The following is a 72,089-nucleotide window of genomic DNA, read 5'->3' as shown; positions in this document are numbered from 1 at the left end:
CTTACCCAAGCTAGTTGAGAGAAATGACAATGGGACTTTCTTGGCAATGTTCGAGATCGATCTTGGAGTTCAAGATTTTAGATTTGGTGCTGATTTTAATGAGAAAAAATGACAGCAATATGGTGGAGAATATGTTAACAAATCTTGTGGAAAAAAGAAAAAGAAGAAAGAGATGGTAAAACTAGGTGTAGGCGACAACAACAATGGGAGAAAGAAAGAAAATTGAAGAGAAAAAATGAGAGGAAGAGAATGAACGGATTGGGTAGGTAAAATTTGAATTAAAGGCTGAAAAATACAATAAAAAGTTATATTTATTCTTAGGGTTCAAGGGTATGGATGGCACACACATGAAAAAACAAGAGATTTTGCAAAATTTAATTATTTCACAAGGGAAGGAATTCAAACTTGAAATCTCATTTAATTTCCATGCTTTCTCATATTTCTTCTAACCATTAGGCTTTTTCCTCATTCTTGAAATGATTTTACTATATTTATTTTAAAAATAAGGCATGTCGCATACTAGGGTTGGCAAAATTTGCAAAATAATTAAAATGGAGAGAGAGAAAGGATTTGAACTTGGGTTTCAAGGAACATTTCACTAACACCTAACCAACAAACCAATACCTCATTTATTTTCTAAAAATGTATAGATAAATTTCAAAAATTAAGGCATGACCACACTCTCTCGATTCACAAACTCGATTCTAATAACCCCTAAGTTTTGGGATGTTACAATATAAAATAATAAAATAAATGAAAAAAAAGTAAGAAAATAAAATAAAGGCAGAGGGTCGAGTAATATCTCTTTCTTTGCCAAAGGCAAAGTCGCTTCTGCTTCTGCCTTTGCCTCTACCCTGCTTTGCTTGTTATTTTGTTTTTATTCTCTCAACTAAATTAAAAGATAATTTAGACGAGTGTAAGAAAGAGAGAGATGGAAAAGTGATTTGCGTATGGCCCAAAAAGATATGGAGACAAATTTTTAAATTGAAAATAGATTTGGTTTACATTGGGATATAGGAGGGAGAGGGAGAGAGACATCAATAAGATTTTCTTTTTTTGGAAATATAATATATACATTACACAAAGGAGAAGTATTGGTAACTTGAGAAAGATTATATATAAAATTAGGGTTAGTATTTGGTATATTGGTAGTATATTTTTTTATTTTATAAGTATCTTTAAAAAAATATTATGTATCTTTATTTTTTAATATTATATTATAGAAACTTGTCAACTTTTTAACTCTATTTTTAGAGTCAAAAAACTTTACTGGCAATGTACCAAATGTTTTCTTATAAAATTATAAGATAATTATTTGGTACATTGGTTGTAAAAAATTTTAACTCCACAAGATGAGATTTTTCCATGTGTCCTTAAATTGTAATTAAAAAAAAAGTGACAAAATCTTAACCCTACTTATGGAGATAAAGATTTCCACTACTTGTTTACCAAATAATTGCCCTTAAATTATATTTTATTCAATTTAAATTATATGAAAAAAAATCAAATACAAGATTTTCTTACTTTGAATTGAATATCCATCCACTTAAAAATAATATTTTATTATATATGGTTGAATCGATTTTAAACTAGTTATATTTGTTGAATTGGGAATCATTGGTTGATCAATGGTCCGGTTCTAAAAAATTGTCAAGTAACAATTATTTTTAGCCATGATATCTTTATGGGGAAGGAATAGGAATCCACTTATACTAATGTAAAACTTAATTAGTTTTATATATTTTTATAACTTTTTTATGATTAATATTTTAATGATCCAAGTATTGAATTTATCAATATAATTGTACTTTTTTATAGATTTTCAAACCTATTCAATATCTCTAATAAATTGATAAAAAAACTTAAAAAAAATAAATTTATGCCAAACTTGACATGCATGATCTACATTAATAGATTATTAAATATTGTTAAAATATTAAAATATTACATATATTTTTTTCATGCTTGAAGCCATTGCATCTTCAATGTTTGTTTTACAATCCATAAAGACTAATCCTTTTGATATTCATGCTTGCTCCTTTCTAGAATGTTGTCTCTAGGGTTCGAACTTTAATTCTTTCACTGGAAATTCACTGGAAATGCAATCACTACTGTACATAATATTTATATTAATATATATTAAAATGATCAAATCGTCAAACAGATAAATTTTAAATTAAAATTGAATTAGTATAATAAATTATAGAAAGGCATGACTTAAACACCAAAATTACATGAATATAACATAAATAAATTCTGCATGAAAAGAATTACTAAGTAAAGCATAACAAAGTTCATAATAATTTAGTCGCATTAAAACATAATGTGAAATACAATACAAACATCTTTAAATCGAGTCATTATAATAGAGTGTCCAAAAGAAAATTTATTCTTAATAAATTATTATGAAAAAATATAATCCAACACAAAAATACATCAACATGTCACTTTTACAAACACGCAAAAATACCTGTAAAATGATTATTAACATGTAAATGCATATAGAAATTTATAATACTATAAGTACCAAAACATAATACCAACATGAACACCACCAACACACAAATGTACAAAATCGACAAAAATAATTGATTAACATGTAAAACTTATATAAACGATCATCTTTGAAATATAAAAAATAAACCAAATAAGTATTACTTCATTTTAATTCCAACAAATTGGAAAAGAAAAACATTCGGAATATCTAATTTGTCTTTGCCATCACTACCTCTTTTACAACCCTTTCAGGACAGTTGATTTGGCCAACTTCAATGTTGAGTTGGGATAGCCTTGATTATATTACATAGAGAGAGACCACGATTTATTTATGCCCAAATCTTAGACACTGCAATAAGCTTTAAGAGTAGATCTAGTAGCACCTTGAACAGCTTGGGGGGAGTAAATTTTCAAAAATTCTTCCAGATCAAAGGGTTTGAAGAGCATCGGATTTTTGTCATCAACAAGCTCTTTGGGAACCTTTACTAGGTACCCTCCTCTCGGCCTTGCAAACAATCCGATGCTATACCTGGTCTCGTTTCCCTTCATCATCAAGCGGTGATAAGCAGAAGGCAATCGACCATTCAACCATACCTGCAACAGTACAAAATTTACTTTCTATCTACCTTGAGCTTTTGTTTAAGTCAAGCTATTTATATACAAGTGACTTACGCTGAAGGATTCTCCAAGCATGACTACGAAAGAATTGGGTGAAGGATTTATATTTATCCATTCGCCATTTTTGTTTAGGATCTCCAATCCTTGAACCTCATTTAATTGACACAAAAGAGTCATTGTAGTATGATCACAGTGCGCAGGTAACCCAAGGGTTGGCTCGCTGGTGTTTGTCCTTCCGTATTTCATTGCCCTCAGGTGATTATTTGTTGAGTCCACAAGTTCATCCATGTATTTCTCAAGGCCAAAACTCTCCAAAATCATCCTCAAAATTGTCTTCTCTAATCCTGATGCTAGCTGAGTGAAAGACGCCAGAGTTTTACTGCCAAAAACAGAGCAGATAAAAAAAAAAAAAGTGTAGTAGTTTTGCTAAAGGGGTTTTTGCAAGTGAATCGAAGTACCTGAAGCTTATGTTTCCTTGAGGCCACAAGGTGGTTGTGAGGCATTGTTCAATGTTTTCAACAATATGTGCATCATCAGTGGACATGCTCTCATACAATCTTGATGGAGGCCAAGAATAGGCACGAAAGGGTTTATCGGAAACACAAAGCTGTTTTGTTTGTGAAGGCAAGTCAAATAGCTGTTCCAAGGCCTCTAAAACTGGCTGCCGAAGTTCCAGGAGTTGGTCAAACGAGGCCTCAAAACAGCTGTACTCCTCCAATGCTTCCCGGACTTGGAACTTCAACAAATCCCATTCAGGGCTGCTCGGTCTCAGGTTCTGGTTTGAGAAATCTATGACCGGCACCTTAGCCCCAGTTCTTGAGCTCATATCTGTCTTCTTCTTTTTTCTGATGTAAACAAAATAATAATGGAAATGTCGGAAACTGTGTGTGCTTTGATTATCTGTATTTCATATCACATGAGTGGTTCCTTTATTATTACCCACTTGCAAATCAAAATGAATGGTTAAAAGAATTATTATAATTTTTGTCTTTCTATAGAGCAGCGGTGCTAGGCAGGAACCGTGACTTGAATTGCTACAATAGCAATTTTCTATTCAGAAGTTATAGTCTAATATTATAATAAAATTGTAATTTCATCGTTAAAAATAATTCAGAAATTTAAAAAGTTTACTATTATGTAAATAATTTATAGTTGAATATCGCATCTATAGTTGATTTAAAATCTTTGATTAAGTTAACTGTAACAAATTAATTGACCGGACATTCAATTAGGAAATAACTTTTAAAAAGTTATATAAAATAAAATATATTAGTGTGACAGTAAAAATTTGTAAATTTTATTATTTCAATTAAATTTTATTTAATTTTTATATAAAATTTTAATAAATATATATTTTCACAAAATCCTTTTAATCGGATTTGTGATAATCTAATATAAATATAAATATAAATATAAATATTTATTTTGTCTGTAACTAGAAATCGGTCGTATATGGTCATTTATCACAATCAAATAATTTTGTTTGGATTCATGTGAAATTTTCTCATCCTGTCATCTTCACCTGATACGATGATGATAGTGATATAATAAAAAATTTGCTTCTAGGGACCATTAAGGTTATTCTGTATTTGCTTGTGCTATTCAGTTTATTTACTTGTATGATGTTGACGATTTCATATTTTATTAATGTGAATCAAGAAGGATGAAATAAGAAATAAATCAATAAAAGAAAATAAACAAAATTTAGAGGTTGATAAATTAATTTTTATCTCTAAATATTAAAAATCATCTTAAAAAATTTAAAGGTTACTTAAATGGTTCCCAATCATTACTCTAAAATTGTGTCCTTAAAAAAATTGAAGATAATTATTCTCAATTGTTCCGTTTGGCGAATTTTGTCTGACGAATATTACTCAAAATTCATTAAAAAAATTAAAATATTTGCAGCGATCTTCATCTCATAACGAGAATTTCATATAGAAAACTATCATCCCAATAATAAGGTAATGAGAATTATTGAATTTTCATATTAAAACAATACTATGATACAAATTTTTGGATAACCATACTCAAAAAGTTAACTATTGAGGTTAGAGAGCAACCTCAACGCCCACATGGATTGGCTTTGCGCTAGCTTAATCTAACCCTAGGTGAACACTACAATATCATAATCATAACCCGCACCAGATGATTGCAACTAAGAGACATGATAACTGTTGAGATATTTTTTATATTTGGTAAATAAAGCATCCCTAAAAGTTAGGGATTACCAAATATGATTGAGGATTTTTCTCGTATTTAGTTTTGCTATTTTCAACTTTAAGCTTACTAATTTTAGCTATTACAAAGCTTATAAAAGACTAGAACCATTGAACTTATTTGTCAATTCAATGAAAACCATCTTCTCTGGTTTGAGTTAAAAGCTCATTTTTCTCTCTTTCTCTACTTGTAAGTGCAACAGTGGTATCAAAGCTAGATTTGTTCTTGTTAGCCTAGAAAATGTTTCACCTATGGCCTTAGAAAGCAGTTTTGTTCAAGCAATCATTCCCCGTTTTGATGGCCACTGTGACCATTGAAGTATGTTGATGGAGAATTTCTTATAATCAAAAGAGTATTTCCCAATTGTTGAGGCAAGTATCAAACAGTTTGCGGAAGGATAAACTTTGACGAATGCCCAAAAAGTAGAGTTCGACACGAGAAAGCTGAAAGATTTGAAGGTGATAAATTATCTTTTTCAGGCTATTAATTGTCCCATCTTGGAAACTATTCTTTGCAAAGAAACTTCCAAGGATATATGGGATTCCATGAAAAAAAAGTATCAATGCTCTATAGGGTGAAGAGATCAAAGCTTTAAGCCTTGAGGAGGACTTCGAGACTTTACAGATGACGGGGGAATCTGTCACTTGCTATTGTGCTAGAACCATGGAGATTTGTAACAGTATGTGGTTCTATGGTGAGAAGATGGAGGATGTCATCATAGTGGAGAAGATTTTGCGCTTCATGAAACCGAAGTTTGATTATGTCATTTGCTCTATTGAAGAGTTAGAAGATATAAATGAATTGTCTCTTTATGATTTGCAAAGCTTTTTGTTGGTGCATGAGCAGAAGATGAATTGTATTTCAACCTCCGAGGAATAAGATTTGAAGGCTTCTACTTTTATTTCGTCTTCCAATTTTAGAGGAAGGGGTAAAGGTAGTGGTATTAGGTAGAGGAATAAGGCGAGAATTACAGAATCAATGATGACCAAAGTAAAGGTAAAGTATGAAATTTTGACAAATCCAAGATAAAATGCTTTAGATTTCAAAAGTTTGATTATTATCATTTTGAATGTTATGCTAGGTTACCGAGTGGCAAGGATGAACAATCACATTTATTTGAGAAGAAGGAATAAGAAACCTTGTTAATTGTGGTTCAAGTTGAAAAGGAACTTGAGCCATATGTTTCGTATGTATAGGCTACAATATCCACATGTGTGGAAGTAAATAATGTTTTTCGTATTTAAATGATTATTTTCGTTCCACCGTAAGCTTTGGTGATTGTTCTACTATGGATGTCATGGGAAAAGGTAACATGAGTATTAGAACCAATAATGGTTTTGTGGAAACCATATTTAATGTGTTATATGCTCTTACTTTAAAAAACAAATTATTGAGTGTTGGTCAACTATTGGAAAAGAGATATTTTGTCACTTTTAAGAATGATGCTAGTGAGATTTTTGATCTATCTGGAAGAGTTGTTGCTATTGTGGAAATGAGTTAGAACAAGTTGTTTCCATTGAATACTGAGGCTGTTCAATCTTGTTTGATGGCAAAAGTTAAAGATCTTTCATGGTTGTGACATTTTGACTATGGTCATTTCAACTTTGTTAGTTTGAAGATACTTGAAAAGAAAAATATGGTGACTGGTCTCCTCCAATTATCTCTCCCTCCCTAGTTTGTGAAGAATGTGTTGTTGGCAAACAACACCGATCTCAATTTTCCAAAGGCAAGTCATGGAGAGCAAAAGAGGTATTGTAGTTAGTGTATTCAGTCATTTGTGGGCTAATAAATCCAATTTCCAATGGAGGTAAAAGGTATTTTATTACCTTTATTGATGATTATTCTCGTAAATTTTGGGTTTACCTTTTACAAGAAAAAATAGAGGCTTTTAATGAATTTAAAAGCTTCAAGGCTTGTATAGAAAATAAGAATGGAAGAATCATTTAGGCTCTCTGAACTGATTGTGGTGGTGAATATTGCTCTAAGGTATTTGAAATTTTTTTTATGTTCATGGCATCTAAAGAGAGCTCACAACTGCTTATACACCACAACAAAATGATGTATCGGAAAGGAAAAATAGAACCATTCTCAACATCGTTCGAAACTTACTAGCAAGAGGGAGAATTCCAAAAGTGTTTTGGACAAAAGTTGTAAGTTAAAGCATCAACATTTTGAATAGGATTCCTACTCATGCTCTTCGAGATGTGACTCTAGAGGAGGCTTGGACTGGAATGAGACCAGTGGTAGATCACTTCAAAATTTTTGGGTTCATTGCCTATGCACATGTCTCAGAGGAGAAAATGAAGAAGCTTGATGATAGATGTGAGAAGTGCGTCTTTCTTGGTATTAGTGAAACATTAAAGGGATACAAATTGTTCAAACCTATGACAAAGAAGGTCATGATTAGCCAAGATATTGTGTTTGATGAAGAGAAAACATGGTATTGGGATGAAGTACAACCTATTCAAGTCCTTTGAGATAATGAAGTTAAAGAAATGTGATAACTCTAAAAAATATAGACTTATCTTAAGCTTTTATAACTACAATTCTTGTTAATTCCAGGTGATTTCTTATTAATTTCAAAATTTTCTTAAAAATATTAATTAATTTTTTTATTTAGACTCTTGGAAGTTAAATTATTTTATTATGTTAAATTTCACAAAATAAATATTTGTTAAATATTTAGTGAGCTCAGTGATTGAAATTATGCAAGTTTAGGATGACTTCAGAATCAATTGGGCCAAAAAGACGATAAACATGACCGACCAAGTGGAGCTGAAATTTAATTAATCCATGCATGAAAGATGAGCATATTTCATGTCCAAAACAGCAAGGAAAAGTTTCCCCACAAGTCCAAATAAATTCAACCCAAATTTATAGTTAAAAAGCCATCGGTAAAAAAATGCAGTCTTGGAGCTTGTCCGTTGAGGCACTGATGGTGTGGCGAGTTGAATCCCAACATGTAAGCTGCTAGATTAACATCAAGTAATGTGTAACATGATGAATTGGGGCTCTACAAAGCATGGAGATGAAATGCATAAATTATCAATGAAAACCAAAACACTGAGTGCAGGAAAAAAGAGTCAAAATATTCACTCGAAGGGAGGAGCTTCACACGCAAATGGAGGTCAAAATTTGCACCTAGATTAGCCCATTTTCCTTCAATCCAAATCAGTCATTTAATACTAATTTCAATAATTGCAAAAAACCCTTAACTTCCCAAAAATCCTGTTCAAACCCATCCACTATTTAAGTTTGTTATTTTTAGCAACAAAACAAACAAACCTCTCTTCCACCTTTCAAGTGGCCGACCATATGAGGGAGTAAAAGGGGGATTTTAAATGTTATTTTTAGTAGCTTAAAGCTACCTCCCTTAGTATAAATAGGCCCTTTCACCCATTCATTTGGGGCAGCCAATTCACTCACATTCTCTCATTCTCTTTTTAAGAGATTTTGTTTCTTTGTTTTTTTCAAGAGAAATAATCTTCTTGAGTGTGGGTAATTGAAGCAGTAAGCTTCCTTCAAGATAGTTTGTAGCGTCTCAAGGAGGAAAAGTTGTGTGCACCACCGCGACATCCACCGTGAAACAACTCTGTTTCCTTTTACTCTTTTAAATTCTTCTTGTGTTCTTGTTTATTGAAAATATGATTACTTTGTGTTTTTGTGTTTTCTTATCAATTACCATGTTTTAATCTTGTTATGCTAGAATTATTATGAAACATTTGTTTATGCTCAATGAAGTTCGAAAAAATTATTATGCATTTGGTTGTGCTCATTTAGTCAGGTAAAATCATGTTTGCTTATTAATTCTCCGTGAGTTTAATAAGTAATTAAGTTAGTTAATTTATCTCAGAAGATGGTTGCTAACTGAAAAAATACTTGACTCGTGTATGTCTAATTGATTAAAGGATTAATTAATTAAATTTAGCAACTATGCCGAGAGGTAACTATTGCCTTACAAAACCTTAGGAATGCATGATTAAATTATTTCAGTATAGACCTAATTTTGCTACTTCACATAGTTTTTATAGTTGCATTTGACATAGGGATATAAGATGGGCCTACAAGACTGAACGTAGTGACTTCAGGAGAAGCATGCTAGTGATTATATTGTTTTATATTAGATTTATACTGTTGCATCTTTCATTTTGTAGTAACGATACCCGGAAGGGTAAGTTAAAATTATGGTTAATAAATTTACAATAGATTAAGAACTCTGGAATTTTTCATAATGAGCGGTGCTGAATCTTTGTCCGACGATTGGATTGGCATGGGAGAAGACTCCATTGCTGATCGTAATACCAAAAAAGTTTGGTGGAAGTGATGACTCTTTGGCAAATATGATGGTTGACTCGTCCTCGGTAAGTGGAGTTTCATGAAAAGATAAACTCTTGGGAGGATCGGTTTCTAACTCTTTTGATGGTGCCGCTATTCTTAACCATGGGAATGGAGCTACAAGAGTTTGAAGTTGGATATATTCGTATATCCAACCTTAATGGTATTCCTGTCATTGACTTCTCGAATCGCATTACCAAAATCTTGATCAAGGGAATGGAGCTCACCGTGGTGGTCAAGTTGTTGGGCGCAATATAGGTTATGGGGCTTTGTCTAATCGTATCACTAGTCTCTGGAAGCCTACACAATCCTTTCGCCTAAGGATGTTACAAATGGATATTATCTTGTTCATTTCCAGAGCAGGGTCGATTATGATGCGGGGCTGACATAAGGTCCCCTGTTAGTGTTTGGACACTATCCTACAGTCTAACCGTAGACAGTGGATTTTGGCTCGTCAAGACCATTCCCCTGTGATGTGTTGGCCTAGATCCACTTTCCGGGTCTGCCGGGATTCCTATACCAGAAAAAGATCTTAAAGGAGATTGGAAGTTTGGTTGAATGAGTGATTAAACTTGACATTAAAACAGAAAATCGGGAAAGGGGACAATTCACCCGAATGGCTGATTTTGTCGATTTAGAAAAATTGTTTACCTTTCAAGTGCTTGTCAATGGTCAACTCCAATGTGTGGAATTTGAGGCATTACCCGAGGTATGTTTATCGTGTGGTAAATATAGACACCTTAAGAATTTATGTCTTTCTTCTTTGACAGATCGGAGTGGTCATGGTGGTGAAGAAATTCCCAAGAGTTTTTTGAGTAGTGAAATAGCTCCAGCGAAGAAGAGGGATGCTCTGCCGACGATGGGAGAAGCCTTTGGCCCATGGATGGTGGTTGAGCGTAAATCTCGGAGCAAATAGGAAGTGATTTGTGGACAAAAAACAAAAATTTTAAAAGGGAATCCGGTGGGTTCCCGGTTTGAAAAGCTATCTTCCATGGGTTCTGAATCTCTAACACCGGATTTGGAGATGTCTTCTAAGGTTCTTGGAACGGCTAGGTTTATTCAAAGAGATTTCATCAAAAACTTGAAAGGCAAGGAAATAGAGAAAGGGTCTGGATCGGTGGTTGTGGTTAATATGGGTGAAGGTCTGTCGGGCCGTGTTGATGATTGTGGGCCAAGCATAGAATTTGGGTCTTTTGGGGATAATAATGCGGGATAGGAGTTGGGATTAAAAGCCCATGTCTCGCTGCGTGTCAGTGATATGACTTCCGAAAATTCTGGGCCACATTTGGCTTTGGGCATTTCGTAAAAGTGTAATGAGTCTTCGTTGGAACGTCCTGGATCACAATGGGTTGCGGGCCAGATTTCAAATTCTTATAATTTGGGCTTGTGCAACGGGTATTAAGAATAAAGACCCAACAATTCCTATTTACTTTTCAAATGATAAGGCTACCTCTTTACATTTGAATCCTACTTTCGAAAAGCATCTTGAGGCTAAAGTGGGTCTAATTTCTAATGCTCCTTACCCTAAAAAGCATACTTTTGTTACTTTCCAAGAGAAGTTGGATAAGAATTCCAAACCAAAGGTGCGTGCAAACCCTTCAAATATTCCTAAAGCGCATGGTGCTGAGAGCAGAAAAGGAAATGAACATAGTGGGAAATCTTTATTTAATTCTATTCGTGGGCGTAGGGGGAAATTCAAACCTGCCAGTAGTTCATGAGTCTTCCTCCCAGAAGCTATAAGCTTTATGGTAGAGCTCATTAGTGTGCAAGCTAGAATTTTTACAAATAAACTAGACATCAAATCTGGCAGTGTCTAAGCTACTGATATCCTTTACGAGGTTAGTCTTTCTCTCATATTTATTTTATTTATGAATTTTACTATCTTTTCTTTAAATTCTCAAGGATGTGCGAGTTCTAATTTGTTAGAGTCTTCTAGGAATATAATTGGAAGCATAAACCAGATTTGATCAGTCTTTTAGAAACTAGGGTCAGTGGTGAGAAAACGGATTTGGTTATTGCTAAGCTCGGTTTTCACAATTCTCATCGTGGAAGCAGCCAGCTTTTTAGGAGGTATCTGGATTAGGTGGAAGGAATCGATTAGTGTGGAGGTGCTCTAAAGTGATCCCTAATTTGTCTTAGCCAAAGTTACTGATAGCTCCTTACGACAGCCTTCTTTGGTCTCCTTTGTGTATGGTAGTCCTAATAGTTAGAAAAGGAAACCTCTATGGGAGGTTTTGTAAAGTTCTATTCCATTGGATAGGTCCCTGTGGGTGGCGATTGGTGAGTTTAATGCCATAATTTCCTTTAGTGAGAAAAAAGGAGGACGAGTTTTAGGGAAAATGTGTCATATCTTTGGTAATTTTATAGATTTCGCCCAACTTCTAGATTTAGGTTTCCGGAGGTCGCAGCTCACTTGGCAAAGAGGGGGAATTATTGAGCGCTTGGACAAGGCTATTTGTAATACTGCTTGGAACACAAATTTTCTGAATTCAATTGTGTCCCATTTACCTCGGCTCAAATCTGACTACAGGCCTCTAAAATTATCTATTTTTTCTAAGGTTCATTCTTTAAAAGGGAGTCTGTTCAGATTTTTGGCCAGTTCGATTAAACATCCATCCTTTTCAGACTTTGTTAAAGAGAATTGGAGGATGTCTGCGAGCATGTCATCCCTACATGCTCAGTTCACTAATCGAGTTAAAATTTGGAACAAAGAGGTTTATGGTCATATTTTTACTCGTAAAACACTCCTGTCTCGTAAACTGGAACATATTGAGATTGAACGTGATAGAACTAACTCGGAGTTTCTTAAGCAAGTCGAGATGGATGTGAGAGAGGAATTGGAAAATTTGCTTCATCATAAAGAGATTCTTTGGCGACAAAAAGCATGTAGTGATTGGTTGGTTTTGGGGATCGCAACACAAAATTCTTTCACTCACGCACATTGAGAAGACGTAAACAGAACAAAATTACTGCTTTGAAAAATGGCTTGGGAAAGTGGATTATGGATGATGATCAACTGAAGCTTGAAGCAGTTAATTTTTACTCTAATCTGTATGGCAAACATCCTGAGCTAAGGAGAGATTTCCCATCTGTTGCTTTCCCGTGCCCTAAAGATAAGGATTTTAATATTCTTAACAGACTAGTGTCGGCTGAGGAAATTAAAGCCACTCTTTTTTATATTGCACCTTTGAAAGCTCCAGGGAGTGATGGTTTTCATGCCTTGTTTTATCAAAGTCAATGGGATTATGTTGGTACCTCGGTCTGTACGTGGGTTAAGGAGGTCTTTGAAGATTGATTCAGAGTTAAATAATTCTCTCATTGTGCTTATCCCTAAAACTCAGAATCCTATGGATTTCTCTCAGTTCTGGCCAATCAGCTTATGTTTTGTTCTTTATAAGTTGGTCATGAAAATCATTGCCAATTGATTTAAAGTGATTTTTTTGAGGCTCTTAACTTACAAGCAAGTTGGTTTTGTTGCAAGATGGAATATCACTGATAACATTATCATTGCTCAAGAGGTTATTCATTCCATGAGAGGTACGTAGAAAAACAGGAAATGGATGGCCATCAAAATTGACCTGGAGAAGGCCTTTGATCGAGTACGGTGGGATTTCATTGAGGCGTCGCTCCAAACTGCAGGTATTCTTTTTTTTATGAAATGTTATTATGTTTGCAATTTCTAGCTCTACTATGCGGGCCTTGTTGAATGGTGTCCCAACCTAGAAATTTCGACCAGCTAGAGGCGTTCGTCAGGGATGTCCTTTATCTCCTTATCTGTTTATTCTTTGCATAGAGTGGTTAAGTCACAGTATCCGTAATGCTATTGATATGTGTAATTGGTCTCCTATTTGGTTGTCCTATGGTGGGCCACTTTTATCTCATCTTTTCTTTACCGATGACTTGATACTCTTCGGTCATGCTGATGAGAATCAAGCTCGAGTCATTAAAAGTATTTTAGATTAGTTTTGTGACTATTCGATACATCAGATTAATTCATGAAAGACTGATATTTTTTCTCAAAAGGTGTGGACGATAACTTGGGGGAGCGTAAAAGTGATTTCTTTGGTTTTCAAAAAAGTTACTAATTTGGGATATTACCTTGGAGTTCCACTATTTCATGACAAAGTCACCAACATGTGGAAAGGGTGCGTAATAAATTGTCTAGCTAGGATGCCAGTTAGCTTTCCTTAGCTGGAAGGGTTACTTTGGTGCAATCTGTTCTTCTCTTGATTCCAAGTTATTTCATGTAGACAATGATGGTTCCCAAAGGTGTCTGTGATGAGATCGAGCACGTAGTTCAGAAATTCGTCTGGGGAGTTCATAATGGCAGCTCAAAGACAACCTTGGTTAGTTGGCGTTCGGTGTGCCAACCTAAGTATCACGGTGGTCTTGGTCTTAGATAGTTGAAAGACCACAATATCTCTTTCATGTTAAAGGTTGGTTTTAACATCATTTCTAATACTAATGCCCTCTGGATTCAGATGCTTAGGTCAAAACATAGAGTCCCTAGAGGTTTACCAGATGACTTGTCAAGGAGTCGGTGTTCCTTTTTATGGAGATCCATTTCTAAGGTATGAACCCTCAATCATGAGAACTTAAACTGGTCAGTTGGAGACGAAAATAGCATCAAGTGCTGGCAAGACCCCTGAATTTCCAATTGTGGTCCTTTATTTAAGTTTATCCCCTATTCTGCTAACCCTTTTCTAGATTATTCTCTCAATAGTATGGTTGCATGTGATGGCTCTTGGAAGTGTGATCTTTTCAGGCCTTGGGTTCCTAAGGAGATTATCAACAAAATAATAGGTGTACCACCACCTCATCCTTCGCCAGGTCCTGATCGAATTATTTGTGGAGCTACCTCGACTAGCTCTTTCTCTCTCAAATGCGCTTATGAGAAGGTTCATGAAGGTAGTTTCAACTTAAAAGAGCAGCTCTGGGAAATACCATGGAAGTTTCACGGCCCTCATCAAATTCGTTTTTTCATCTGGTTGGCTCTAAAACAACGTCCCTTAACAAATGCTGAGAGGGTAAGATGCAGCTTTGGGAGTAGTAGTGCTTGTAGCCTTTGTGGACATGGTTATGAAGATGTTTTGCATATACTCAGAGATTGTAATGCTGCTAGAGGCATTTGGGACAAGCTTATTCCACAGCAAGATCTTTCTGTTTTCTATTCTGGATCTTTTCTTGACTAGATGAGGAACAATTTTTAGAGCCATTTTTCATATTGGGGTGGAATCGATTGGCCATGTCTCTTTGGGATTATCGTGTGGTGTATCTAGAAGAATAAAAACCTATTCATTTTCCAAGGTATTACATGGAGTGTTGACGAGATTATTAAAATCTCATATAGTTGGGCAAGACAATATTCCTCTATTTCAAGGATTTCATCTTATAAAGCATGAAGTCATCTTCATAATTTGCCTTTACCTAATAGCTGGGTGAGTTTGAGCGCAGATGGTTCAGTGAGGTTTGATGAAGGTTTCGCTGCAGATGGTGGCTGTGTGAGAGACGATAATGGTGAGTGGATCATTGGGTTCACCAAATATTTGGGCAATTGCACCGTTTTGGAGGTAGAGCTTTTGGGAATACTAAATGGGCTGAACCTTATTCTGGATAGGCATTTCGAGATAATCCTAATCCAAATTGATAGTATTGAAGCTATTAATGTAATCTTGGAAGATTCTTTGGGGAACTCTAACTCTGCCTTAGTTAGGAAAATTCATCTTATCTTGAGAAAGATAGAGCAGTGGAAAATTCAGTATATTCCCAGAGAGGAAAACTTAATTACTGATAGTCTGGCTAAGTGAGTTCATACTAGAAGCCTAGGTTTAAGATTGTTTGAAGATCCTCCTTTGAGTGTTGAAGTCTTTCTACTTTGTATCTTTATTCTATCACCAAAAAAAAATTATGGTTAGTGATTCACCAATTATGCAAAGAATTTATTTCGTAATAACTTTTATCTAGATTAAATTAATCATAGACTGAAGTGGATTAATGACTCTACTGTTACTATTAAAACTCATTTGTTGAAGTATTTATTATTCTTTTGAGAGAAAAATTGCACACATATAGAATAGAATCATTTAGATTGGATTAATTGCATAAAACCCTTGATTAATTATTTTTCTTATCAAATTGTTAAATTTATTTTTCACAAATTTTGTCTCAATTTTCAGTCCTTGAGGAGGAAATACTTATTTATTTATCACTTTATTACTTGTTATGATTTTGTACACTTGCACATATTTCACGATTAATTTTATATATTTACACATCACAACAAGTTTTCGGCGCCGTTGTCGGGGATTGTCTTAGAATCATTATTTGTGAAGTTTATTTTTGCAGTTCTGTTTATTTTATTATTATTTAATTCTTTCCATGTGTTTATTAACGTTAATCAAATTATTGACTTACTCCCAGTAAACCCTAAAATATAATGAACTTTTAGACAGGAGAGACAAGAAAGACAAGCCCAGAGACAAGTTTAAGAAATGAACCTTGAAATTCAAAATCAAGGTCAAGCAATTTGGGATAATCAAGCTCACAACCCAATCATTGTTGCTGATGACAGTGATCGAGCCAAAGGACAATACGCAATGCCACTTTTTAATGAGCTTAATCTAGGCATTTGAAGATCTGAAATCGAGGCACCGTAATTTGAGCTAAAGCCTGTTATGTTCTAGATGCTTCAAAAAGTGAGTCAATTTAGCGAAATGCCCACTAAAGATCCACATATTCACCTCGATTGCTCATGGAGATGAGTGACTCCTTCAAGATGGTTGGGGTAGCAGAAGATACACTAAAATTAAAATTGTTTCCATACTCCTTAAGAGACAGAGCTAGAGCTTGGCTCAACTCATTGCTATCTGATTCAATCTCTACCTGGCAAGATTTAGCGGAACATTTTCTGGTCAAATACGTACCACCTAGCAAGAATGCTAAGTTAAGGAATGAGATCACAACCTTCAAGAAATCAGACGATGAATCCCTGTATGAGGCATGGGAAAGATTTACAGAACTATTACGCAAATGCCCTCATCACAGGACTCCACACTGCATCCAATTGGAGACCTTCTATAATGGTCTCAATGCACATATGATGATAGTAGTGGACGCTTCAGCTAATGGTGCTATCCTTTCTAAGTCTTATTGTGAGGCTTATGACATCATCAAGAGAATTTCTAGTAATAATTACCAATGGCCGACCAATAGAGCAGGAGAAAGACGAGTAGCAAGAGTACATAAAGTGGACGATCTCTTCAATGTTAAAAACTTTTACTACTAATGGTCTTAATAATGTTGCATCCCAACCACCATCTCAGTTTGACAACATTTCCTCGTATATTGTGCGGACGTACACTCATTTGACAACTGTCCATCAAATTTGGAGTCTGCCTACTATGTAGGAAATCAAAATCAAAATAGAAATAGGTAGGGACCATAGTCTAACTTCTATAACCCTTCATGGCAAAACCATTCGAACTTCTCCTAGAGTAAATTAAGAGCTGGACCTAGTAATACTTACATGTAGCCCAGGTTAAATCACCCACTAGCTTTTAATCAACAAGTTCAAAAGCCACCTAGAGCTGAACCTGTCAATAGCCTGGAGGACTTGTTAAAATCATACATGGCCAAGAATGACGCCTTGATCCAAACCCAAGTGACCACTTTGAAAAATTTTGAAAACCAAGTTGGTCAGTTGGATACTGAGCTTCATAATAAACCACAATGAGCTTTAGTAAGCAATACGAAAAATCCAAGGAATAAGATAATGAGCATTGCAAAGTGGTCTTTTTACGAAGTGGAAAGAATTTTGAACCCAAGGTAGTTAAGGTTGAAGACGAGTCTATAGATAAAGAGGAAATTCAACTGGAAGTTGAAATTCTCACACCATAGAAGCCAGAGTTTAAAAACTCCAATGAGGTAAATTCTAGCCCAATCAAATTTGATAATCTAATACCTATGTTAGATGCAGAACCCAAGGTTCAGAAGAGTTTTTTGGTCCAAGTGAAGGTTCCACCACCTCTATAGCCACAAAGATTGAAACAACAAAAGCATGAGTGCAGTTCAAGAAGTTTTTAGACGTTCTTAAGCAGCTTCATATCACTATTTCATTGGTAGAAGCTTTAGAAAAGATGTCAAAATTTTCTAAGTTCATTAAGGACATTATATCCAAAAATATGAGACTTTGGGAATTTGAAACCGTAGCGATGGCAAAGGAGTGTTGCGTATTTTTACAAAACAAGTTACCCCCAAAACTAAAAGACCCAGGTAGCTTCACTATACTATGCAACATTGGCAAATTTTATCATGGTAAAGCTCTATGTGATTTAGGTGCAAGCATTAACTTGATACCGATGTCTGTATTCAAGAAATTGGGAATAGGTTAAGTAAGATCAACAACTGTAACACTTTAACTAGCAGATCGGTCAGAAGCACATCCGGAAGGAAAGATGTTCTGGTACGTGTTGATAAGTTTATTTTCCCTGGTCACTTTCTCATTTTAGATTTTCAAGTAGATAAGGAAGTACCAATCATCTTAGGGACACCCTTCCTTGCAACTAGTAGAACATTAATCAATGTACGAAAAGGCAAACTTACTATGCGAGTTCAGGGTGACCAAGTAACTTTTAATGTGCTAAAAGCAATGAAATTTCCTAACCCAGTTGAAGATTGTTCTACAATGGTGGAATTAAAATCATTAGTCTCTATAAAATGGGAGCTGAATTCTCTAGAAGACCCATTAGAGAATATTTTAGGATCTAATCCACCAGAAGATGAAGAAGCCAAAGAACACACAGCTTTGTTGAAAGCCAATTATGCTCGACCATCTCGTTTCTACTTTCTAGAGCTAGAATATTGAGAATACAGACAACCTAAAACATTAATTGAAGAACTAAATACGTTGGAACTCAAGGCACCAAGGCTACAGTTTATATTGACCACTCAGCAATCAAGTATCTACTTGCAAAGAAAGACGCTAAATCGAGAGTAATTTGGTGGGTGCTCTTACTTCAAGAATTTGATCTAGAAATTCAAGACAGGAAATGAGCTGAGAACCAAGTGGCAGATCATTTGTCAAAGTTAGAGCAAACCAAGGAAACATGTTCTCTAGTTCCTATAAATGAATATTCTCAGATGAACAATTTTTTTAGGTAAGTTCTGTACATAAATGTCCTTGGTTTGCTAATATCACTAACTACTTGGCCAGTGAAATAATCCCACCAGATTTAACATATCAACAAAGGAAGAAATTCCTACATGATGTGAGATATTATTTCTGGGAAGAGCCAGATCTATTTAAAGAATATGCAGATTAGATGATTATGAGATGTGTATCAGAACGGGAGGTTGCTGAAATTCTTTGCCATTGTCATTCTTCTCTAAGTGGATGGCACTTTGGAGGATCACGTATAGTGACTAAGGTGCTGCAAGCTAGTTTCTTTTGGCCTACTCTCTTCAAATACTCGTATGCCTATGTACAGAACTGTGACCGATGTCAAAGGGTAGGGAATATATCAAGGAGGAATAAGATGTCATTAAACAATATTCTTGAAGTGGAATTATTTGACGTTTGGGGCATCGACTTTCTTAGTCCATTTCCATCATCATATGACAATAGATACATTTTGGTGACAGTTTATTACGTGTTAAAGTGGATTGAGGCTAAAGCTTGTCCAACGAACGATACCAGGGCAGTTATGCGCTTTCTACACAAGCATATATTCACAAGGTTCGAAACATCAAGAGCCATAATAAGTTATTAAAGGCCCCACTTTGTGAATAAATGACTTAAGTGATTATTGGACAAATATGATGTCAAGCAAAATATTGCTACAACTTACCATCCATAGAAAAATAGGCAAGCTGAGTTGGAAAATAGAGAAATAAAGAACATTCTTGAAAAGGTGGTAAGACCTAACAAAAAAATTGGTCAAGGAAACTCGACGGTGCGCTATGGGCTTATCGAATGACCTTTAAAACTCTGTTGGGGATATCTTCATACCGTTTAGTGTTTGGAAAACCCTACCATCTTCCTTTGGAGCTTGAACATAGAGTTTACTAGGCTCTAAAGCAACTCAATGAACATGAATCTTGCTGGAGACAAACGAAAACTTCAGTTAGCTGAATTGGAAGAATTGAAAATGTTCTCGTAAGAGAATGCCATGATTTGGAAAGAGAAAATAAAATGATGTCATGACAAGCACATTCAGTATTGAGAATTCAAAGCAGGCCAGAGAGCCTTGTTGTTTAACTCTAGGATGAAATTGTTCCCTTGAAAACTTAAATCTCGATGCTCTATGCCCTACCTGATTCACCAAGTCTATCCATACGAAGTTGTAGAGTTGCACAATGAAAAGGGGGATTATTCAAGGTAAATGGCCAGCGCCTTAAACACTATGGAAACAGTAAAGTTGAGGAGAATAAAATCTCGGTAAGTTTAATCAAACAATAAGTGTTAAATTTTTCTTTAAAAATAAACTACTTAGACAATATTTTGAAGATAAATATAATAGAAAAAATTTCTATCAAGAAGGTTGGATTTTAAGAGGGACCAAATTGTGACCCCTCCAATATTTCCTTGGAATTAATTTTATTATAATTTCTAAGAAATATTTTCTAAGTAACCCATTAATTTGGGAGTTTGCAAAATAAATGGTCAATTTTGGACCACAAAGAAATTTCTTTTTATTCAAATGATTTAATTTAATTATCAATTAATTATATCTTTTTAATTGGATTTTCTTGCTAGAGATAATTATTGAGTCGAATTAATTTTATTTATTTAATTAGTAAATATAAATTATTTTAATATTTTTAATTTTGATTATCTTTTAGTAATTAATTTTGAAAAAGTCTTTTAAATTTTTGTTGCTATCTCTTAAACCCCCACCATCCCTATAAATACACCCCTTTTTCACACTTATTTCATCAACAATCATTCCCTCTACTCAATCTTCTTTTTGTGCCGCCCCCACCCCTTCCATTCTTCTCCTAAATTTTAATTTTTTTCTCTTAATTCTTCCTCCAAAATCGGCACCCAAACCCCCAAAAACAAGCCATTTAAAGCCCACAACTTGCCCAAAAATCTACTTCATTAGTACATACCTTCAATAAACCTAAACACACTTCAAACACATATAAATCTACCAATTCAATCAACCTATTTCTCCTAACCAATATACCATTTATAACCTTGGCCAAAATAACTCAAGAACTACCAAAGAGATTACTGGATAGTGTTGATAGAACTCTGACAAGCTTCCAGCCGATCAAGTTTCCGATAATCTACGAAACAAAGGAAAATAACTACGTAAGCAACTAGTGCTTAGTAAGCTCGTATAAATTCAAATATAACTTACCCTTCTTAAGCTCAATATATAAAATATGAATAACATCATTACCATGATCATAAGCTAAATAAACTCCTATATACACCACCAAACTCACAAGTTAGCAAGTTAATACATAATACATATAAGTTCAACCATATCATAAGTAAATTTCCATGTACATACCATTCATCAAATTTACCTTTGATAAGATTATGAATAATTATCCATTTGAATACATGCCTTGCCATTAACCTTTACTTACCTGTGAACCATCTAGAAATTTATTGGATACTCGGGAATGCTCACATATAGTGTGCCTTTCCATATAATCGTAACATTTCATTTTCAATAGTGCTCACACGAGCAGTGAAATGGGCCTGCTCACACCAGCTGTGGGTCAGAATTTTAGCTACATGATACTGCTCACACGAGCTGTGGAGAATTCACAACAAATGCAGGACCTTAGTCATTGGTAGTACATTCAAGACCAGTACCCGAAACATGAAATTATTATTGACATGTCATTCATATCCTACGAATTCTTAAGGTTCAAACGAGATTATTTATCTGTCAATTATTCAAAATGTCAATATATTTATATATTCAAGTCAATTTATAACTAATATAATATAACAAATAATCAATTAAAGTATCATTAATAAAATTATATTCATACGAACTTGCGTTGGTAACTATAGTCGCAAAGGTAGAGTTGGAGACTAATCCAAAGCTTTTGCGTTTCCTCGATTTAAATCCAGTTGTGGTTTCTTTTGATCTAAATAGATAACTTCATTCAATTAAGTACTTCAAATAACCTCAAATATTCAATTCAATCTATAATTCATATTATCATGAGATTACAAAATTACCCCTCCTATTTTAATTTTTTTACAACTTAGTCATTATAACCATAACTTGCAAATTCACTATTTTCATAGACAACATGTGTTAACTGATTCTTCTAGAGTACCTAATCAGCCCATATTTACCCAAAATAATTTCAAGGAATTTTACACTTTTAGCAAATTAATCTTCAACACTAAATTTATAAAAAAATCACTTAACAAAATAAATTTAGTTAACAACCAAATGTAATAACCTATCAATTAACATCACAAATTCATCAATTTCATTCCTAACATTTCCTTTAACCTTTAACAGCTTTGCAAATTAATCCTCGAGCTAAGTAGTTTAAGCTAAAAAAAGCTCAAAATATAAAAATTACTAAAAACTGGACTTGAATACATACCATGCAAGTGAATTAAGAAAAATGAAGCTTTTATCCCCCATTCAATGGTGTTTATAGTTAAACAAGAAAAAGAGAAAGAACATGACAGCTTTTGTTTTATTTATTTCATGATTATTTGATTAATTACTCTTTTGCCCTGATAATATAACTTAAATACTAGCATAAACATGTCCATATTTGTCCACTATAAACATATACAGCATAATTACTAAATAAGTCCATTAACTCACCTTGTTAAAGCTATTTAATCCACTTAACTAACAGAAGAAGACTTTTGCAGCTTTTTCAATTTAGTTCTTTTTTACCTAATTAATAGTTTAAACTTCAAAATTTCTTAACAAAAATTTAATAATACCTTAATAAACACTCGTAAGCTTTAAATAATTAATAAAATATTTACTCTCTTGTCGAAATCGTGGTCCCGAGACCATTGCTTTTGACACCACTATAAATGGGTCATTACAACTCTCCCCCTAAAGGAATTTTCGTCCCTGAAAATTTACCAGAAAATAGGTTTAGGTATTACACTTTCATAGCTTCTTCTCGTTCCCAGGTAGTTTCCTCGACCCCATGACGATGCTAGAAAACTTTAACCAGAGCTATTCGTTTACTATTTGACTTCTCGAGCTACAATTCTAATTGGTTCTTCACTATAGGACATATCTACCAGAATTTCTACATCAACAGGCGAAATTATGTGTGAAGGGTCAGATCGATATCTCCGTAACATTGATACATGAAAGACGTTGTGAATTTTCTCTAATTCATACGGTAAAGCTAAACGGTAAGCTACTGGCCCAATTCTCTCGATGATCTCATACGACCTTATGAATCACAGACTAAGCTTCCATTTAATAAAAATTAATTTTTTTAAAAAAATATTTATTTTTTAATTTTAATCTTATTAATATAATATTTTATATTATTTTAGATAGTTTTTGATGAAAATAAATACGATAATTTGAATGTCTCATTTTCAACAAAAAAAAAAGATAATTTATTTTAAATTTTGAATAAAATAAAATAAAATAAATATTTATTTCAATATTTTTTTGAAATTTTATATTAAGTAAAAAATTAAAATAATTATTAAACACATCTAAAACTAAAATATTAAAGGTTGAAAATTCATTCTCAATAAAACAAAAATTTTCAATCATTTATTAAACACACCATTACGTATAAAATATTTTAACATATTAAAAGTAAGAAAAAAAAGTAAAATATTTTAGCAAGATTGATTTTTAAAACATTTTATTTTATGTTTAATAATTTATTAAATAGTATTTTAACTTTAACCTAATCCAAGCAAAAAAGTTTCTCACCTCACTTTCTCTCTTCGTCCATCCTTCTGACGCTCATCCTCTCTTTCTCTCTTTGAATATTCACCTATTGATATCTTTAGTTTGTTGTTCCCCATCTTTAGTCCCTCTAACCAAAAACTAGAGGGAATTTCGGGATTCTTCTGTCTACTGTTGTGTTTTACGAATTCTTATTTTTGTTGATTTTTGTCACCGGCGAACTAATCACCGTTTTATTTGCAGAGGCGGATGACCTCAAAGGTTGGTCGAAAGACGTAGACATGGTCATGTTTTTGGTGTGTTACTGCTGTGGGTGGAATTGAGATGACTATCACAGCCGTTTAAGGAATAGAAAAGTGTTTGAGGGAATTTCTAGCTCTCTCGAAAATAAGTTTTCAAAATGTGGTCTGATAGATGACTGAATTTTCAATAAAGATCGATATTGAACATCAATGAGAGTTTTTTCTCCCGACTTTATTCAATATAGATATTCAAAAACTTTTGTGGAAGAATTCAGAAATTCCCTTAACAAAAAGGAATTGGTGATTCCAACAAATAAATATTAAGTTAAACAAACTAATGAAACACTGTTAAAGTGTAGAATAAGGGCAGAATGATTATTCCATTAAAAGGAGGAAGAAAAAACGTAATTTATGGTATGGAAAATCAGCATGAAGCAGACCGCCTAAAGAATAGAAGGCTAATTTGGTGCCTTAGTGGGGTTTAGTAGCATGTAGCATGAATCATGGAGCATGCTACTTCTGGGCTTTCGGGGATTATATAGATGCAAAGCATATTGCGTTCTACTTGGATATTTAATGTGGCTTTCATTTGGTAAGAGATAAGATAATTGAGCAATCCAAAAGTCGTTTCTGTCATTGATCTTTAGTATAGAGATAAGGTAATGCTTAATTTTAATATTTGTGGGGCATTGAATTTGACGATAGATTGATAGCGGAATATATCTTTATTTATTTATCTTGATAGGGGTAAGGATAGAGAAGTGAAAGATCCAACTTGCTACCACTAGATCATAAAGTTATACGATATATTTTTCAATAACGTGAAAGAATTATAGTATTTTTTATTATATTTCAGATTATATGTCAATTGCTTGGAAAAAATTGTCTAAATTGATCTATGTAGGTTAGATGAAGCAATAAAATAGTTATTCCATTAAAATCGAGATGTTAAGCGCTTATTTTTACTTTTTGTATATAAGAAATAATAATAAATTTAACTTTTAATATTTACACATTTATTTAATTTGGCCTCTGAAACAAATTGGCCTTAACTTTTTGTTGCTAATATGAAACTACTTTGCCTTATATATTATGTCAACAAATAACTTAAAAAATCAAAATTAAGAAAAATATAATTCCAAAAGTTAGAGAAAAAGCTCTTTAAAAGAAAATTAAAAAAATTCTTAAAATATTGGCAATGCAAAAGATTTCTTTTTTAAAAAATAAAAAAATAAATAATAATAATAATAATAATAATAATAAATTTTTGTGAGTATTCTAAATGCATATCTTAAGACACCAAATAAACATAAACAGAAGATTTCTATGAACATTTAATTGCTTGAAAAGAACAATGGATTCTTCAAATTGCTTTGAAAGTAAATCTCATGCAATCTACCAACAAAACAAAACTTGAAAACGTAAAAAAAAAAAGTTGGAGCTATGATGAAAACTAAACTCGATTCTACTCGAAAAAATCGAAAAAAAAATTTGAATTTCGAGTTAAACGAATCGAATTATTCGAGTTAATCGAGTTATTCGAATCAACTCGAATTTTTTTTCGAATTTCGAGTTCGAATCGAGTTGAGTTTTTGAATTCGAATAACTCGAATAATTCGAATAATTCGAATATCAAACTATAATATTTTAAATTTTTACCACAAATTCCCAAACCTTTTTACTTTTCCCTCAAAACTTTTACTCCTTCCCACTTTCCCCCCAAAACTTTTACTCCCCTCCCCTCGCAACCCCCCAATCTACCCAAAATCCATTTCCCACCAAAATTTTATTCTCCCGTTTATTTTTTCTCAAAATTTTACTCCCCAAAACCCTCAAAACATTTTATTTTCCCCCAAAATTTTTACTCCCTCCCACTTTTCCCCTAAAACTTTTATTCCCTTCCCATCCCACCTCCCATCTATCCCAAACCCTCCCCGCTCCAATTTTTTTTAATATTTTCCCTCCAAAATTTTTTATTCTTCTCCTAAACTTTTAGTTCTCACCCTTTACTCTCAAATAAAAAATCAAAATTATCCAAAAAAAATCACTAAACATAAATAGTAATAATTTTATTTATATATACTATTTATATTATTAAAATTTCACATTCTATATTATTTATATTATTGAATTGTTTAGTCATATTGAATATTTATATTAAAATTGAATTATTAATTATGCCATAAAATATTCGTGTTAAAATTTTATATTGGTATCAATTTCACATTTTATTTTTAAAATAACTTTTATTAAAAATTCATATTTTTACATTTAATATATTTTTTAATTTTAAAATACATAGTGACAAGAATCTGAAGATAATTAAAACAACTAAGCAAGCAAAGAAGCTAACCAGTATATAAAAAATTAATAAATAAATTATGAAGTGATGAAAGTTAATAAAAAATTTGATTAAGCTGGACAAATTTTATTACGATGGGTGACAATGGTTACAAGGACCCAAAATTATTTTTTAAAATTTAACTCGAACAAATATATTCGATTCGATTCAATTCGAATTCCATCTCACTCGACTCGATTCGAGAAAACTTTAAATAAAGTTAGGATGATAAAATGAGATTCGAAAACTCGATTAACTCAAAAATTTTCGATTCGATTCGATCGAATGCTTACCCCTACTTACAACCACCTAGCATTTTTCTTTTTCTTCATTTTAAAGGTAAGAAGTGTTTTATTTATGAGAAAATATTTGATACATTATCAGTGGAGTTTTTAGACTTTACAAAGAGATTTAGGGAGTTGACAAGTGTCCTACAAGAATATAATAAAATATTAAATATTTAAAAAGGAAAAAGAGAAAAATGACAATTTTTTAAGATTATATATGGAATAAAAAAAGGGTAAATTACACCAACAGTCACTCAACTTTGATGTAACTGAAAAAATAGTCACTCAGTTTTCAATCCAGTCACTCAACTTTCGAAAATGACAAATCAATCACTAACGTTATCGAAAAGTTACAAATCAGTCACCTACTAACATTTCCCGTTACAGACCTAACGGGACAGGTGACGTGGCCAATTAACTAGCTGACGTGGCCAATTAACTAGCCATGTTGGATATGTCCACGGTGGAAACTCACCTAATTTAAGAAGAAATTGAAAAAAAAACCTTAATAACAGAAGAAGAATAAGAAGAAAAAAAGAAGAGACTATAAAATCGTTAAGGCTTTTTTCCCCATATTCTTCTTCTTCTTCCCTTAGTTGCTGCTATTGTGGATAAATTTCAACCTCCCCCAACACTTGATCCCTCAACACTTGCACAGCCAAATATATACTTCACTAATTTTTCCAAGGCTAAACTTTTTCCCATAGAGAAACTTCTTCTTGAAATACTAAATCACCAAAAAACAAAAAAGCCTTTTGTGCCTAATTTTGGTCAATAACAATACATAAGTAACCAGGGTGTTGGGTTAGAAATCAATTTTAGGGTTCAAGGTTGGTTGAGGGTTAAAAAATTGATTCAAAAATCGATTAATAGGGGTAAGGGTTAGAAATCGATTGGTATTTTTCATCTGCAATTTGCATTTCACTTTATTGTGAGATTTCCCACTTCAAGATTTCATTTTATTCCTCTTTTTGTTTCTAAGTTTTATTCAAAAATAAGAAATGATTTGTCCTTTAATAAGGAAGATTCGGTATTTTTTCTTCATTTCTTGTAAAACCCAATACTGAAATGGAATCTTTTTTGTGCTTAAACCCCTCTTCTCTATTTGGGATGTCAAAATCTATTGAACTTGAAGATGGGTCTGAACCCAATATAGATTTATTCAAGATCTGTACTTTTTTTTTCTTATTTTGGCCATACCTAGCAAACCCCATTTATTGTCCCTCTAATGTGATTACTCTCATGAAGAGGTCAGTCAGACCCTTGATAAGCATTCTAATGCTTGTTGCATTGACTGCAACCTTAAATTGTCGGATTACTGATCCTTGCTGCAGTGTCTTTACTGTTTCAGTTGAGTTGGAGTCACCCAGGGTCTTAATCCAATCCCTACAAACCCAAATTTTTAACTCCATTCTGCTCAAGTTTGCATCTATTGATATAGGTGAAGCAAAATCCAAGCTTGAAATAAAGTAGCTGGTGGAAAGGGGCTTTCCTAGTCAAGGAAGCCAAAGGAACTTTGCAAGAAGGAGCTCAGTCATTATAATGCCAAATCCAAAAATTCTAATGGATTATTAGTATTACTCAAGTCCCCAAACTGGTGCAATTTTTCATTTTTTTCTCTTTTTCTTTTATTGCCTAAACCCTAAACTGATGCTAAAAGGGGTTGTTCAAATTGGTGCTTAACGTCTAGCTAGCCGATTAATGACAATAAGGAATCTGTCAATTACCATGTCACTTTTTCGTTACGTCTATAATGGAAAATGGTTAAAAAGAGTATTTTTTTTCATTCTTTGAAAGTTGAGTGACTAAATTGAAACCTAAGTGACTATTTTGTCAACTGCATCAAAGTTGAGTGACTATTGGTGTAATTTATCCTAAAAAATACACTATCACTATACCAAATACTCACCATTTCTGACTCCAAAAAAATGATAGAACAAAGCCACACCAGCCACAAATAAAAATGTACAACACAATAATTCATTCTAATTACTTGCCAGCATATACATTTTCATCTCTATTAAAAGGAGAGTTGGAAAAGGGGGATTTCATACAACAAACAAGTATTGTGAAATTAGTTTTTCTAAGAGAGCTTTTGATACAACTTGATTTTCGGGATTCAAAGGCTGACTCGTCATTGTTTTTCAAGAAAACTAAGAGGTCTTTGACTTACTTGGTGATGTACGTAGATGATATTCTTGTTATAGAAAGCTCTATCTTTGAGGTTATCCAATAGCTTGATAGAAAATTTTCATTAAAAAATGTGAGTTAAATTACTTCTTTTTTCCATATTATGTCAATAAAAAAAATTTTAAATTGTAATTTGAAATGGTGATTTGGTGTCAGGTTTTGTAATAAATGGCACAAGCAGACTTAGGAGCCCATGTAATAATGCCTATATTTGATGACTCAATAGAAGATAAACAGAAAAAGATTATCAGCTTTATGGAAGTAGACATGAATAACAATATGGGACTCTTTAAATGCGTCCCAGAATTCTTCCTCAGAATAAAAGATATTCATAACATATAATTAGGAATAACATCTTCAGGATAGAGGTTAATTAATAGAGAAAACCTAGTGATAACTCTTGGATTTATTGGAAAAGCCACTCAAAATATCAATATTAATTATAAATGTGAAATAAAAGACGTCATAGAAGCCCAAAATTTTCAACCGAGCTTCTACCAAGAAAAAAATTGGAACTTAAATAAATTATTTGAAGAACAAAGACCAAAACTAACCCCCCAAAAAGGAGAAGTATTTCAAGGATTAATAGGAAATATAAGTATAAGATTTGCAGACTACAACCATAGACATTTGATATTGACAGAATGCCCCGCTTCTACTAAAAGTATAAATTCAGACTTCGAAATAGATAATAAGCTAATAAATGATGAACAAGATGAAGAAAATATAAGAAATGAAGAATTCTATATTCATAAAGAGTTTTTTAAATCTTATAGAGAGTATGAAAAAAGATTAGAATATTTCATATCACTCAACGAAAAAGAAATGATACAATATATAAAAAGAGCAGTATTAAGAAAAAGACATGTTAAAGTCATAGAAATATTTAGAGTAAGACACGAAGAAATATTAGAACATGTATCTATTAGAAGAGAATCTAGAAAAACTAACAATCTTGTAGAAAATGATATAGTAGAGTTTCTAGAAAGAAACCCAAAAAAATTAATGGACACGACAATAATGCCCATGGAAACGGACATACCAAATACTAGTAATAATACCCCATTAAACCCCCCAAGAATGAGCCCTCTACAACTATATATAATTACGGTCGTATACCAGTAAGACCTTATTCAGACTATAGGGAGCCTAAATACCCATACAAAAAATAAAGGCCAAATACAACCTTTGGATGTTTTTTGAAGAAGATTTGCTACTAAACCTTGGAAAATATAGTCTATAGCTATGGCCCAAATTAATTCTGTTAAAGCTGTACGTGTGTGTGTGGAGTTTGATTGAGTCAAGTAGTTGGTTAAAAAGATAATGTCTTGTGCCAATAATCTGTTAATAAATTATCAATATTTTACTGTTATTACTCATCTAATTTCGATATTCTGTTGTAGTGGGATTCCCATTTCCTAGCTATTAGTTGTTGGAATTTTGCCTATTTAAAGGCATTGTTTAATGACTAATAAAATGTTGAAATCAGTTCATTTCTTATCTGTCTCTATTGCTAATCCTTTTCTTTATAGAATAAAAACTTAGCAGCAACTTTTATTTTTCAACATTGGTATCAAAGCCAGGTTTAAGCCTTAGCTTTTTTTAGTAGCAGCGGCAACACCAAGCAAAGTGATGGCCACTGACAACTTTGTTCAACCATCCATTCCCCACTTTGATAGACACTACAATCATTGGATTATGTTGATGGAGAACTTCTTGAGGTCCAATGAGTATTGGCAGGTTATTTCTGAGGGAATTGAGGAACCAACAAATGACATAGCAGTGACAGAGGCTTAGAAGAAGGAAATAGAACGGCTACACTTGAAAGATTTAAAAGTAAAAAATTGTCTTTTCCAAGCAATTGACCGTTCAATCTTGGAAACCATCCTTTGCAAAGACACGTCCAAGCATATTTAGGATTTCATGAAGAAATAACATTAGGGTTCTGCGAGGGCAAAGAGACAGCAGCTTCAAGCACTTCGTTCGGAGTTTGAAACACTACGAATGAAATTGGGTGAGTCGGTAACCGATTATTTTTCATGTACAATGGCCATTGTCAACAAAATACGAATTTATGGTGGCAAAACTGATGATGTTGCTGTGATTGAGAAAATACTTCGCTCCATGACTACAAAATTTAATTTTGTAGTTTGTTCCTTTGAGGAAGCTCATGTCATCGAGCAATTTTCAATTGATGAGCTGCATAGTTCTTTCTTGATACATGAGCAAAAAATTTTCCAGCAAGAGAGGGAGGAGCATGCATTGAAGGCTTCTATAGATAATCATCTCACAACTAGAGGGGGCCGTGGTAGATGGAAAGGTACAGGCAAAGGTAGAAGTATGGCCATTATCAATCAGAATGTCAAGTTAATTTGAATAATAAAAATGAAGACAGAAATAACTTTGCAGAAAATGAAGAAGTGTCTTTGCTGATGGCTTGTCATGTCAAAAAATAAACGTAAAAGAATTTATGGCACTTGGACACAGGCTGCAGCAATCATATGAGTGGTGACAAGTCTGCGTTTTCGATGTTAGATGAGTCTATTCGTGACAACATGAAGTTTGGTGATGATTCAAAAGTCTCTGTAAATGGGAAGGGAGAGGTAATAATTCAAACGAAAATCAATGTTGTTCATACTATATTTAATGTCCTCTTTGTTCTGGATTTGAAAACAAATTTGTTGAGCATTGGCCAATTATAAGAAAAGGGATATGATATTTCCATTAAAGATGGAGTTTGCAAAATACAAGATGAATAATTGAGATTAATTGCCCAAGTTGATATGACACCTAACAGAATGTTTCCATTGTACCTCTACATCGTTACCAACTCATACTTCTCTGCAAAGTTGGAAGATGAAAGTTGGCTTTGGCACTTTCGATATGGGCATTTAAATTTTAGAGGTTTAAAAATATTACAGCAAAAGAATATGGTGACAAGCCTCCCACACATACGAACTCCTTCTCAAGTACGTGAAGAATGTGTCATCAGTAAACAACATCAAGAACCATTTCAAAAAGGAAATTCATGGAGAGCAAGGAAGGCGTTGGAGCTTGTGCATTCAGACTTATGGGATCGATCACTCCTACGTCAAATGGAGGTAAATGATATTTTATATCGTTCATTGATGATTTTAGTAGAAAAAATTGGGTTTATTATTGGCATGAAAAATTTGAAGCTCTCACAGTCTTTAAGAGTTTCAAAGCTCTAGTTGGAAACGAGGCAGGGACTCCAATCAAAGTACTGCATAGTGATCGTGGTGGAGAATACAATTAAGAAGAATTTGTTATTTTTTGTGCTAAGAAAGGAATTAAGAAGCAACAAACAGCAACATACACACCTCAACAAAATGACATCTGTGAAAGGAAGAATCGTACAATTTTGAACATGGCCTGAAGCCTTTTAACAAGCAGTCAATTGGAACATCCATATCTTGAATAGAAGCCCAACCGTAGCTATTCAAAATATCACACTACAAGAAGCTTGGAGTGATCAAAGATTGACTGTAGATTATTTTAGAATATTTAGGTGTGTTGCCTATGCCCATGTTCCATATTAAAAGAGGAAAAAGCTTGATAACAAAGGAGAAAAATGCATTTTTCTTGGTGTTAGTGAGAAATCAAAAGTGTATAAATTGTACAGTCCTATCACTAAGAAGATTGTTATCAGTCGTAATGTGGTGTTCGTTGCGGATCAGTTTTGGAATTGGGACACAGACAAAACTGAACAACAAATACAAGCTGATTTTGATGGTGATAAGGAAGATGGAAGGCAGCAGCCAATAGTGCAAGTGCAAAGTGAGCAACAAGCCGCTGAACCAGCAAATGTGCGTCCTCAACGTAACAAGAGGAGACCTGCATAGATGGAGAATTTTGTGGTAGAGGAAATTAATAAAGAGGAAGTTGCACATTTTACTTTATTTTCAGATTGTGATCCAGTAACATTTAAAGAAGCCGTAAAAGAGTCCAAACGGAGAAAAAACAATGAATAAAGAAATGGTAACCATTGAATGCAACAACACTTGGGAGTTGACTGATCTTCTCAAAAGGCACAAAACAATTGGTGTGAAGTGGGTTTACAAGACAAAACTAAAAGAAAATGGCGAGGTTGACAAATTCAAAGCGCACTTAGTAGCTAAAAGCTATAAGCAAGAATTTGGTGTTGGTTACAATGAAGTGTTTGCCCTTGTTGCTCGTCATGATACAATCAGGCTGGTGATTGCCTCTTGCAACTCAAAATTCATGGCCTATTTTCCAATTAGATGTGAAATTGGCGTTTTTACATGGTGATTTGAAAGAACAAGTATATTTTGAGCAACCTCCTGAATATGTAAAGCATGGAAATGAGCACAAGGTGTATAGGTTAAAGAAGGCTTTGTACGGGTTGAAGCAAGTCCCAAGGGCTTGGTATAGTCGCATCGAAGCTTTCTTTCTAAAAGAAGGCTTTCTAAAGTGTTCATATGAGCATACACTTTTTGCCAAGGTTTGTGATGGAGGTAAAATTATTATTGTTTGATTATATGTTGATTATCTTATTTTTTTTGGGAGTGATGTTGTCATGTTTAACAAATTCAAGAAGCCTATGATGATTGAATTTGATATGAATAATCTTGGCATGCTTCATTTTTTTGGGGCTTTGAAGTGGTACAATCTACTGCTGGAATTTTTATTTCTCAAAAGAAATATGTGCAAGAAATTTTGGATAGGTTTCAAATGAAGAATTGCAACTTCGTTTGCACACCTATTAAAGTGGGCATGAAACTTATTCGAGATCTTGAAAGGAGGAAGGTTGATAGCACCATCTACAAGCAAATGGTAGGAAGCTTGATGTATTTAACTGTAGCAAGACCAGACATTATGCATGCTGTAAGTCTTATTAGCAGGTTCATGGAGTGCCCAAAGGAAATTCATCTTTTAACTGCAAAAAGAATACTTCGGTATTTGAAAGGTACTGCTAGTTATGGTCTGTTCTACAAAAAGGGTGAAAATCAGATTTGTTTGGCTTTACAGACAATGATTATGCTGGTGATCAAGATGATAGAAAGATTACTTCAGGTTAAGCATTTATCCTGGGCTCAGGGGCTATTTCATGGTCTTCAAAAAAGCAACCAATTGTCATTTTATCTACAACTGAAACCGAGTTTGTGTCCGCAACAACTTGTGCCTGTCAAGCTATTTGGTTGAGGAAAATACTTGATGAACTACACCTATTGCAGCAATGAGCAACAATAATTTTCTGTGACAATAATTTAGCAATCAAACTTTCCAAGAATCTAGTCTTACATGGCCGAAGTAAGCATATAGATGTGAAGTACCATTATTTGAGGGATCTTACAAATAATGGCGTCATTGATTTGATTTATTGTAGGAGTAAATACCAAATTGCTAATAATTTCACTAAACCTTTAAAGAGAGCTTCATTTCAAAAGTTAATAAGGTTGTTTGGTGTCTGCACTTTGGAAGATCCATTAGTTTGAAGCTATAATCTTTTAAACCAAATATTTGCGAGCTTTTGGTTTAAGGGAGAGTTTGTTAAAGCTGTATGTGTGTGTGTAGAGTTTGATTGAATCAAGTAGTTGGTTAAAAAGATCATGTCTTGTGCAAATAATCTGTTAATAATTTATCAATATTTTACTGTAATTACTCCTCTAATTTCAATATTTTGTTGTATGGGATTCCTATTTCCTAGCTATTAGCTGTTGGAATTTTACCTATTTAAAGGCATTGATTAGAGACTAATAAAATGTTGAAATCAGTTCATTTCTCATCTGTCTCCATCACTAATCCTTTTCTTTATAGAATAAAAACTTAGCAGCAACTTTTATTTTTCAACAAATTCAACAATGGAAAAATATGACAATAAAAAAAAACTTAGAACATAATATTAAGCATACCTCAGAAGAGATGCATAAATCCTTGAAAAGAAATATGGCCAAAAGTATTTGGGATAATTTTAAAAGTAGAAATGAAAATGAATAGAGTAAACTTATACAGCTAGGAGCAAATCCTAATAATTTTGTAAATGTTGTAAGTAACATAATAATTGCATCAGAACTATCAATGAGATCCCGATACCAGCAATCAGAAGCTGTAAGAAAATTAGAGCAATTACCATTAGATGATTGGTTAGATGTAATGTACTTCCTAAATGACTACATACATTATACTGCTACATCTCAGAACATATATAATAAAGAATTTCAAAACAAGTTAATAAATAAATTACCTGGACCCTTAGGAAGAGAAATACAAGAGTCTTATAGAATCATAAACCAAGCATATAAAGGAACATATGTTGATAATCCATAGACAGATAAAGGGAGAATACACTTTTTGAAAAAATATATATACAGCCCAACAATATGGAAACAATAGCTCGAATACCTATAGTTGTAAAAGAAATGGGAGAAGAACAAATGCAGAGTAGACTAGAAAAATTAGGGATAATAGGAGAAGAACCATTAGCCCATTGGGATAAAACAAAAATAGAATACAAACTAGAAATTATAAACGAAGATAAAGAAATAAGAGCTAACGCTACAATTGCATCAAATCAAGAATTAAAATGGTATAAACAACAAATAGCTGAACTAGAAAATATGAAACTAATATGAAGAAGCGAATCAAAACATAGGTGTGCATCATTTTTTTTTTAATAATCATTCAGAACAAGTAAGACAAAAACCCAGAACGGTGATAAACTACAAACTATTGAATGATAACACTTATGATAATTGTAGTAGCCCAATTTTTCCCGGGCCTCCAAACCAAATAAACAAAAAGAGTCCATTTACAAAATTTTAACCCAATCCCGAAGTCCAATTTTCAAAACCCTAGCCGGCCCAATTAGGCCCAAAAATTAAACAACATCAGGGAACCCTAGAGTTCCCTGCTTTTCCTCTCGCCGCTACTGCCCATGTGCACCTTCGACACGTACAACGCCCGAGGTCTGCCACCGCCAGCTATGCCTTGCACCGAAATGGCAAAGACTCCTCTCGTTGACTTCATCTTGCCTGCAAAAAAAACAGACAAAAACAGAAGCAAGAAAAAGGCGAAGATAACAGAAACAAACAATAGCAAAAAGCAAATATGTAAACGGCTATAAGAGCCTAATGAAATGTAATCAAAGGGAGGATTTTTTTTTAAAAAAATGTGGATGAATCAATAAAAAATCGAAAATTTGAAGAAATGTTGTTCTTCTTTCTTCTTCTTCATTCTGTCTCTTGATTTATTTATTTATTTATTTTCTTTGTTGTTTTATTTAGCACATATATATAAGATTACATATTAAATAATAAAAGAAAAGAGGAGGTCTTACCTTGTTGGTGGCCGGAGGGAAGGAAACCGAAGAGTTTTTCGGTCTTCTATTGATCCTTGACGGTTTTTAGCCAGTTTTTAGGGTAGATCGGGGTTACCCGGGGTTAAAACGGTTGAAAAGGGGTCACGACGATGGCGACGGCGCCGGAACCCCACCGGTACCCTTGGCCGGAGCTAGGCCGGCGTCTGGAGAGGAAGGGAGAGTTGGGAGAATGAGAGTTTTTTCTGTTTTTGCTAAAACAGAATGGAAGAATGATTTTCTTTAAAAAAATGTTTACTTTTATAACAGACGCAAAACGGCGTCGTTTGAGGCCTGCTCTAGTGGTTTCAAAACGACGCCGTATAGGGCACCCAAGCATGACCCGACTTGACCGTGAGGATCCGCGCGTTTTGGACTTTTGGGACATTTTCGCGCGCGGTTCTTCCGCATTTTAAGCGTGTTTCGATCAGGTCCGTCTTTTATATTTTATTTCCTTTTAAATTTTATCTCCCATTTTATTTCTGTTTCAATCAAGTCCACATTAAAGAGTTGCGTTTTCAGGGTGGGGAAATTTCTCCTTCGGCCTTTCCATGTTATGCGCATTTTCAGAATGGTCCCTCTTTTTGTTTTATTTCTGATTGTGCCCCAATCTCGGTTTTAAAATTCAAATTAGTCTTTTTTTATTATTCTTGTTATGTTATTGATGATTATTATTATTATTATTATTATTATTATTATTATTATTGTTGTTATTATCATCATATTTTTGTTTATACTTACTATGTAAATTTTATATATATGTTTCTTATTATATTATTATTATTATATAATTGCTTCTATACATATACACATATATACATATCTAATATTGATATACATATATACGCTTATATTTTTTATATATTATAATTTATATACATGTATGTATTTACATGCACATATTAAATTTATATATATATACGTACTTACATATATTCTCTTTTATTTTCATAAATATATATACACATATTTATACATATTCTTTATATTTTAAAATCTATTTCTTTTTTTATGTATTTTCTATATTTTATAATTCATACACATATTTTTAATGTATATATCAATATACGTTTTTAATTTTTATAAATACACATATTTATACCTACCTTTATATTTTATATATTTTATAACTGTATACATATATTTATATCTATATACATATTTTTTTTTTAATTTTTATAAGTGTATATATTTATATATGTACGTTCTTATATATTTTTGTACTTTCTAATTTGTGTAGACATATACATACATATTTTTAATATATTTTTAAATATATATATAAATTATCATATTTACTTGTATCTATATGTATATTTTTATCATTTTTAAACTTTAATATGTATACTCACATATATATCCTTTTTTATATTTTTTATAATTTTATTCATTCTCTTTATTTGTTTATTTATTTACGTTTTCATCATTATATATATAATATATATTAACTTTACTTGCTTATTATACTCGTTATTCTATGTGTTATTAATTTGTCCTCTTTATCCATTCATTTTTATTGTTGTTGCTTGTATTATTTTTTACTATCGCATTCAATATTGCTTTGTACGCATATTAATCTCGTGTTTCATTTCTACTATTCCGAATTAGATTAATTTATTTCGACGCATAAGTTTCAACTTTTGAATAAGCAAAATTTCGTGTTTAGATTCGAGAGGATTGAGCCCTAACGTATTGGGTTCCATTTTTCTTCGTTGAATCTAAATAATCGAGAATGCTCTTTAATCAAAAAAACATAAATGAAACATCATTATCAGGAATTCAATACGTTGTGTCCTAACGCATTAGATATAACACGTTGTTTTCTCGAGACGAGAATTTTTCTAAAAAATAAATAAAGGCAACATTTAATGTTTAGAATTTTGAGAAATTGTGCCCTAACGTATTGGACTATGATTTCTTCATCTGACTTAAACAATTGAATATCCTTTTAAATTTTATTGCACGAGTTTTTTGGACAAGCTTATTTTTGAGGAAGTGAAATATCATGCCCTAACTCATTAGGTACGACATTTTCTCTTTCTGAAATGAGAGGGTTTTAACGAGTGATTTGTTTTATATAAATTTTTAAAACAAAGGATCGTATTTTAAATCTCTTTAAAATTTTCAATTTTCGACACTAAGACACTAATTAATCAATTAGGTACAAATTTTGGGCGTTACGAGGGTGCTAACCCTTCCTCGTACGTAACCGACTCCCGAACCTGTTTTTCTGAACTTCGTAGACCAAAATTGTTGTTTTAATAAAATTGAATCGTTTATTAAAAGCAACCACTTTTCAAGGTGATCCGATCAAACCTTATCAAAAAGGATTGGTGGCGACTCCCGTTTTCGTTTTCGTTTTCAAAACCCAAGTTGATCCGGTTTCATCAAAAAAGTGGTGTCAACAGCTTGGCGACTCCACTGGAGACCCAAAATAAGAGAATCAAGCCACGAGTTGATTATGTTTTGTCTTTTTGTCAAAAATTGAAAACTCGGTTTAAATATACGATCCTTTCGTTGCATTTTCATTCGTCTTTATTACGATTTTCATCATTATGATTTATAATCGCTGTGTTAGTTTAAGTTTGGATATATTTCTGCACATTGCATTGCATTGCATGACCGCTTGCTCATACCCTTTTAAGTGGGAGTGAGAAACTACGCCTTCGTGAGGTTTTCACCTTCGCATGGGATAGTGAATCGCTTCCGGGATACATCTGTACCTATGTCTTCGTGAGATTATCATCTCCGCATGGCCATAGGGAAATGTATTCCCCTAAACTAAACTCAGTCCGTGTGAGCCTATAATGGGTGAGGATCGAGGAATCTGTCGGTTCAGGTACCCTTACTTTAGAGTCGAACTGCATATAATGAGCCCTAGGAGCCTACCCTAGGTAGAATTACACCGAATCCCTAGAGGTTACCCGAAAACTTGGTTTAAATTTATGATTATTTTGTTGCATTCCATCGGTTTTGCTACGATATTCATTACTTCGATTTGTAATTACTCTATTGTTTTGAATTTTCGATATGTTTCTACATATTGCATTACATAACTGCTTGGTTACACCCTTTTAAGTGGGAGTGAGAAACTAGTCCTTCGTGAGGTTTTCACCTCCGTGCAGGATAGTGGATCACTTTCGGGATACATCCGTACCTATGTCTTCGTAAGATTTTCATCTCCGTGCAGCCATAGGGAAATGTATTCCCCTGAACTGAACTCGGTCCGTATGAGCCTATAATGGGTGAGGATCGAGGAATCTGTTGGTTCGGGTACCCTTACTTTAGAACCAAACCACATGTAGAGGATCTTAGGAGTCCAACCCTAGGTAGAACCACTTCAAACCCCTAAGTGGTTACCCGAATAGGTACTCTATTTTTCTTATTTGCTTTTGCTTTGTACTAACCTGTTTCGTTTTGTTTTGGTTATGATTGCATTGCATTTTCATCTTAGAAAAAGATGTTGATTCAAGTTTGATTACTAAATTAGAAAGCTTGTCATGGAAAATGGATTTCTTGATAAAGTGGAAGATAATATGGTTGCCCGAACACATTCCAAGAAACACAACAAAAGAAAAGTGATGGAAGAGTACACGATTTTACTTCGTGGCCCAAAGATTCAAGCTAATTATTTGAGAGTCACCGACGTTCCGGCTTCCTTAAAGAAGCTGATGAGCATTACGATGATGGGCAAACGATGGGTGGCAACTAGGATCAAGCAAGAAGGAGTTAGTAGTGGCATCCATTGGAAATTTGCAAGATTTATTTTAAACATTCAAATAAAGAAGAAGATCGATGTTGTTTCTTGGAATATGAGGGCGAGGCCGTACATACACCCGCTTTATGTAAAGAAATTTATTTTTTAGTAAAGTTTTCTAAAAGGAATTGAATTAGAGTCAATGTCCTTTTTGCATTCATTTCATGCATTTGCATTACATGACATCACATACATTAAGGATCATTAAAAGACCTTAATTGAGTAAAATTATTTCAGCTAATCTGAAAAACTAACACCCTTACGGTATCTGAGAAAAACTAAAAGAATGGACCAAAATTTGGAGAGATTAGAGCAAAGCCAAATACAGATGCAAGAGTAATTGACTAAATTTCAAAAAGATATGAAGGATCAGATGCTAGAAGTCCAAAGAAATCTGATGGGTCAGTTAACTCAGTTATTGGATAAATGGTTAGAAAAAAGGAAAAACCCAACGGTCTACTTTGGGATGATAATGAGGACCCTGCATATCCTCCAGGCTGCACCCCAAATTGATATCCACAAAGGGAAACAGTTAACATACGAACACAATACTAGACCAGTACCTTGACACCGATGATTTTCTCAACAGGCTCAGGATCCAATCTGAGGAGCAATCTAGCTAAGCCTTTTACCTCTGATGATCCAAAACAAGCGAGGGTAGAATACGCAAATACTATAAAGGCCTCAAAGAATAAGAGGAATAATGGGGATAATGCGGGTAAGTATAACAGGGGCTACTCAAAAGCAATCATTGTGGGCCAGTCAAAGACAAAAATGACTAGCCATCAGCACCCTTTAAAACGAGAGTCTTATACGAAGACAGATGTGGAAATGCCTCAGTTCACCTATACCAATGTCATGAAAAGAGTTATATCAAAGCCTATTTGACGCATATGTGGAATCACGGGGCACTCAATAGAAAACTGCACCACATTCAAGAAGATAGCGGAGAGATTCTCAATATGGGCATTGTTAAATTCAATGAGTCCTCCAGAACAGGAAATTTACTACCCAATTATATTGATGAGGGGGTGAATGCGACGTACGAAAAAGTGTTGAGAGACGTTCACATCAATGCCATGTGTGAGGACACAATTGAAAAAAAGACCTTGTTAGATATTTACCCTTACATACTTGGGGGTGTTTTGAGTAATGGGACTGTGGAAGAGATCCTTGTATTTTTTTTAGAGCTGATTCGGAGTAATGTCCAAAACACGCTTATTACTCTAAGCCTAGGGGCAATAAGAATCTTTTTGTGAGATAGGCTTATGTCCAACATTTTTATTTCAATAAAATGCATCTTTATTTCTCACTTCGAGCAAATATTCTTTTATTGCTTCCAATTCATTCATAATCATACTATACAAATAAATATTCTTAGATTCTTTTATTATTTGGATCTACTTTTGTCCCTATAACAGGTCTTCAGATATCAATGATATGACTGGCACTGCTATTGACTCAGAACCTCCTTTTGAGCCAGATATGTGTCCAGATTAAACTTCAAGACTTTGGAGACAACTGAGACTATAGCTTATCTCCTGATTTGTTAAAGACAGGAGAACAAGATTCTACCTTACAGAATCAATGGAAGCCATGACATTTCTCTATGTGGGGCACAATGTCATAGGGCCGATCTCACCTAAGGTTTTTGACGATTATCTTTATGGTCATCAATTACCTCACTAAGTAGGCAGAAGCTGCTTCATATACCAATGTCACAAAGTCAACAGTCTGCGAATTCTTGAAAAATCATGTCAGTATGAAATGCCAAAAAGGAGTATATCTGGCAATGCACTAAAAGTGAACAAGGGCAAGATATCAGAAGTTTGCAGTCTGTTCAAGGTTAACACATTTTGCCCCAAAATGCACGGTACAATTGGAGCAAAGAAAAAAAAGAAAGAAAAAATAAAGAAAAACTGCTGTCGGGGCAACACATTGGCTTATCGTAGTTTTGTTTATTAAGGTCAAGATTCCTTCTCTCCGAGTGTTGGGTTAGATCCCGATTGAAGAGAAATGTTCAAAGTTATCTGTCTTGGTCAAATGCACCAAAAACAAAAGACGTGAGCTCACCAAAGAAGGTTCTCCCTAGAGAGTTCCATGAAGGGGACTTAATATCAAAGAAAATCCTCCCCATACAAAAAAAAAGACTTTAGAAGAAAGAGGATATCAAACTGAAAAGGACCTATGTGGAAGGCTTTATTTGGAGAAGCGTTGATTTTGACCATAAAGGATAGCAAGAACTTACCTGATCCTACGAGTGCGAATTCAATAAAAAAATGTTAAAAAAACAAACAATAAAGAAGAAAAGAAAAAAGAAAAGAAGAAAAGAAGAAAAGAAAAGAAGAAAAATAAAAAGGAGAAGCCAAGGTGAAAACCCACAAAGGGCGCCTTAAAACCAAAAGGGTTTTGAATTGAAAACCCAGGAAAGGGCAATTCAAATTTTTTATCAAAGGTGGGGCATGCGGTAGTCTTGTCCTTTCTGAATTAGCAAGAAGGGGAGATGCTACATCTTAGGGCATCAACAAAGTCTTCTAGGACTTCTAAACACATATCAAGTTCAAACGGGTCCTCAAGAAGTTTGTGCGGAGAAGCTCATGCTGCGATATCTGGGGCACCTGTTTTCATCTTATTCATTTTTGTATCTTAGCAAAATTTTCTATCTTGATTAATTTATTCATTTCGAGCTGTGCTCTCAATAAAATTTCATCTTATCTATTGTGATAATATTTTTCAAGCATTTTCATTGAAATAAAGATTAATGGGCTGTTAATATTCAAGCAAAAGGAGTTTTGCATATTACTCTAAAAGTTTCTAAATAATACAGGAACCTGAAACATGACTATTGTTTAGAGCACACCAAGTTTAAAGGTTGAAATGTCTAAGATAGAAAAGTCTAAATTAAGACTATCCTTTCAGAGTTTGTTGTCCAAGCATGGATTGAACAAAACAACAAAATGTCTTGTTGATGACAAAGCTTCAATGAACAAACGAGCAATGATCACCGAGTGATAAAAAGAGGTTTCCCAGAAGAGAAAGTACTACAATTGTGCATAAACATTTGGTACGACACCCTTGGAATGGTGGAGGAGACCAAAGAGATTCAGATCCTATATCCCCGAATTGCAGTGGGAGAGGTTAAGAAAGAGTCAGATCTTATACCCAGTGGGAGGAAGATAGTTCAAATTTTATTACAGTGGACTAAACCTTGAAGAGTACAGTGGATTGAACCTTGAAGAGTACAGCAGATTGAACTTTGAAGATTACAGTGGGGGGCAATCTGGCTAAGTAAGAGATGAGTGTTACCAGCCGAGTAGGATAGCATTCTAACTTGTTGGCAATAAAACATTGATGAACAACAAGGGATGATAACCCAAACATTGAAAACGAATCGTTCTCATGACATTCTGCATTCATGCAAATATCATTCATATACATCTAGTTAGGAAATTTTGATTCATTCCGATCATAATATTTTAAACACTAGGCATAAATAGGTCTACGAAATAGATTTTACAGGCGATGTTCCCCAGAGAACAGATCAATGAAGTTACCTATACTCCTGAAGCAGAAGTGGAATATGTTGAAGATTGCAGATCTTATCTTCCTAAGCAGTAGCGGAACAGATCGAAGACAGCAAATCGAAGCCACCAGCCTTATCTCCCTAAGCAGTAGTAGAGTAGGTTGAAGATTGTAGATCTTATCTCCCTAAGCAGTAGCGGAGCAGATCGAAGATGGTAGATCTTATCTCCCTAAGCAGTAGCAGAGCATATCAAAACCATGAATCCTATCTCTCTGAGCAGCAGTGGAGTAGGTCGAAGATTGCAGATCTTATCTCCCTAAGCAGTAGCGGAGCAAATCGAAGACAGCAAATCTAAGCCACCAACCTTATCTCCCTAAGCAGTAGTGGAGTAGGTTGAAGATTGTAGATCTTATCTCCCTAAGCAGTAGCGGAGCGGATCGAAGATGGTAGATCTTATCTCTCTAAGCAGTAGTGGAGCAGACCGAAGACGGCGAATCTTATCTTTCTAAAGTAGTAGGAAGCAAATTTAAGCCACCAGTCCATACTCCTGAGCAGCAGCGGAATAGGTTGAAGATTGCAGATCTTATCTCCCTAAGCAGTAGTGGAGCAGATCGAAAGCACCAGCCTTATCTCCCTGAGCAGCAGCGGAGTAGGTCGAAGATTGTAGATCTTATCTCCCTAAGCAGTAGTGGAGCAGATTGAAAGCACCAACCTTATCTCCCTGAGCAGCAGCGGAGTAGGTCGAAGATTATAGATCTTATCTCCCTAAGCAGTAGTGGAGTAGATCGAAAGCACCAGCCTTATCTCCCTAAGTAGTAGTGGAGCAGACAGAAGAAACTAATCCTATCTCTCTGAAGTTGCAATGGAGCGGATTAAAAACACAGATCTTATCTCTCTGCAGTGGCAGTAGAGCAGATCGCATCCAACCTTATCTCCCTGAAGTTGCAGTGGAGCAGGTTAAAAATATAAGTCTTATCTCCTTGACGTTGCAGTGGAGCAGACTAAAACCACAAACCTCACCCCCTAAAGTCGTAGCAGAGTGGATTGAAGCTACAAGTCATATCTCTTTGAAGTGCAGTAGAGCGGATCGAAGCAACAAGACACAGCGGATTACGAGAAGGCTATCTAAAGAAGAAAGGCACCAAGAAGTCTTCGGCGAGACCGGGCAAAATTGACCTTTCTTGGTCTTTACTCTGTTTTCATTACACGACAACGAGCAAAGAGGGGCAGCTGTAGTAGCCCAATTTTTCCCAGGCCTCCAAACCAAATAAACCAAAAAATAAACAAAAAGAGTCCATTTACAAAATTTTAACCCAATCCCGAAGCCCAATTTTTAAAACCCTAGCCGGCCTAATTAGGCCCAAAAATTAAACAACATCAGGGAACCCTAGGGTTCCCTGCTTTTCCTCATGTCGCTACTGCCCATGTGCACCTTCGGCGCGCACAACGCCCAAGGTCTGCAACCGCCAGTTGCGCCTTGCACCGAAATGGAAAAGACTCCTCTCGTTGACTTCATCTTGCCTGCAAAAAAAGAGAAAAACAGAAGCAAGAAAAAGGCGAAGATAGTAGAAACAAACAACAACAGAAAACAAATATGTAAACGGCTATAAGAGCCTAATGAAATGTAATCAAAGGGAGGATTTTTAAAAAAAATGTGGATGAATTAATAAAAAATTGAAAATTTAAAGAAAGGCTGTTCTTCTTTCTTCTTCTTCTTCTTCATTCTGTCTCTTGATTTATTTATTTATTTATTTTCTTTGTTGTTTTATTTAGCACATATATATAAGATTACATATTAAATAATAAAAGAAAAGAGAAGGAGGTCTTACCTTGTTGGTGGCCGAAGGGGAGGAAACCGAAGAGTTTTTCGGTCTTCCATTGATCCTTGACGGTTTTTAGCCAGTTTTTAGGGTAGATCGGGGTTACCCGGGGTTATAATGATTGAAAAGGGGTCACGACGATGGCGACGGCGCCGGAACCCCACCGGTACCCTTGGCCGGAGCTAGGCCGGCGTCTGGAGAGTAAAGGAGAGTTGGGAGAATGAGAGTTTTTTCTGTTTTTGCTAAAACAGAATGGAAGAATGATTTTCTTTAAAAAAATGTTTACTTTTATAACAGACGCAAAACGGCATCGTTTGAGGCCTGCTCCAGTGGCCTCAAAACGACGTCGTATAGGGCACCCAAGCATGACCCGACTCGACCGTGAGGATCCGCGCGTTTTGGACTTTTGGGACATTTCCGCGCGCGGTCCTTCCGCATTTTAAGCGTGTTTTGATCAGGTCCGTCTTTTATATTTTATTTCCTTTTAAATTTTATCTCCCATTTTATTTCAGTTTTAATCAAGTTCGCATTAAAGCGTTACGTTTTGAGGGTGGGGAAATTTCTCCTTCGGCCCTTCCATGTTATGCGCGTTTTCAGAATGGTCCCTCTTTTTGTTTTATTTCTGATTGTGCCCCAATCTCGGTTTTAAAATTCAAATTAGTCTTTTTTTTTATTCTTGTTATGTTATTGATGATGATGATTATTATTATTATTATTATTATTATTATATATTATTATTATTATCATCATCATCATCATCATCATCATATTTTTGTTTATACTTACTATGTAAATTTTATATACATGTTTCTTATTATATTATTATTATATAATTGCTTCTATACATATACACACATATATACATATCTAATATTGATATGCATATATACGCTTATATTATATATATATATATACTTACTTACATGTATTCTCTTTTATTTTCATAAATATATATACACATATTTATACATATTCTTTATATTTTAAAATCTATTTCTTTTTTTATGTATTTTCTATATTTAATAATTCATACACATATTTTTAATGTATATATCAATATACATTTTTAATTTTTATAAATACACATATTTATACCTACCTTTATATTTTATATATTTTATAACTGTATACATATATTTATATCTATATACATATTTTTTTTAATTTTTATAAGTGTATATATTTATATATGTACGTTCTTATATATTTTTGTACTTTCTAATTTGTGTAGACATATACATACATATTTTTAATATATTTTTAAATATATATAAAAATTATCATATTTGCTTTTATCTATATGTATATTTTTATCATTTTTAAACTTTAATATCTTTAAAATTTTCAATTTTCGACACTAAGACACTAATTAATCAATTAGGTACCAATTTTGGGCGTTACGAGGGTGCTAAGCCTTCCTCGTACGTAACCGACTCCCGAACCTGTTTTTCTGAATTTTGTAGACCAAAATTATTGTTTTAATAAAATTGAATCGTTTATTAAAAGCAACCACTTTTCAAGGTGATCCGATCACACCTTATCAAAAAAGGATTGGTGGCGACTCCCGTTTTCGTTTTCGTTTTCAAAACCCAAGTTGATCCCGTTTCATCAAAAAAATAGTGTCAACAATAATCGCTATAATATTCCTAGTAAAGATCAATTACTAAATAAAATACAGGGAGCTAAATGATTTCCAAAATTTGATTGTAAGTCCGGATACCACCAAATAAAAATGAATAAAAAATCTATAAATTGGACTGCAATCATATGCCCAAACCCAATAGGTCACTAGGAATGGATAGTAATGCCCTTTGGGCTCAAAAATATTTGAAAGATGCCAAGAATATACTTTAGTATATAGACGATATATTAGTTTTTAGTAAGACAAAACAAGAACATAAAAAGGCATTTAAAAGAAAATTTTAAAATACTAGAACAAGGAGGTATAATAATAAGCAAAAAGAAAATTGAGTTAGGAAAAGAAAGTAGGAGTAATATTGGGAAAGGGTCAAATAGAATTACAACTCCACATAGCTACAAAAATAATAGAATTTCCAAAAAAAAAAGAGAGAATTAAAGCAAATACAACAATTCAGAGGGTTATTAAATTAGGCAAGGCCATTTATAAAAGACTTAAGTAAATATCGAGGACCTATATACCAAAAGACTAGGAAAACTGGAAAAAAGGCAATTCGATAATGACGACATAAAACAAGTAAAAAAAGTAAAAGACTTAGTTAAAAACTTACCTAAATTAGAATTACCCTTATGTTCGGAATATTTAATGATAGAAATTGATGGTTCTGCCTTCGGATGGGGAACAATGTTACTTAAAAAGCCACATAAGCTATCTAATAAAGGGGAGGAAAAAATATGTAGATAATCATCAGGGTCTTATCAAGAGAAGGAGAACATAGCTGGCATAGATGCCGAATTATTAGCCATAAGATATGCACTAGAATCATTCGAACTCTTTATACTAGGAAAAAATGAATTTACCGTAAGAACTGATTGTATTACAATAGTAAAATACTATAACAAAATGAAACTAGAAAAGAAAATATCTTCTTTTAATAGATGACATAATCTAACTAGTCATAATAGATTATGAATCTAGTTAATCCTCTAGTCAAGAATTGCATATTATAAAGGCTCTGGTCAAGAATTCAACATGGCACAGAATACGATCATAACACCCGCAGAAAGAATACTAATCGATAATATATTCATAACTCATAAAAAGGGAGATATTAAACACCAAATAGCCTGTCTTAACAGGCTCTCTCTATATTTTCATAACATCCATAATAATGAGAAATGATATGTCTTATTCACAAGAGACAATAAAGGAATATACAAAGAATGGACTGAAATTATCCAGTATACAAAATCTCAGAAAAACCCAAAATATAAAAAAAATACAGCTTTTTGTCAGCTGCATATAAAGATGCCCAGATATACCTTGGACACAAATATAATGTTTCAGAGAAACTCAACACAATGGGCAAAAATATATAAAAATCCTCAACTAGAAATAAAAACTTCAGTAGAAAAGGCAGCAGTTTAAGATCAAATCATAAAACACAAAGAACATAAACTCCTCCTAGAAAAACAACTTAAGACCGAGCGAGTAAGGAATATATAACTTATAAAAAGAATGGAAGATCTCCAAAAGGAGGCCAATCATAAAGAAGACATGATCTCATACGCTGAGGCCACCGCCGAGCAACCTATAACGAAGGAAGACAAAATAATAGAAAAACTCTCAAAAATCCAACAAGACTTATCCACCAACATAAGTGGGCTAAATCAATTTGATGAAAGGCCCTCTGAAGGGTGGGATCAATGGTGGTTCAATCTAGCATGTCGGGCTAACATAATAGAAAAATTCCAGAAATCCCAAAAACTTTAGAAGCCCAAGATGAAGAATACCGAGACGGAGCCCTAAAATAATACGTGACCTCTATAAAACTGTGAAGAGAGTCACGAGATAAAAGTTGTAGATGCTCAGCTAAAAGCATCTTATCTGAATTTGTTTTAATTTTTTATTTTTGGGAAAAGCGCCTTTAGGAAGCATGCGCCTACCCATCTTTATTGGTTATTGTGAAAGAAGACTCTCGTGACTTATATCCAGACTGTCGATAGGCTTAATGAAGCACCCAAGTCTCTATATAAGAAACTCAGATGTCTCTCATTAGGTAGTTAGAAAGAGAGAGAAACTTATTTATTGCTTTGTAATTTCATTCAAAGTTATAAAAACTTAGCCTTTGTTCTTCAAATCTTTGCCTTAGTTCTTCAAATACTTTCTAGGCTTGAGATATAGAGAGAGAAGCATAAGACCTCTACCTAATAACCATAGCCAAGAGAGGGTGTATCGGCAAAGCAAAGGGAGCATGCTCTCGCGAGATTGAGACTCTCATATCTAGACGATGACTTGGGGAACTTAGTCATAAACTTATCAGGTATAACTCTATGTAAATATATTATTTTAGTAAATAATTTTCATTCTATATTATTTAGGTAATTAATTGTTTTTCATATTATTTCAATAAAAAAGTTTAGAAATTTTAGTATTTCTTTAAAAATTTGGTAGACTCTTATTTTAGTTATTTTAATATTTTGTCAGAAATCTTGGTGAGCACTTAGTAGAGGTGCTCATGGGCCGCCCGACCCAACGGTTCGCCTGAAATATGGGAGGGTTTGGGTAAAAATATAGGCCCGAAATATGGGCTTGGGTAAAAAAATGAGGCCCGTTTAGAAAACGGGCCGGGCTTCGGGCACCACTTTTTTGACCCCGGGCTCGGCTCGGCCCTGCCCGAATATAATAAATATATATTTTTTTAATTTTTTAATTTTTTTAAAATTTTTTTATTTTTAAAATAAATTTTTAGTGTTTTATTAAAAAATAGGCCTAGCCGGGCCAAGCTCGAGCTTAGGATTTTTTCCCGGGCAGGGCCTGAACAAAATCTCAAGCCCATATTTCGGGCCAGGCCGGGCCCGGGCTATGATACGGGCTGAAATTTTTTCTGGGCCCGGCCCAGCCCGGCCCATGAGCACCTCTAGCACTTAGGCAACATGATTTATTTTATAAAATATGTTTTATATATACGAAATTTTTTATTATAAATACCCAATATTTAAAAACTATCCATAAAATTATTGATACTTCCTTTGAATTTTGTCTACATTCCAAAATACCTAATGATATGCTCTTTAGAAATATTGGAATTTTTTTTTTGACATTTTAGACTATTATTGGGTAACCTAATTTTGGTATACCAAAATTCCTAATAATTTTTCTTACAAATTTTGGTATTACTTAGAAATTTTGGAATACTAAAGTATATAAAGATATGCTCTTAGAAATTTTTAAAATTTTGGTATTGACTTCTAACTTATTGAAAGGGAGCTCACCTTAGGCGACACAAGTAGTGTCTAAAAGTATCATAGAGGCCCTTATACTACATGTGGGATTGCATTTCTCCTTCTATTTAAAAAAGTGAACAAATTAATCTATGTATGTTAGATCAAAAAGCGAACTTGTTCTTTTGTTACAAATTTCGTCTATTTTTACTGTTGAAAACATTTCTTATACATTAGTATGAGATGGATGTAGCATACCACGTGTTATTGTCTGGTTTTTTTATCAATCACGCTATTTTTTAATTATATAAATGGATGAAATTTTTATAAAAAAAGAGATCAATTTACTTTTTGATATAAGATAGAGGCACTTGTTTTTTCTTTTTAATAGATGGGGCAAAATTATAATCTAATTTATAGTAAAAAAACCTCTATGTTTCTTTCACTTGAGTGGGGAGAATGTTGTGACTCTATTTTGTGCATGAGATCAGAAGTGAGTCAAAGGCTGTTATGTGGTAGGTAGCTTTTTCGGTTAAGTAGTTGGGCTAGTGGTTGTTTGTTGTGGCCCGTTATTATTGTTATAGCTTAGTCTATTAGTTACCATAAATAGGCTTAAGCTTAGCTTTGTAAAACAGTTTTTCTGAGATTAAAAAGTTCATTTGAGATTTCCTTGATTCAATTTTCTTTGATTTCCTATTTCTCCATTTTTTTTTTTGCTGAGTTGGTTGAAATTTCATTAAAACAGTCGTATTTCCACTAAGATTCCAACCAGAAAGGCACACAAATGGTGGAAAAAATAGTAAAATCATTGGTTGAAGTTAAACGAAGCATTCAAAACTTTATTCTGAGGGCTTAAACCAGACCTCTTCTTTTTATACAATCCATACTTTTCTAATGATTTACACATACTATATATAAATATATATATATAAAGGTGCATCGTTTAAATAGATTTTCAAAAAGAAAAGATATAAAATGATTTAATTAAATCACACTCAAGAAAATTTGATACACATAAAAATGGTGCAAAAAATCATGTTCATTCTAAGGAATTACCATATTTATCAAAGCGAAAAAGAGAAAAAAAAAACACAATGATATTCTAAGCAGTGAAAAACATATATTTAATTATAATAAATCAAAGATAACATATAATATTTCAAATATGAATATTTGATGTAGGTAGTAAAAAAAAAACAAATTGTAGATCAAAATTTTGAATAATGTTTTTTATTGAAAGACATAATTAATATATTTATAGATTTATTAGATTTTTTTGGTGAAAAAAATAAACGGGAAGATTACATTAATTTAATCCAATCTAAAGGGATATCCTTGACTAAATGAATCCCTTGTTTCTGTTAAAAACCATCTTAGTGATGTGATCTGCTTCAAAGTTTTCTTCACAAGGTATATGTTCAAGCTTTATTGACTGATATTCAACAAGTGCAGCTGAATACGCCTGATAAGCACAAAAGAAGATATTTTTAAGATTGATTACTGAATAGCCTGCATTATAATTTTGACTCTGTAAAATCCTTAATCCATCAAGAACCCCCCATAATTCAGCGTTGAAAACCGAATAGTGACCCAAACTCCTGTTGAAACCAAGAATCCAACCCCCATGACGATCCTTCAATACTCCTCCAAAAACAACCAACTCGAAATCTAAATTCACAACACCATTAGAATTTAGACAGATCCAAGACCTTTCTTCATTGACAAACATATTGATACTTTGTCTCCTGAGATGGGATACCTTGAGAGAAGAGTAACATTATAAGGCCCAGCTATACGATCATTTAATTATTTCATCAACACTTCATTGATCGCCTCGAAAAATAAAAAGATTATAGTTCTTCCAACTGCGCCACACTAATAGCCCAAAGAAACACTGTCATTCCACTCCCTTTAAGAAGAAGTTGTAACGATTTCCCAAGTAGGATACCAACCACTCTTGAAGATTACTTGTAACACCCCAAACCCGGCCTAGAAGTTAGGCCCAAATCTGTCGTGTCACATTGAAGTGTTTTTCGAAAACCATGTTTTCATTATAAACCCTTCTTGAAATTTCAAACTTCTTGCCATTTAAAACTTGTACAAAACCTCAGTTTGTGTTTGCTTATTTTCAATCGAGGTTTATTAAAGAAACGTTGTTACCTTCAAAACCTTATTGTTGCGGAAGATTAATTTAAAACAAATGACTTGTGAAAACGTGTTATTTAAAAATTGAGTTGCAGAAACGTAGTGTTTGAAAATAGTTATTATTTTGGAAAATTGGGTTCTCCTTCTAGCAGATAAGAATCATAATCAATAAAATCCCAAATTTAAAATCCAAAATTTTTGAGGCCTTATTACAACCCGAATCAAAATCAAAGTACTTTAGTAAATGAGCAAAACAGAATAAAACTTGTGCAGTTGTGTGGCCCTCTTCGAGTCCCTCACAGCTCCGAACTGTCTAACGCTGGGGATTACCTGAAAGGTTAAAAATGGGGTGAGTTTACAAAAACTCAGTGTGTAATCCCCTATCATTCAGTCAGTAATATAAGCAGTAACAATCTGGGCCTGAGCCCTTTTTAGTAACAGAACAATATGGCTTTAGCCCAAAATAGTAAAAGTGCAGTGTGGGCCTTAGCCCATTACAGTATCAAAATTAAAAACAGAATACATGTGGGTCTAAGCCCAAGACAGTGACAGAATCAGTAATAGAAATGCAACAATGCAATTATGCAACCCATCCCAATCCAACCAACACACCACTCGTACCAACCAACACACTATGTAGGGATAAAATCGACCCACCCAGCCAACACACCAATCTCAACACCGGTTGCGACACTAATCAGTAACGCAGCAAAGCTGCCAGTAACCAGAATGGCTAAGAGCCGTAAACAGGATAACTATAAGCTATAAACAGAATGACTACAAGCCATAAGTACAGTAATATGATTGGCACAAAGCCATCAACAATAGTGATATGATCGGCACACAGCCATCAGTAATGGTAATATGATCGGCACAAAGCCATCAGTAGCATTGTAACAAAGCTGCCAGCAACAGTAGCGCAACAAAGTTGCCCGTAATAGTATATGTGGCCAAGCCACCAGTAACAGTGATTGTGGTAGTATCCCAACCCCATGCAGTATGTCGTGTATGCAAAATGCCATACTCAGAATCAGTCATACAAATCATAGACAAATCAGTCATACTAATCACAGACAAATCAGTCATTTAAATCACAAAGAAATCAGTCATTTACATCACGGAAAAATAAATTATTTACACTCGAGGGGCAAAATAGTCATTTACCCTCTAGGGGCATTATGGTCATTTTACTTTACAGTGGTACTTTAATCATTTTACCCTACAAGGGCATTACGATCATTTTACCCTATGAGGGTTTTTCGGTCATTTTACCCTACAGGGGTATTACGGTTATTTTACCTTACAGGGGCATTACGGTCATTTTACCCTACGAGGGTATTACGGTCATTTTACCTTATGGGGGCTTTTTGGTCATTTTACCCTATAGGGGCATTACTGTCATTTTTACCTTACATGGGCATTACGGTCATTTTACCCTATGCGAGTTTTTTGGTCATTTACCCTATAGGGGTATTATGGTCATTTTACAAATATTGGGGTCTCGGTACTTATTACGACCTCCTAAAAGGTCTATCGTCCCTTCGAATGACTTAGATAACCTACAAGGCCAGAACAGTGTACATGGGCCTAAAACTCGCTATTGGTCCCAAGTGGGCCTACACGCTCGTATGACCCATTTAGTCCAGATTCGCATACGGCATCGCGAGCCTCAAAAACCAACCTATCAATGATCACTTATCGAGGATTTTACCCGTGTGGCCCACAAGCCCATCGGGTTCACGCGGCCTATTTCGACCCATCGAGGCCCATAACGGCCCCAACTATGCAAACGTCACAGTCTAACAACACTTACCACATCACATACATTTTATCTGTGTGGCCCACAAGCCCACTGGGCCCACACAGCCCATTTTGGCCCAATGAGGCCCAGAACAGCCCAAGACCACGAGAGCACTTGTGCTGACCTCTACAGACTAACACCCATGTTTGTGGGCTCAGTTCACCACACGCACGATCGCACGCTCGTGTGACATTATAGCCATATTTCTGACTTTTTGGCATTTTGCCGATCTACAGTCATAGTAGTGTAACAACACATACTTTAGGTTTTTCAGCTGATCATCGAATACCGCATACAAATACACACCTTATTACAACAATGAAGACTGCGAATAATATGGAGCAATAAACCTATAACCAACGCAACACAAGATTAACACATACTCTTAATCCATAAACTTTATTTACTAAACCACAAACACCCACCTTGCTAGATCTAACAGATACTAGCGTCTCACTGCTGATTAAGGGCGAATCCCCCCTCCTAACATGATTCGCCAGATCAAAAGTTGTTAGAAAACAACCATACATTCGGCACCTAAGAGAAAGAAAAGGGAAAACCGATAATAGAGCCAAAAGAAATTTGACTAAGAACGAAATAATAAAGTGGTTGTAACACCCCCTTACCAATAAAACAAACGTATTTCGGCAATAGTCAGTCAGGAAGATTCGACCCGAAACAAGAAAAACAAAAAGATTTGAGATGTAGAAGGTATGAGAATTCGGTCCAATAGAGAAAGGAAAAACAGAATTGGAAAAGAAGTAGAGATGAAAGTAAAAGAGAGGGTCGGCTATAGCAGAAAATGATTAAAGAAGAGATGAGTAGGAAGTTTCAAGCAGAGAAGAAATAGTATTCGGTTTCTTTTAGAGAAAAGAAACAAAACTAAAGCTGAAAAGGACAAACCAAACGACAACACACAAAAGAGCCAGCCAAGAAAACCACTCCGGCACTTCGGATATATCTAACAAAAGCCCCTAGTCGAATTTCCAAGAGCAAGAAACCTATTTCGGCACAACTACTCAAGCCTTCAAACTCCTTGAAAATCTCCACCCCTCTCCTTGATTTTCTCCCCTTATCCCTCCTTGATATCCTCCACAACCAACTTACAAGACCAATTCAAACGCTCCAACAATAGATTCAAATCCAACACCAACTCTTGCCTCCTCATGAGCAAAATATATAATCCCATTTGCATACAGTAAGACTCGAACTCCAGCCCTTACCAAAAACAACATGCCACCTTGCCACTAGACCATCCCCTCTCTTTGTGTCATAAAACAACCACAAATAATTATAAATCCTGTAAGCTAACATCCAAGTTCCCTTAAGAGCTCAAAAAGTAAAATTTTGCCAAAGGCCAAACTTGAGCCCAGACTTCTCAAGCACTCCCAAATACACTCAAATCACTTAGCCACTCAACCAAACATGCAATTTGTGTTACTGACTTGCACAAATAAAATATCTAAGAGCAGTCTCCTATCCGCTTCCAAGCTCAAGGCCCAATACTTCTAGGCCCAAAATTCGGGCGTTACATTACCTGAAAAGAAAACACCATGTTTTTTCACTGGCATGAGCTTAGACCACACTCCTTTCGCAGTGAAACAATCTATTATGGCATGAATGGCATCTTTTGGTGCACTCTCGCATACCGTGCAATGCTCATCATCCCCTATACCTCGCATTTTTCCTTCTACCTGTGTGAGTAGCCTCTCTTTAAAGGCAAGCCAAAGAAACATACGAACCCTTTGTGGTCCCGGGAATTTGCATACCACCTTCTAAGCATTATCATTCAAATTTAATGTCTCTTATCTAAGCATTCGCTAAACACTCTTAATAGAGAAAGTCTTTGATGCAATCCCAACCCAAATGACAATATTCAGACCGACTAAAGGGTGAAGAGGAGGAATGCTTACAATATGCCTAATGACATCATTTGACAGCTAGATTTGAAACAAATCCATATTCCCTAAATTATCTTCAGTCACCAACTCACTAAGGGGACAATCTAAGTCCATATTAGCGTGAGATGGAATGTGATTAACCAGAGGACTAATTTTCGGTATCCACTTGTCCTTCTAGCATCTAATACTTTCCCTATTACCAACTGACCAAAATAAGTTATCCTGAAGCAAAGGCCATATTCTAGAAAGAGACCTCCAATGGAAGGAAGACTTGCTACGAAATATGTCTTCTAGGATACCTCCTTTGATAGCATACTTAGATCTGAGGACCCGAACCCATAAATAATCAGTGTTAAAAACTATATTGAAATCCAGTTTCAGGATAAATGAATTATTTTGGTCTTTCAGTTATCGAAACCCCAATCCACCACAAGCCTTTGGTTGACAGTTTACAAATCTCCTACCATTTCACCAAGGGTGTCTTCCTGTTACCCCTAAACGACCCCCAAATAAACTACTGCACCAAACATTCGATCTCCTCGCACAACCCTTGAGGGATCATTATGGACAACGTGAAAAAACTCAGAATGGATAAAAGAACTGATTGGGCTAGAGTAACTCCATCCATAATAGATAATTTCCTTGTATCCCAACTCTGAAGCTTGCTTCGAACCTTGTCCACTATAAACCTCAGGGAATTGTTTGTTACCCTTTCATGAAATAGAGGGACTCCGAGATATCTTCCAAGGTTCTGCGTCGTATGAAATCCAAAAATATAGCACAGTTTCCTTCCATATTCTCTCTCAACCCCATTAGAGAAGACCATATTAATCTTGGAAGCATTGATCCGATACCCTGAAAAAGCACAAAAATTATCTAAAATTTTCTTAATCAAACTTACCTATTGCATGTCAGCTTAACCAAAAATGACCAAATCATCTATAAAAAACATATGTGATAGTGTCGGACTCGATCGCGAAAAACGTATAGGATGCCATTGCCCAGAGTTAATATTTGACTTAATACAATGCCCAAGCCATTCCTTACATAAGATAAATAGGTACGACAATAGAAGACATCCTTGTTTAACCCTTTTTGCAAGACGAATTTTTTGCGTTGGCACCCCATTCCACATTATCTGCATAGTGGAACTCATGATGGTAGACATGATAACGTTTCAAAGGAAATCAAGAATACCTGTTGCTTGAAGAGATGCATTGATAAAATCCCATCTTACCCTATCATAGGCATTTTTCAAATCTATCTTAATAGCCAACCACCTATTATTTTTTTGTTTGCTTCTCATGGAATGAATAACTTTTTGAGCCACAACAATGTTATCAGTAATGTTTCTGCCTGCAATGAAACCTGTTTACTTCGGCACAATGATTTTAGGGAAAACCATATTGAACCCATTAGAAATGACTTTCATAACCAATTTCTAAAAAAATTGGCCATAAGCTTAACAGTCTAAATTGGGCGTAGCTTTCAACTTAGGCACTTCCGGTATAAGAAATATCAATGAGTTATTTAACTCGGGATCAATGGCGTGCCTAGCAAAGACCTTTTGAATCTAATCACAAATGACATCACCAACCAAGTCCCACTGGCTCAGAAAGAATATTGCATGAAAACCATCACTTCTGAGAGCTTTTAAAGGGGCTATATCAAACAAAACTTCCTTTACCTCATCCTTTGAGAATTTCTTTCCCAAAAAGAGAGTATCACTATGATTCAGTTTCAGAAAGGAATTATCCGGTAATTCTAGCATTTGGCCTGGATTTTCACCGTACAATTTTTTAAAAAACTTAGTAGATTCTTCTTAAAGTTCTTCCTCATCTTATGTAAAATATCCGTTGTCATTCTTTAGACTCTTGATCCAGTTATTCTTCCTTCTAAGCAGTATGAAGGAATAAAAAAACTTAATATTATGATCTCCTAGCCTTTGGCTTCCACAGTAATTATTCATGATGAATGACATTTTCATTTTCCTCTTGAACCTAAGATTCTAACTAGGCTAGATAGTCAAAATATGACTTTTCTTGAGCTTTTTGAATTCAAGTTTTTGAGTCAACTGTCTTTTATGAACATCTAGGTATCCTTACACCAACTTATTCCAATATTTGATGTTCGTGGTGAACTTAAAAAGATTTTTGACCATCTTACCATTAAAATTCCAATTATCTCTAACGAAATTAGAGAAACTAGGATGCTCCACCCAATTGGCCAAGAATCTGAATAGATGTCCCCTAGACATATTGATCTTTGGCCTAAGAAAGAGCAATAATGGTTTGTGGTCAAATTTCAACTTAGAGAGATGAGTGGTTGAAAAATTGGGAAAAGCATTTCCCCAAGCAGAATTTTTTATTACTTTGTCCAACATTTCAAAAATGCCTCCCCCTATGCCAGGTAAAGGAGGGGCCTCTGAACTTCAGATCTTACAAATCAACTTCCTCAATAAATTTACAAAAAAGCGAACATCTCTTCCTTTCCGAATGATCATCTGACTTTTCATTGGGAGAAAGGATAACATTGAAGTCACCAATTGCAAGCCATAAAATAGAGCTCATCGAGATTACCGATTTAAGATCCTTCCAGAGATTATTCTTTTTCTATCAACCAGGACTTTCGTAAACCAACGCAATGAGAATAGGTTGGGAGTTTATACCTTCAGAAACCTATAAAAAGGTAAATTGAGATGGTTGCTTAAAATGTCAACTTCAACTGACTCTTTCCAGCTGACCCAAATACCACCAAAAAAATTGATTGCCTCCACTCAGTGAGAATTATGGAATCCTAGCTTAGCAATAATTTTATCTTCCTTTCCACCAGTAGTCCTTATCTCAAGCAAACTAACAATATCTGAATTATATTCCTTACTCACAACAAATCCGCAAAAATTTAACACTTGCACAACCCTGACAGTTTGAAGAAAAAATTGATAAATAAAGATAGAAAGAGTAAACTAACCTTTACTACTTTGAGATCCTGAGCTTATCAAAAGGCTTTCTCCCTGGGCTAGCAACCATTTTTCTTGCTTCAGTGTTCAATTAAGGACTAATAAGTTCCACTATCGAATTCATCTAGTCAACTAAGGGAGCCTTGGGAACATTTGCTAATTTAAAACGCTCCCCACGATATTAAATAGTCTGATTAAGCCTCCTTCCATTACGAATTTAGCCACCTTTGACTCTTGGGATACGTCATTTAGAACCAGAAGACCTACCACCATTCCAAATAAGAACTCCATTACGCCCTGAACTTCCCCCATTTGAAAATTAATTTTTTTTTAAAATGGACTGCTAAATGATTTCCTAATTTTAATACCGCGTCATTCAACTTTTCCACCCTCTTTTTTGTCCTTTCAAATATGGGGTTAGAAAAACAAAATTTTATAGACTTTTTCATGCCCTTTTTAACTCAAATTCATGTGGTTTCGTAGTAATTCTTGTCAAAAGATATAATATAATTATAAAATAATTAAATTTTGCTTAAATGATTAACATATTGAATTTTAATTAATTTTATAATAAATTTTTCATAAATTTTGATTAATTTTCGAAAAATTTGTACAAAGGGTGAAAATTGACTCGGCGAATCTTAGATGAAGATTTCATGTGAATTTGACCTCAAGTGAATTAACGAAAGTTTCTACCTGAGGAATCAAGGTACCAATAAGCTCAAACGCTATTAATGAATTCTTTGAATTACCTTATTTTGAAGACGACGAATATTCTTCTTTGATGAGAAATATTGAGGCTAAAAAACTGTAAGAAATTCTCGAGGAACTTACAGTTCCGAGTTCTAAGTAGACTATGTCAAAGCATGGATCTCACATTTGTCGTAGAGAATATTTAACACCATTAGCGAAGGTATGGTTCTATTTCATTCGAATCAACCTTATGCCTATTTCACATGAGACCACAATTTCATTTGAGCAAATGGTCTTTTTATACTCGATTTTAACGGCAAAGACCATTGATGTGGGAAAGATCATTCTAAGAGAAAATTGAAATTGTGCCGCTAGACGTTCTGGCCCAGCATACTTTCCCTTTACGATAACAATTTTGTGCTTGAGAGCTAAAATTCTTACAAACATAAAGAAGACAAGTTATAGCCAAGGCACAATCACAGATTGGGACCTCTGCCAAATAGGCGGAGATTCTATTTTACAGCAACGAGTTGAATTGAGCGAGGATCCCGAAGAAGAAAAAGAACATCCCACAGAGATCGAACCAATGCAGTCAGCTGAAATCCCTAATAAGGAAGAATCAATTGAACCAATAACCGAACTTGACATGGTGACCTCAACATTCAGAGCTCAATCGCCTAGCCCAGATCCTTGTGATAAGCTGTAAAAGTTGATGGACATAATGTAACATATGCAGTGGCAGCAACAAGCTGACTGGAGATTTTAAAAAACATAGGATGACTCAATGAGAAGTGCTTTTACGAAAATATTTCATGACTCATTTATTTTTGTGCCCAAGTTTCCAGATTTTATATTTGAACCATGGAGCCTAATATCAAAGAGGGAACGAAGCGATTCATGCAAAAACAAAAACGATAGAGCAAAAGATGAGTCAAATTCTGATGGATCTACAAATAAAAAAGAATGGGGGATCTTTACTTTATATTATTTTCTTTCCTAGGATATTTAATGTTTTTAGGATTAGGTTCTATTAGGATTTTTATTTCTCACATAATAAAATAAGAGGTGGAAATCATAAATAAAAATGAATAAGTTACAAAATAAGAAGTGTGGCAATATATATGTACATGTCTAGGATTCAATCTAAAGAGAGTTTGGTACTTAAGTAGTCAAATTGACTCACCTCCTCTTTTATAGAATCCTACCTGGTGTATAGTGTCTATTCACTTCTAACAATAGGGACATTGTTCATCTTAAGTACGGGGACCGAAAATTTGAAATTATTTCTTCTCAGAATAAAATTTTCTTTTAATTATGGTTAGTTATATTTTGTTCAAAATTTTGAAATTTTGTTAGGTATATTAAACTTCAATATGAATAAAGTTCTTTTATCTCAATAATTGTTATGTTAGCTACATTATGACATAAATGTACTCTTAATAAAGTATGTAAATCATAGCATCAAATTTTAGTTCCTTAGGAAAGCTAGGCATTCGTGAACGTTTAAGTCTCTAGAATTGACTTAGTAATTTCTTGAGACGAAATCCTAAGAAGCATGAAATGTTGAAAATGATTTAGGCAAACTTTTGTTTGAACTGTTTGAGCCTTTCAAGCCAACCATGATGAATATTTATCCCTTGAAACCCAACTTTGAGATTATATGGCCTAATTTTATTTGAACATTTGCAATATTTAGCCATCTCTTCTCTCATAATTATCTTTAAATTATCCCAAACACTAGAATCAATGTATTTAGAATATTCTTTGAAAATAAGTTTGGGGGAGTTGAAAATGAGTACCAAATGCTTAAAAAAGAAAGAGCATATGTACTCGAAAGAAATAGATGTACAAAAGAGCTAGTAAAAGCAAAATGAGTTGGTGTATTGGAGGTAATTATTCCGAAGGTCCGATGAAAGCTGAACCTAGGGTTTTTAGCCTAAATTTATCTATCTTTTACCTACCCCTAGCCTAGCCATGCTACAACCTATTTAAAAGACCTATTGGTTTAAGTTTCTGTGCTACCTGCATTATCGGAGAGAAATTGCTATGTTCAACATATAAAGGCATAAATAAAACTTATTGATTGCAACTTAATCTTAAATAAGGGAATAAAATCAAATTGGTAGGGATTTAACATGTCTTTATTGAGAAAGCATATAGTCTATTTTTTCTATCATAATAATAATTTAGATTAATTTGAATGATATGTATACTTAAGTGGCATAAATCTCAAAATTTTTTGTTCTTGAGCATAAGTATACTAACTTCATATTATGGGAAAAATGTTTTCTGAAGGAATTTTTCAAAGGTGTTTCCAAGATATTCTTTTCAATTTGTGCATTACTCGGAACAAGCAATGAATTAAGTTTGGGGGTGTGGAAACACAAAAATATATAGACATTTTTATGCCATTTTTAACTAAAATTCATGCAGTTTCGTAGTAATTGTTGTTGAAAAATATAATATAATTAAATTGTACTTAAATTATTAACATATCAAATTTTAATTAATTTTATAATAAAATTTACATAAATTTTGATTTATTTTCGACAGATTAGCACAAAGGATGAAAATTGGCTCAACAGACACTACTAGAAGCTCAAATCGTGAAGCGATTTCTGAAGCGTTGAGGCGAATTAATTTTTTAGCCTAAAACGATCCAAATTATGAATAAAAGTACATAATACAATTAATTTTAATTTTATTCCAATTTATTTTGGGTTAAGTAATTATTATTGAATATATTATGGAAATGAGTCCCAGTTGTGCTAATACGAAAGATTGATCCAAACGAGCAATCGAGTTGCCCAAACCCATCCAAAATGCTGACCCAATCAGATCAAATCAGCTTATTTACTGACTTGCAAATCAGCCCTTGAAGTCTCCTTGAAATTGCATTCAAACTCCTCCACTTATTATGCTTTTGTAGATTTGCCCCTAGCCAAATATAACAAGTTGAAATCATCAACAAATGCATGAGTGGTGGCCAGCCATGGGGGATTTAATGGCTGATATTTCTTTGCTAAAATTAGTAGCCAACCCACCTATAAATACCTCCCTTTGTTACTCATTTCAGAACTCAACTCAACTCAACTCAATTCATTCACAACACATTCTCTATTTACTCAATTTTCTCCCTTTGTTTTCCATTTTCTTTCTTGTCCCTTCCTTTGCCGATTTGTCCTCTTGAGAAAGATATTTCTTCCACCTTGGAGTAGTAGCACTCAAGTATTCATAGAGGCCTCGAATTAACAGAACGAGCAAAGAAGAAAAGGAGCGTGTTAGTGACTTCAGAGAGACACTGAATTTTTTTCTAGTTCCCTACTCTTTTATTTTCTTGACTCCGTTATGATGAATGCTCATCATTTCGTTACTCTTGATTTAATTAAAATGGCTTAAATTTAATTCGTGTTAGATTGATTGCGTTCTATTGCTTAATTTATTAACAGTCATGTTTGTGTTTTTATAGGCCTTGTTGATTTGTTCAATTAAATAAAATCATGTTTTTGTTATGCTTGCATTTAAATTGTAAGGTAACAATTGAATTAATTATTAAGCGGATTGAAATTGTAATTAATGGACACAATATTTAATTGGAGAATGTTTAATCTTCTAAGGTAGCTTAAGGTTAAATTAGCGACAATATTAAACAATACATTAACCTTCCATAACTTGCAGGATTTTGTGATTAAATTGTTTCAATATAGAGATATATTGTTACCTCACTTAATCTTTTACTTGCTTATGAAAATTGAATTAATTGTTTGAATTAGCATAGAGATATGTATAAGAAATTATTTTAATTTCATAAGTATGTATGTGCATTAACACATTTTCTCATTAAAATTTGTTTAATCGATTGAATTAACATAGAGATATAGTTAAGCGATAAATGGATTTTGGTAGGTGAGTATGTTCATAAGTTAGCAAATTGCAGAGTTGCCGTAAATTAAATTCGTAAGAAACATGAACATAGTATTGGTAATGTTAAGTTAAAGAATGCAATTGATCTATCACATTTATGTCATATTGATTAAAACTTGTTTTGAAATCGTGCACTGGAAATTGTTATTTTTATTTTATTTTACTTAGTTTAATTCTTAATTTTAATTAAAGCCCTTTCAAATCATCAAATTTTCACCACCAACTTGTTAAATTATTTATTTCATAAATATTTCTTTACATAGTTCCCGTGGGTACGATAACTCGACATTTACTTGTCGCTTTATTACTTGTTGCGATTGTGTACACTTGCACATTTCCATTATTCTAGGGGTTCAGACAAGAAACAATTATAGAAATGGAATTAAAAGAATTGGATTTTTCATTAAAAATAATCGAACCCGACAAAGAAACGTCAGCTTTCGAAACAGTTAAATTGTTGGACCTCTAGCTCACGCATCCTTAATGATTACTGGACGTGTCACAAAAGAACCAACAAACCCATTAGTTAATCTATTTGGCCCAACATCCAAAATAGGTCTCCTTATAAGAGACTTCAAGCTCGTCCGGATCCATCAAGGCCCATTTTGTTAGAACAGGTTGTCTCCCTATTCGTTGGCTAATTAATCACCCATTTATCATATTCTTTTTTCCATCAGTCGATTCCACTCCATTTAATAAATTAAAAATTTCCTGCAAACCTTCACTAAATCTCAAATCCCCCATTTCCCCTTAGGTTTTTTCGTAATCCCTGTCAGTTCTTCATTTTATCCTTGACCCTCTTGTCCCCAAATTCTTTTGAATTTCGTAGCCTAGACAACGTTGCAAATTTAGAGCCCGATCCTTCCTTACTAGTAAAATTAGTTACTCGATTTTTCTCCACCACCATCCATGGCTCATACCTCATGCCCTATTCTCCGTCCTCAGCCTTATCCAAAGCAGACTCCATCCGCTCCTTCATTTTCGTTGAACTCTGCTCCTTTGATGCGTAAATCTCTTTAGTGTAGCCATACTTCCTGTAAGAGAAGCATATTGTAGGTAAAGCCTCATATTCCACTTTTTGGAGCACACCGTTAACCAACACTTGTAACACTAGAGGCTTGTCCAGCTTTACATAAATGACCATTCGAGTGAATTGGCCCCTGGATCGGCTATCAGTGTCAAAATCCATTTTAGAAACCTTCCTTAAAATGTCACCTATTTCTTCAGGAATCTTCCCCTTGTACAAGAATCTTGGGAGTCTTGGCAAACAAATCTATGCCTTTACCATACTCGAGTAGGGCTATGATGGGTTAAACTCTTTGGTCTAGGGTTGGACAGTTAGGTATTGTTTGTATATTAACCATGGCCCTTGTGATAAGACTTTTTTGAAGTCTTTAGAACATTGAAACTTGGCCAAAAAATATACGTTCTCTATATCCATAAGATGGAATGACTTTGAAGATCTCCAAATACTACTAATCCGATTGTTCAGTTTCATATATCCAATATTCCTTCCCAACAATTTTAGTATTATCGTAGTCTCCACTTCCTTGAAAAGAATTCGTTGGATCATATTAGAAAAATCAATAGCCGAGGTTCCATTAACAAGAAATCTATTGATATCTCCTTCCTAAAACTCAAGATCGTCATCACTTCCCTCACCAGAAGCCATCGTCATCACCTCCCCCACCAGAAGCCATCGTCTCCTTCTTATTATTACCGAAGCTGTTCCCCAACAATTTATCCTTCCAGGAAATGTTTGGATCAAACTCAGTTCAACCATCATTTTTGTGTCCACAATTCAGTGGTCCTCTTTAAACCGTACCTTCTTAGTAGCTCGATTTACATCGTCCCGAGGACCATTGCCTCTGTTTTTGTCTGGAAATTACCATTGCCTTCGAAGTTAAGAGAAAATTGTGAAAACAATGATTTATTAATTATAGTTTTGATTATGCTGATAAAATTCATTTAGTGATTTTGTAACACTCTATACCCGACCTAGTTGCCAAGCCCGAATATCAGGATGTCACACCACTGTCTCTTGTTATACTCATAGTAAATTGTCACATTACTAAGAAATCATCCTCTTTATTAGTGATCTTATAGTTTTTTAGTCAAGCATATATCAATCATCATTAGAACATGCCAAACATACTTTAAGTAAACTTATAATAATAATTAAACATGCATTAGGTCCACTTAGCAAAATTTCCAAGACAATCACATAGTTATCGATACTGTAACAAAGGTATCAATAATTCTCTCAAGTGATATCAATACCGTCTGAAAAATCGGCACCAAAACTACTTACTATTTTTGGCTTAAAAACCCCAACCTCAAAATTTATCGGTACCTCTGCCAAAGTATCGATATTTCTATCTTGAGTATCGATACTCGTGATAGAATATCAATACCAAATTATGATTCGACTCCCTATACATTTCAAGTAACAGGGGTATCATTTTTACAACACGAATATCAATACCTTTGCTTCAAACTAGAAAAATACAACATACATGAGATAATAAGTCATTCCAACATGTACCAATTCATCATGCTATCATATCATCATCAAATAAACGTCAAAACGATCGTAATAGTAGTATCAAATATCGAAAGTAAGTTCAAATGATAATCGGTATAATACGATTCAATTCTCAAAACCCTAAGAGCAATTAAGCTATAGAACTTCCAAAACACCTTGAAGAATATCATTAAAAGTCTACCACATTGCCTTATTCCAAAAACATAAACAAATAACAATAACACCTATGAAATCACTGAAATTGACTAGCTTTGATCACCCCTTGGAAACCACACCGCTCACACCGGCACACTATTAATTTGCAAGGTTTAGAAGGAGTGGGTGAGCTTAACAAGCTCTATGGATGCCTAGAAAAAATAGTATGCAAACAATTCATCAAACATTAACGAAACAACCATATAACAAAACCTCAACAGTTCCAACTTTAATGTCATAATAGACTTGCTTGTGCATTATTTACTAGTTCAATTACATGGTAAACATATTCACTTTTAGCATATATCATATTATACATGTAATCACGTAACATACAAGCATATATCTGAATACTCAAATGATCACATAACATTCAAGCATATATCTCAATACTTAAAAACATCTTTATAGATCAGTTGCATAATGGTTGCATGTCATATAAACACATATTCATAATTTAAGATAATTTGGCACTTGAGTTATGAAACATAAAAGTGAACTTTATCATCACTCATCGGATACACAGATCTCCAACACACCATATAGACTCATAGAGTCAAACTGTAACAGCCCGTTTCCCAGTGGTTTTGGGGCCACAAATCTGATGAGAAGTTTGTAAATATTATTATTTAATATTTAAAAGTCCAATATAGTATTATAATAATTTTTTATTTAATGATTTTTGTTAATTGAACGAATAGCTAGGTTCAAGTGGTATGCCCCTAAAGTTAAGTGGTTTTAGAAATTGAGGTCTCTGAACCTTATTTCAATATATCGAGCCCGTAAATATTTAATATTAAATATTTACGAAATGATTATATAGGTGTATTAAATTTTGGTTAAGTAAATTTAACGTTTAAATAGTTAATTAAGTAAAAAGAACTAAATTGAAAAACTTACAGAAGTAGATTTCTATTAAATAAAGGGGTCAATTGGTTATGGAATATTATACTAATGGACTTAAAGGGTAAATGTGCCAAATGACTTCATAGTGGATGGTTGGATGATTAAATGCATGAAATTTGATTAATTTTAAAAGGGCAAAATTGTATATTAAAAATTAAATGGAAATTAAAACAAACAAAAGGCCAAAATTGCTATCATCTTCTTATTTTCTCAAAAACAAAATGAAACCCCATTAGAGAGGTTGGAAGCTTTCGACCAAACTTAAATTCCATGCATGGTATGGTATTTTGTCATGTTTTTAGTAATTTTTATGTTTTTATAATCGTTTTAGCTTAATCTAGCTAACCTGGGGGCCAATTTGTAAATTTGTTAAAAATATAGGGACTTGCCATGAATGAGTTTGATGTGCTTGTGAAAATAGTTGATGAATTATTAAAGTTAGCATCTAGATATAAGTATTTTGTTAAGTGATTTTAGTGATTTTGAATGTTAAGGATTAAATTGTTTAAATAGTAAAATTCAATGGAAATAGTGTGAGTTGGTGAAAGATATGGGCTGTTATGAGATTAGATGAAATTCAGATATCATGAATTTCAATTAAGGGTGGTTAAATTACAAATATTGGATTTAGGGATTAAATTGCATAAAAGGTAAAATGTTAGGGGTAATTTTGTAAATTTACCATTAAAAGGGCTATAGGTTGTATTAATTATATTAAGTTATTTGAATGGTTTAATTGAAAGAAAAATATTATTATTTAGATCAAGAAATGGACTGAATAGACCTAAATCGAGGAAAAAGTTAAAGGATCGGATTAATCATCGGCTTTGATTTTACAATTGTAATTGTCAAAGTAAGTTCGTAGTCCTTAATCTCGAACTTTATTTATTTACTTAAATTACATTGATTATTATTTTTATGTTTAATTACAACTATATAAATATAATTGACTAAAAGTTAGATGAAGAGTTATGGAGTTATAGGTATAGTTATGGAATAGATTAAATGATTAATTATAATCATTGATGCAATGGTTGAATTATGAAATGAGGAACTGTGGAAATTATATATATAAATGATAATTCTATATGAAATAGACCATGGAAGTATAATGGAAAGTGAAGAGTAATTGAATGATTGAGAAAATAGTTTTAAATGGTTGTTTATGGATAAATGATTTATGTGTACATTTATAAGTTGTACATTTATGAGAAATATTGGTAAACTTAAGAAGTTTAGTTATGATATGATGGAATTGACATTATCTGATCTTGTGTACGAAGTGTAGGACATAACACATATTTAATATTGTCAGTTTATTTGACTAGCGTTGGGCATAAATCTTTGTCGGTTAATCCGACTAGTGTTGGGAACACATTTAATATCGTTGGTTTATCTGACCAATGCTGGGTGCAAATATTTTTCGGTTAATCCGACGAGTGTTGGACACATATTTAGTATCGTCGGTTTATCCGACTAGCACTGGGCACAAATCTTTGTCGGTTAATCGGACTAGTGCTGGGCAAACATTTAATATTGTCGGTTTATCCAACTAGCACTTGGCGTAAATCTTTGTCGTTAATCCGACTAGTTCTGGGCACACACTTAATATCATCAGTTTATCCAACTAGCGTTGGGCACAAATCTTTGTCGATTAATCTGTCTAGTGATGGGCACACATTTAATATCGTCGGTTTATCCAACTAGCGCTGGGTGTAAAACTTGGTTACAGTTTAACCGATAGGCACCGGGTGCCATCCATAGATTGGTCCATATTGGCAATGTATAATCGATCTATCGAAAAAGGTTGGTATATGAAAAATATCTTGGAAGATGTATGAAAGGCTCATGTTGAACTTGATAGTAAACTAAATGGAAATGTATATTACATGTTATAGATTCTAAAATTAAGGACATTAATTGTAATTTTAGTTCTTTGATTAGTGAATTTACTCAATATTTGATCATTCAATTGTATGCAAGTTAGGTACCTACTTTTGTCTAACGACTCGGCATCCAACGACAATCCCAAACTCAACATTGGTGATATATTTCTTTTTATGTCTTGCCATGTACCTAGGGTGATGATGTTTTGAGTAATGGTTTTTGGTCTATAGTTGAACTTAGTGAAGGCTACTTTTATTGAATGTCATGTAAACTTCTGGAGTATGATTGCCTTAAAAAAATGCTTGTATATAGTTTGCGAATGAAATAAGTATGTTTTGATGAGTTTGACTGTTTTGGATGTATATAATTGTTGATGTGAATTGCTAAATGTTAGTTATAATGACAACTTGATGAAAGTGATTATATTTGGCTATTTTGATGGAGGTTGAGTATGAAAATGTGGTTGATGTCATATGTTCTCTTAGGTTGATTATTTGAATGATTAATCTTTGTTTGAGGTGCCTTTGAATAGCATATTGGTAGGTATAGGATGTATAAATTTTTGGCATGTAATTGATGATTTGAATGTGATTTTGAACATATGAATGGATATAGATGTGGTATGAATTGCTACTCAATGAATGGTGTATGAAATGGCGTGAATCAATGGTTAGATATGCTACACACAACCTAGGACACAAGCTGTCACATGGCCGTGTGACACACATGCTCCACTCACATGATCGTGTGTCTTATTGTCCTTAGGTGCAGGTTTCACACGCCTGTATGACCTTAATTCAAATATCCACACGGGTGGACACACTGGCTGGGACATTGCTGTGTGTCTGTACTTTGAATGTCCACACGATCTAGACTGTGACAGATGGCAGTGTGTCCCCTTTTTTCAAATTTTCATTTTTAAAAATTTTTCTATTTTATTTCGAATTGACCCCAGAATGTTCTTAAACTATTTTTAGGGCCCCATAAACTCGGTTTAAGGTCCATAAGTGTTTGTTTGCTATGATTGGATTGTAATTTGATTATTTTTATTTATGGTTGAATATTTATGTGATAGTAATGTTAAATGTTTAAATTGTTATCATAATACTTTGTGTCCCAACTCGAGTGACGGAAAGAGGTTAGGAGCGTTACACAAACATGTCCCAAAAGTGAAGCATAAAACTAACACTCTCCTTATTTCCCCTCACATGTCCCATTGAATGGAGCTTAGCTCACATTCCCTTATCACTCCAACATGTCCTAGGGTCTCAACGCCCAAAATCACTGTACATATAGGTGAGTACTCACAATCCTATGACATGCCAACTATATCCAACGGTTTTAAGATCACAAGGCCAAAATATCTGAAATCAAACACATATCACTTATCGATTATCTGTGCACTACCACCGCATATTTGCATCTTTAGCAAAACACTGTCACTAACATTTAACATATACATATCATGAACACATTTGTACTTTCACAACTGTTATCATCATAACCACATATCACATCTTATAGCATCTCATCTCAATTCACATATTCACATAGTTCACAAGATAACGTAGGTATGAGAAAGCTTACACTTGGAATTTAGAGCAAGGGTTTAGGTTACTACTAAATTCCCAAATAACGCATTGAATCATGTCCACAAGCAATTATTCCAACCACTCACCAATACGCTTTCGCTGAAAAGCCAAAAGCTCAAACTAGCTTTTCCTTGCCTTTATCTCTACTCGTTGAAGGTCCTATTGATTCCAACACTCCAACAAGGTAATTCACACAACAACACAATCAACATTCAACCAAAGACTCACATTAAACAATCCAAAAACACAAGCCTAAGTTAGGTTCTCATGTAAACAAGACCGTTAACATAGCAAACTTAAAACTCAAATATCTCAATCTATACTCAATATTTTTGCCTAAAATCTATTCATCTTATAATTCACCTACGACTAATTCCCAGCCTTTAAACTACATAAAAATACTTAGTTCATAGTATCGACTTTTTTGACATGTTTGTGGCAATTTTAACAAAAAATCATTAAAACGTTAGAAATCTTTAATGAAACTTCAAAGTAAGTTTAGAAACCTTCTAATCATGTCAAAACGAATTGAAAAGCACTTTGAAACCATGTTTTTACTCAAAATCTTGAAATCCACCATTAACGAGCTAATTTTTGGCTTTTATTAAAAACATGCGTTTTAATGGCTAAAAATTTGGCTTTAAAGACTAAATAACATTTAAAACTTATGGTAAGATGAATCGTTACCTTAGTTGACGGAAAACCAAAAGTTTGATCGAAAACTCAAAAAACTCACAAGCTTGACAATGGAGAAAACTTTGGTGTTTTTAGGTATTTTTCTTAACTCCTGTGGAGATTTATAAGAGATAATATAAATCAAAAGGAATTAAGATTTGGAATTTATAATCAATGGGGAGAGTTGGGAGAACTATGGACGGCATGAGTATGAGAGGAGACGAAGACTAATGTGAAAATAAAATTATGAATGGGGGATTTTAGGTTGGATTTTAAAATCTGGTCCAATTGCCTTTTAAAAACTCTAAGTTTTGACTATTTTTCAAATCAGTCCTTTTTTCAAAATTAAAGGTATTTAAAACTCATTTTCAAAAATTGATTTAATTTTCTAAAAACAATAGTCAAAAACATTGCCGGTATACATGTTGCAAAATTCTGAACACTCTAAGGCCAAAATCCCTAAAACTTATAAAACTCTTAGGCCCAATTTTAAGGTTTTACTGATTCAAAAGTGCCAATGTGTTATTATTGGAGTATTCAAAATTATTATTAGAGTAATTTGAAATTTTAATATAACTGTGTCCCATGAATTTGGTATTTGTATCCATCTAATTAATATAATTGTACTAACTTAATATAATTTTGAATATAAATGACTTAAAATTGATCGTGTAAAATTATTTAGAGTAAAAATATATATATTTTGTTTTTGTAAAAACCTCTTATTTATTGTAGCTAGTCTTAATATAAATTATAGAATCCAATTCAATAAAAAATGTAAAATAATATAAATTTTACCAAATTAAAAAACAAATTAAATTGTATGGTACATTATGAATTTTTAAAATTATATACATGTCACGATATTAGGCTATCCAGTCCACATAGAAAATTTCTTTTTCTAAAGGTTTTAGTTTTAAATATTATATACAAAATAAGAAGAGATTTTATT

At 33.8% G+C, this 72,089-nt stretch overlaps 1 protein-coding gene, 4 long non-coding RNA genes and 1 other non-coding gene across 6 annotated transcripts in view; 2 read left to right on the top strand and 4 right to left on the bottom strand.

The window, feature by feature from the left end:
- The window catches only part of LOC121223118 (uncharacterized), a 678-nt gene extending 613 nt beyond the window's left edge, over window positions 1–65 (bottom strand). The window contains exon 1 of the long non-coding RNA XR_005920515.1: window positions 6–65. This is a non-coding gene — a long non-coding RNA (uncharacterized lncRNA). The remainder of the gene's footprint in view (window positions 1–5) is intronic.
- Window positions 66–2,639: 2,574 nt separating this feature from the next.
- LOC107961879 (probable 2-oxoglutarate-dependent dioxygenase AOP1) lies at window positions 2,640–4,075 on the bottom strand. The gene is made up of 3 exons (XM_016898041.2): window positions 3,573–4,075; window positions 3,169–3,493; window positions 2,640–3,090 (listed from the first exon to the last, which is right to left on the bottom strand). The coding sequence occupies exons 1-3, from the start codon at window positions 3,938–3,940 to the stop codon at window positions 2,839–2,841; spliced, it is 945 nt and encodes a 314-aa protein (XP_016753530.1). The 5' UTR covers window positions 3,941–4,075; the 3' UTR covers window positions 2,640–2,838.
- Window positions 4,076–5,496: 1,421 nt separating this feature from the next.
- Window positions 5,497–6,795, top strand: LOC121223117 (uncharacterized). Its single transcript, XR_005920514.1, has 2 exons — window positions 5,497–6,330; window positions 6,416–6,795. It is a non-coding gene; the product is annotated as an uncharacterized lncRNA (long non-coding RNA).
- Window positions 6,796–16,609: 9,814 nt separating this feature from the next.
- LOC121223949 (small nucleolar RNA R71) lies at window positions 16,610–16,716 on the bottom strand. Its single transcript, XR_005921415.1, has one exon. It is a non-coding gene; the product is annotated as a small nucleolar RNA R71 (small nucleolar RNA).
- Window positions 16,717–35,226: 18,510 nt separating this feature from the next.
- Window positions 35,227–36,355, bottom strand: LOC107961878 (uncharacterized). The gene is made up of 2 exons (XR_001701465.2): window positions 35,934–36,355; window positions 35,227–35,628 (listed from the first exon to the last, which is right to left on the bottom strand). It is a non-coding gene; the product is annotated as an uncharacterized lncRNA (long non-coding RNA).
- A 12,208-nt stretch (window positions 36,356–48,563) lies between these two features.
- On the top strand, window positions 48,564–62,925 carry LOC121223116 (uncharacterized). The gene is made up of 2 exons (XR_005920513.1): window positions 48,564–49,013; window positions 61,967–62,925. It is a non-coding gene; the product is annotated as an uncharacterized lncRNA (long non-coding RNA).
- The last annotated feature ends 9,164 nt before the right edge of the window (window positions 62,926–72,089 follow it).

Source organism: Gossypium hirsutum, chromosome D11 (assembly GCF_007990345.1).
Source record: "Gossypium hirsutum isolate 1008001.06 chromosome D11, Gossypium_hirsutum_v2.1, whole genome shotgun sequence".
In the NCBI taxonomy this organism is placed as follows: domain Eukaryota; kingdom Viridiplantae; phylum Streptophyta; class Magnoliopsida; order Malvales; family Malvaceae; genus Gossypium; species Gossypium hirsutum.
The sequence above is the reverse complement of the archived record's forward strand: the minus strand, read 5'-3'. Positions and strand labels throughout refer to the sequence as shown.

Bases quoted from the DNA above. Each gene is read 5' to 3' on its own strand.
- LOC107961879 (XM_016898041.2), bottom strand. From the start codon at position 3,940: ATGAGCTCAAGAACTGGGGCTAAGGTGCCGGTCATAGATTTCTCAAAC. The intron at 3,494-3,572 runs GTACTTCGATTC...TGTTTTTGGCAG, and splicing joins CAAGGAAACATAAGCTTCAG to TAAAACTCTGGCGTCTTTCA. The intron at 3,091-3,168 runs GTAAGTCACTTG...GTACTGTTGCAG, and splicing joins TGCTTGGAGAATCCTTCAGC to GTATGGTTGAATGGTCGATT.